The sequence below is a fragment of the Cyanistes caeruleus genome, unplaced genomic scaffold, assembly GCF_971803275.1.
Source record: "Cyanistes caeruleus unplaced genomic scaffold, bCyaCae1.hap1.1 HAP1_SCAFFOLD_91, whole genome shotgun sequence".
NCBI lineage: Eukaryota > Metazoa > Chordata > Aves > Passeriformes > Paridae > Cyanistes > Cyanistes caeruleus.
Window position 1 is genome coordinate 415,452 of NW_028255895.1, and position 70,475 is coordinate 485,926.

The window sequence follows — 70,475 nt, forward strand, 5'->3', positions numbered from 1 at the left end:
CCCTAAATCGTTTCACAACACTACCAAATTCCAGAGACATCCCACAAAATCTTCACCAATTCTCACAAAATCTAAGAAAAATCCCTCAAAATTCTTCAAGTCTCCTACAAATCCCACAAAATCCCACAAAAGTCCCACAAAATTCCAGAAACATCCCACATAATCTCCTCAAGATCCCACAAAATTCTGGAAAAGCCCCGCCAAATTCCAGAAAAATGCCACAAAATTGTTTAAATATTACCGAAATCACTCGAAATTCCAGAATCATCCCTGAAAAGTCCAGCCAAATCCCACAAAATTCCAAGAAAATCCCACAAAATTCCCTAAATCTTTTGAAAACCCAAATTCCTGCAACATCCCACAAAATATCCACAGATGTCGACAAAATTCCAGAAAAATCATTGAAAATTCTATATATCTCCTAAATATTCCTCAATATTCCACAAAACCCCCATCAAATTCCAGAAAACTCCTACAAAATCTCCTCGAATTTCCAAAAAATTTCAGAAAAATCCCAGAAAATTCTCTAAATCTTCTCAAAATGCTACCAAGTTCCAGAGGCATCCCACAAAATCTCCACCAGTTCCCACAAAATATAAGAAAAATCCCTCAGTATACTTCAATTCTCCTCAAAATCCCACACAATCCCACAAAAATCCCCACCAAATACCAGGAAAATGCCACATCATCTCCTCAAATATCCACAAAATTCCACAAAAATTCACAAAATTCCAGAAACATTCCATAAAATTCCAGTAAAATCCCACGAAATTCCCTAAATCTTTTCAAAACACAATCAAATTCCTGCAACTTCCCAAAAAATATCCACAAATTTCCACAAAATCTAAGGAAACTCACACATAAATCTTAATGTCTATTTAATATCCCTCAAAATTCCACAAAACTCCCACCAAATTCCAGAAACTTCCCACAAAATCTCCTCCAATTTCAAAAAATTCCAGAAAAATGCCATAAAATGCCAGAAAAGACCCACAAAATTCCAGAAGAATCCCACAAAATTCCCTAAAACTCCTCAAAACCTGACTAAATTCCTGAAACATCTCACAAAATCTCCACTATTTGCCACAAAATCTAAGAAAAATCTGTCAAAATTCTTCAAGTCTCCTTGAAATCCCACAAAATTCAAAAGAAATCTTCAAAATTCTAAGAAAATCCCACAAAATTTCCTAAATTTTCTCAAAACCCTACCAAATTCTAGAAACATCCCACAAAATCTCCAACAATTTCCAAAAAAACTTAGAAAAATCCCCCCAAATTCTTCAAGTCTCCTACAAATCCCACAAAATTCTAGAAAAATGCCACAAAGTTCCCTAAATCTTCTCAAAACCCAATCAAATTCCTGCAATATCTCACAAAATCTCCAACAATTTCCAAAAAAAAACCTAAGAAAAATCCCCCAAAATTCTCCAAGTCTCCTCCAAATTCCCAGAAATTCAAGAGAAATCCTCAAAATTCCAGGAAAATGTTACAACATTCCTTCAATCTTCTCAAAACCCTACCAAACTCCAGCCACATCCCACAAAATGTCCACAAATGTCCACAAAATTCAAGAAAAATCCCTTAAAATTCTTCAAGTCTCCTCAAAATCCCACAAACATCCCACAAAATCCCACAAAATCTCCTCAGTATCCCACAAAATTCTTGGGAAATTCCACAAAATTCCAGCAACATCCCACAAAATTCCCTAAATCTTCTCAAAACCCAACCAAATTCCTGCAACATTTCACAAAATCTCCAACAATTTCCACAAAATCTAGGAAAAAACCCTCAATATTCTTCAAGTCTTTTCTAAATCCCACAAAATTCTGGATAAATCCCACGAAATTCCCTAAATCTTCTCAAAACACACCAAATTTCTGAAACATCCCAAAAATCTCCAACAATTTCCACAAAATCTAAGAAAATTCTTTCAAAATTCTTCAAATCTTCTTAAAATTTTACAAAATCCTACAGACATCCCACAAAATTACACAAGAATCCCACAAAATTCCTGGAAAATGTCACAAAATTCCCTAAATCTACCCAAAACCCTACCAAACACCCGAAACATCCAACAAAATCTCCACAAATTTCCACAAAATCTAAGAAAAATCTTTCGTAATTCTACAAGTCTACTCAAAATCCCCAAAAATTCTGGAAACATTCCACAAAATTCCAGAAAAATCCCTCAAAATTCTTCAGCTCTCCTCAATATCTCACAAAATTCCTGAAACTTCCCACAAAACCTCGACAAATTTCCACAAAATCTAAGAGAAATCCCTCAAAATTCTTCACGTCTCCTAAAAATCCCACAAGCATCCCACAAAATCCCACAAAATCTCCTCAATATCCCACAAAATTATAGAAAAATTCCACAAAATTCCAGAAAAATCTCACAAACTTCCCAAAATTTTCTCAAAACCCAACCAAATTCATGCAACATCTCACAAAATCCCCACATATTCCCACAAAATTCAAGAAAAATCCAACAAAATTCCCTAAATCTTGTCAATATCTCACAAAATTCCCGAGACAGCCCACAAAACTCCGTAAATCTTCTAAAAACCCAACCAATTTCCAGAAACACCCCACAAAATATCCTCCAATTTCCACAAAATCTAAGAAAATGTCACAAGATTGCAGAAAAATCCCACAAAATTCCCTAAATTTCCTCAATATCCCACAAAATACCAGAACCATCCCACAAAATCTCCACCAATTTCCACAGAATTACAGAAAAACCCCACAAAATTCTGGAAAAGCCCCACAAAATTCAAGAAAAACCCCACAAAATTCCCTAAATCTCCTCAAAATTCCAGAAAAATTCCCTAAATATGGCAAAAAATCTCCACAAATTTCCACAAAATTCCAGAAACATCCCACAAAATCTCCGATTTCCACAAAATCTAAGAAAAATCCCTCAAAATTCTTCAAGTCTCCTCAAAATTCCACGAAGTCCCACAAAAATCTCTTCAATATCCCACCAAATTCCAGAAAAATCCCACAAAATTCCTCAAATGTCCTCCAAATTCAAGAAAAATCCCACAAAATTCCCTTAATCTTCTAATTATTTCAGAAAATTCTTGAAACATACAACAAAATCACCACAAATTCCCACAAAATTCCAGAAAAATCACACAAAATTCTCCAAATATTCTCAAAAACAGACTAAATTCCAGAACATCCCACAAAATCTCCACAAATGTCCACAAAACCTAAATTAAGTCCCTCAAAAGTCATTTAAAACCCCACAAAATTCCAGAAAAGATCCCACAAAATTCCATAAATCTTCTCAAAACCCTACCAAATTCCAGAGAAATCCCAAAAAATCTAAACCAACTCCCACAAAATCTAAGAAAAGTCCTTCAAGATTTTTCAAGTCTCCTCAAATTTCCACAAAATTCTTTAAAAGCCCCACAAAATTCCAGGAAAATCCCACAAAATTCCCTATACATTTTCAAAACCCTAACAAATTCCAGAAAAATCTCACAAAATCTACACAAATGTCCACAAAATTCCAGAAAAATCCCACAAAATTCCCACAGCTCCTAAAAATCCCACAAAATTCTTGAAAAGCCTTAGAATATTCCAGAAAAAGAATCCCACAAAATTCCCTAAATCTTATTAAAACTCTATGAAAATCCGGAAACATCCCACAAAATGTCCTCAAATGTCCACAGAATTCCAGAAAAATCCCGCAAAATCACCTTCAATTCCCACAAAATCTAAGAAAAGTCTCACAAAATTCTTCAAGTCTCTTCAAAATCCCCCCAAATTCCAAATACATACCACGGAATTCTTAAAATTTTCTTAAAATCCCACAGAATTACAGAAACATTACACAAAATCACCACCAATTCCCCCAAAATCTAAGAAATATCCCACAAAATTCTTTAAATTTTCTCAAAATCCCACAAAATTCCAGAACCATCTCATAAAATCTCAACAAATTTCTACAAAATCTAAGAAATATCTCACAAAATTCTTCAAGTCTCCTCTAAATCCCACAAAATTCCTGAAAAGCCCCACAAAATTCCAGGAAAATCCCACAAAAGTCCCTAAATCTTCACAAAAACTTTCCAAATTCCAGAAATATCCCTCAAAATCTACAAAATTTTCCATAAAATCTAAGAAAAATCCTTCAAAATGCTTCCACTCTTTTCAAAATCCCTCAAAATTCTTGAAAAGCCTCACAAAATCTCCAGAAAAATCCCACAAAATTCCCTAAATCTTCTCAAAACCTGACCAAATTCCAGAAACATCCCACAAAATCTCTACAAATTTCCACAAAATCTAAGAAAAATCCCTCAATATTCTTCAAGTCTTCTCAAAATCCCACACAAAATCCCCCAAAATTTCAGAGACATCCCACTGAATTCTTAAAATTTTCTCAAAATATCAAAAAATTCCAGACAAATCCCACAAAATTCACTAAATCGTCTCAAAATCCCACAAAATTCCAGAAACACCCACAAAATTCTGAAAATCCCTCAAAATCTCACAAATTTCTTGAAAAAACCCATAGAATTCCCTAAATCTTCTCGAATACCTATCAAATTTTAGAAACATCTCACAAAATCTCCATCAATTCCTACAAAATTCCAGAAAAATCCCTCAAAATTCTTCAAGTCTCCTCAAAATCCCACAAATCCCACAAAAATCTCACAAAATTCTGAAAATATCCCACAAAATCTACTCAATATCCCACAAAACTCCTAAAACATCAAACTGAATCTCCATAAATCTCACAAAATCTCCACCAATTCCCTCAAAATCTAAGAAAAATCCCTCCAAATTCTTCAAATTTCATCAAAATCCTACAAAATTCCAGAAAATTTCACAAAATTCCAAAAAAATCCCACAAAATTCCAGAAACATACCACAGAATTCTTAAAATTTTCTTAAAATACCAAAAATTCCAGAAACATCTCACAAAATCTCCACCAATTCCCTCAAAATTCTACCAAATTCCATAAACATCCCACAAAATCCACAAAAAATTCCTCAAAATCTAAGAAAAATCCCTCAAAATTTTTTTCAAATTTCCTCACAATCGCACAAAATTCCAGAAAAATCCCACAAAATCCCCAGAAATTCTCACTAAATCTAAGAAAAGTCTCACAAAATTCTTCAAGTCTCTTCACAAATCCCACAAAATTCCAGAAACATACCACAGAATTCTTAAAATTTTCTTTAAATCTCAAAAAGTCCAGAAACATCTCACAAAATCTCCACCAATTCCCCCAAAATCTAAGAAACATCCCTCAAAATTTTTCAAATTTCCTCAAAATCCCTCAGAATTCCAGAAAAATTCCACAAAATTCACTAATTCTTCTCAAAATTCCACAAAATGTCCACAAATTTCCACAAAATCTAAGAAAAATCCCTCAAAATTTTTCAAGTCTCCTCAAAATCCCAGAAATCCCACAGAAATTTCCACAAAATTCCATAAATATCCCACAAAATCTACTCAATATCCTACAAAATTTCAGAAAACATCAAACAAATTCCAGAAACATCTCACAAAATCTCAACAAATTTCCACAAAATCTAAGAAAAGTCCGTCAAAATTCTTCAACTCTCCTCTAAATCCCACAGAATCCCAGAGAATCCCACAAAATTCCAGTGAAATCTGATGAAATTGTTGGCATTCAGGAACACAGATGATTTTTCCCCATGGCTGCTGTGGGGAGTGTGGCCATTATCTGAGCACAAAGCTGCAAGCTGCTATCTTTCCCTGCCTTTAGTGGCAGCCTGTGGTGAAACTGAGCAGCGGCACAAAGTGCAGGCCAGGCAGGGAGCGGCCTGGCCCGGCAGCCCCGCTGTGCAAGGCCCAGCCAAGCCTCTGAGAAGGGGCTCCTGGCACTTGCCAGTCTCCATCCTCCCCGGGAAGCGCAGAGCTGCGGCCAGCCCCGCTCCCCTCCCGTGGCCTTGGCTGGCCTGGGGGGAAGGAGGCTGAAGCCGAGCCCTGCTACCTCTTCAAAAGGCGCAAAGCAAAGAGAGCCAAGAGAAATTGCCGGCCTTAGGGCTTCAAGTGCTGTTCCCAGCTTGATGGCACTTTGCAATGGGCAAAACTGCTGGCACTTCTCAGCAATGGCCTCTTATGGGCCAGGAGAAAAACTCCTCTCGGCCTCCAGCAGCTTCAACTTCCTTAGGTGTTTGTTTTTTGAAATGTCAGTCCATCAGACGTGGGATTTTGAGAAGATGTAGGAAATTTTGTGGGATTTTTGTGGAAGTTTGTGGAATTTCTCTGGAATTTCTTGGGACTTTTTTGGAATTTTGTGGGTTTTTTCTGGAATTTTGCGGGATATTGAGAAAATGTAAAGTATTTTGTGGGACTTTTTCTGGATTTTTGTAGATTTTATGAAAATTTGAAGAATTCTGTGGCATGTTTGTAGAATTACGTGGGATTTTGTGGAATTCTTGGGATTTTTGTATCATTTTATCAGATTTTGCTGCAAATTTTGTGCAATTTTTCTTGAATTCTGTGAGATTTTTGTGTAATTTATGAGATTTTACTGGAGTTTTGTGGATTTTTTTGTAAAATTTTGAACATTTTTTGTGAAATTTTGTGGGATTTTGAAGAGACTTAAAGAATTCTGTGAGATTTTCCTGGATTTTTGTGGACTTTTGTGGGATTTTTGTGGAATTTTTCTGGAATTTCGAGGAATTTTGAGAAAATTTCAATATTTTTGTAGAGTTCTTTTGGAATTTTGTAGGTTTTTTTTGAATTTTATGCAATTTTGAGAAAATTTAGGGAATATCGAGGAATTTTGTGGTGATTTGGGAAACCGAGAGATTTTTCTGAAATTTTGTAAGGACTTTGAGGAGATTTAGGGAATTTCATGGAATTTTTTCTGGAATTTGGTGGGATTTTGTAAAGATTTTGGGGATTTAGTGGGATTTTTGTGGGATTTTTGTGGAACTTTGAAGGATTTTTCTGGAATTTTGTGGTTTTTTTCTGGAATTTTGAGGGTTATTTCTGGCCGTCTGTGGAAACTGGAAAAGATTTTGTGGTATAGTTCTGGAATTTGCCGGGATTTTGAATAGATTTAGGGAATTTTGTGGAGTTGTTCTGGAATTCTGTGGTATTTTGAGGAGATTTCAAGAATTTTGAGGGATTTTGGTTCGATTTTGTGGGAATTTGAGGAGATTTACGGAAATTTCTTGGGTTTTTTGTGGAATTTTGTGCATTTTTTCTAGAATGTTGAGGGATTTAAATAAAAATTAAAGAATTGTGGGATTTTCCAGTACTTTTTGTGGAATTCTTCTGGAATTTTGTGGATTTTTTCTGCAGTTTTATGCATTTTTTCTGCAATGTGTGGGATTTTTGTAGGAATTTTGACAGATTTTACTGGAATTTTGTGGGGTTTTTTTATTAATGGAGAAGACAATGAATATTTTGCCAAACCTCCTTTCAAACAACAAAACTTGGGGCAGCACGACAGAAAAGAGGAAAAGAAAATCTTCCCCAGTTAGAACAGAGCCAGAGTCCCACCATTTTCCCCTCCACTTTCATTTCTTTTCTACATTTAGAGGCAAACCTTCCATCTCCAAAAGCTTCCATCTCTCACTTCCTGATGCCGTTTGCCACCCTTTAGCCTCGACCCCCACGGATCTGAGTGCTGTCCATGTGGGGCTGGGGATGCTCAGCCTGGAAAGAGAAGGGGCTGGGGAGGCCTCCCTGCAGCTCTAGGAAAGATGGGCACAGAGAGGAGAAGGCTTTCAACTGCAGGAGTGAGATTGAAGTTGAATCTAATGCAGCTGCTCTTTTCCACTCAGGCTGCTGGGCCACTGGCCCAGGCTGGGCACAGAGGCTGGGGATGCTCCATCCTTGGCAACATCCAAGGCCAGCTGGGAGCAGGGCTCTGAGCAACCTATTCTGGGGGAAGATTGCTCAGCTTGGAACAAGATGGTCTTTAGGGTCCCTTCCAAGCCCAAGCACCCAGGGATTCCATCATTCTAGCATCTCCCTTGTCCACTTCAGCCTGGGCCTGGGCTCCTGGCACTGATGTCACAGTGCACGCTCCAGCTAGAACTTCCAGCATCCAGCAACGGCCACAACACAACCCTTGGCTCCTTGTGTCAGCACGCTCTTCACCCTGCTCCAGGCCTACCCCTGTCACCTTGTTGTCACCTGCTCCCTCATACCCCCAGCAGTCCCAAAAGCTCCCCGTTGTGTGCATTTTGCTCTCCATCCCTGCAGGATGTCTGCATTTGCTCCAAAGAAGGTATGGTACTATTCCACGGAGGTGGACACCCCGCAGCTGCCTGGCTGGGCTGGAGCTCTGTGGGATAGTGTGGGAAAGGGACCCCACTGGGAGATTTTGCTACCTCTGCAGGCTGGCACAGACACAGAGGAGGAGATGGAGGTGGATACACAGATGGATACCGAAGAGAAAATGGAAGTGGATGGAGAGAAGACGGGATAGGAAGAGATGGAAGTGGACGTGGATGAGAGAGAGGAAGAAATGGAGGTGGACATGAAAGACAATATTGAGGAGATGGAGATTGATGCAAAAGACAAGGAGGAGGACATGGTGTTGGGTGAAGAGTGATGCCAGCAGCAGAACAGGCAGGTGCTCCCCACAGGCAGAGTGGGTCCCCTGCTGCCAGCCTGGGGCTGGGCTGGGCACTCCCTGCTCAGGGACACGCTAGCCCATGCACTGGATTCTGCTGGCCATCCCTGGGCTGGCCTGGGCTTGCTTTGGGCCACACAAGCCCTGTTCCAGTGCCTGGGCCACAGCCCCCAGCCCCAGCCAGCCTCACTTCTGGCAGCAGAGTCCCACTGTGCCAGTGTCCCAGCCTGGCAGCACATGGAACACCCCTCCATGCCTGACTGCACTGACCGTGCTACTTGTTTTTCTTCCAGGACTGAGGCATATCCCGGACACAGATGCCACCCTGCTGTATATACGTTTTACAGTTGTTGTGTTCATGATAGATGTTTTAGAGTTTGCTGTAGTGTTCTGTAAATACGTTTCATGTAGTTTTCTTAGATATGTTCTTAGGTAAATAGGTTCTATAGTTTGTTGTTGTTGTTGTTACCAATATTCTTACAATGTAAATATGTTGTGTAGCTCATTCTTGTTCCTTTTCTTCTACAAATTAACATTCTTTGTTTTTCACACCCCAGTACTCTTTGCATTTGCAAAGTTGTGCTTTCCACTCGCTCCAGGTTCCCAGGGCTGGATGTCCCTGCGGGAGCTGGCACAGCCACCCCAGGAGTGGGCTCCCTGTGCACAGGGGGTCCCACTGACAGAGCTCACCCTCTCCTTGCAGTTTCTCTGCACACACTTGGTAGCTGGAGGGGCAAATCCCAGTGGGCCCTGTCCCATGGCATCCCACATGGGAGTAGGGCTCAGCCTCATCCATGGCTCTTCCCTGGCTAGCCCCAGGGCTAAGGAGGCTGCACTGGGCTGCGGGCAGCCTGCTTCCTGGGCACCCTGAGGGGCTGGAGCCAGCCTGGAGGGAGCCTCAGCACAGGGGCCTCTGGCCTACATGCACCAAGATTTCCTTTGGAAACCCCCTCTGTCACCACACTCTGCTACAAGCACAACATCAATTGTTCCTCCTAGTTAAAGGGGAGACCTTAATTGGCACAAATTTGTCCCTTGGACTTTCTAGCACAGCAAATGTCAGCGCTTGTAATCCCTGTTCTGCACTCCCTGCTTGGGCACCAAAACATTGGAACCTGCCAGAACATCTTGAATTAGCACCAACCTGCAGAGAGCTACAGGGGGAGAACAACCCCCAACCACACAGGGACATTGATGGGCTGGGGCAGAGCTGAAACTAAAGTATTTTAATGCCAAGAGACAGGATTTTTTATTGCTGAATTCATTCTCCCAGGACAAGAATGAAAGCTTTCAGTCTCCTCACCTGCCACACGTCTATTGCCAAGGTTTGCTTCTGGGTTACGACTGATTTTTATTCATCTCTTCACAACTCTGATGCTCTTCCTGCCTAAGGTGCAGAGATGATATTTCAGATATTTCAGAGCCAGGTGAGCTCAGCACAGCTTGTGCAACACGCAGAATTTCCAGACCCACAGATTCAGGCCATGCAAACTGATACTTTTTCATCTCTGTGCAAAGATCACTGCAAGGATGTCAGTGATGTACCACACACTGCTCAGAACTGTCCCTTCTATCCAGCTCTCCCCAGTCACTTCACACACTTCACTCCAAGCACTTTCTGATAGAGTTCAGTAGCACATGGGATTTCATCCTGGCCTTTCTTCCTTTTCTCCTGAGCTGTCTCCAGACACAGTGTGTGGGCACTGCAGCAGCATGAACGTGGCACCTCCCTGACACAGAGATTCATGTCACAACTTTTCATCCAAAGCAGCAAAGAAATGATTCCCACTGGCTCCCACACGGCTCCCTGGCAACTTTGTGCTGCTGCAGCTCCAGCACCAGCCCTGGTGCACAGCAATTTCAGGAGGAGACACACCAAAGGAATCAGCCATTCCCAGAGAAGAAACATCTGTTTGCATGGCCCAAATCCCCACAACACTGCAGACTGTGGTGACCCTGCACACTCTACATTTGCACTTCAGCCTCTGTGCTTCACTTTTCCTCTCACTAAAGTCCCCCCAGTTTCCCTCATGCTCACATTCCCAAGAGAATTCAAAGCAGCATTAGGAGCAGGGATAGATGATGGGAGCTGTCCCAAGGCTCAACAAAATTTCTCAGGCCTGACAATTCTTGCCAAGGACAGAGGAAAAACCTGCATGGAAGAGGTGTGAAATCAAAGCAGTCATCAAATTTAGGTAGAATGAGAGAAGCTGAAGAGGTTTTCAATGTTTGCAACAAGATTAGCAGCTCCAGGCACAGGAGGGATGTGACATTTTCCCCACTGTAACAACTCTGGGATGCAAATTGCATCTCAAATCCTTCTCCCCAGCTCTGGGACTTGTTCAGCCCCCAACATGGTGCTGAATTTTTCAAGCAAAGTGGAAGCTGGTCAGAGAGGTGGCTTGCAAATAAAAATCACAAAGGACAGCTTGGAAGCAGCAGCCAGAGCCAAGAGAGGCAGAGCCTGGCCCTGGGGTGCAGCACAATGTTGTGGTTTAGATTTGCTAATTTTGTTTCCTGGCCAATGCACCAAATAAATGTCATGGTTTTAAAGCAGTAGCTAAAAAATTACAAGAAAACTTACTTATTTCTTGCTGTGAGATATACATTAGAACAAGAGCAAAAGAGACTTAAAAGGAATAAAGAAAGTTTTTTAACAGAACTACAAGAATAAGAAAACCAGAATAACTTCCAGAAAACCTCTTTCTCCCCCACTACCCAACCATTCCTTTGTTCACATGAAAACATAGAGACAAAAAACTTGGAACTTTGGTGTTTAAAACACTCCCAATTACTGCTAGAGTCTTTTCATCAGCTTTGTAGAGAAACAGAAGTCTTCTGCTAATCTATGGAGTTTTCGCAAGAAAACCATTTCTGTTATAGTTTTCTATTTCTCTGATGCCAGCTGCCTGGAAAAAATCTGTCAGCAGTTCACTCCTCCCATTTCACATCACTCTGAGGTGTGTTATGGGTCAAATGAGTCTTGGGATGTCATTTTTAAGGATGAGTTATTCAAAGGCAAAAGTTCTCTTCATCTGTCTCTGTGAGCCTCCCTGGAAACAGAAGTTTTCTCTTTGCCTCTCAAAAGGCCACAAATCTTCAACTATTACTTCTCCCTCTGTTTCAGTATCTCACAGCATCACAATCGCTTCACTATTTGCTCAAAATCCACACTTTGAACACTCCATTCCTCCCAATATACTCTGTCATGAATTAAAGGAGCTCTTTTTCAGAACACTATTGTCCATCTCCATAGCTTTAACAGAAAAATATTTCAGTTTAATTAAAGCATCTCCTTATTCTCTCTTCCCCATCTAAAACTTAACTCCTTTCATCACTGTTTTTGATGGTTTTATGATGTCGTCTTTATGTTGATTGTCTGTCTCTCTCTGTCTCTCTGGGAAAAAGGAGTAATCTGTATGTTTTATCCAGGTAGTAAAAGAGTTAAAGTCTTGGAAAGCTGCAGATGTTGATGGTGTCAGGTTTCAGTCCAGCAGCAGAAACTGCAAACCAAGCCAGGCCGGCCGGCTCCGTTTCTCCCCCCCCGCCCTCTGCGGCCTTGTCCGGCCTGGAGGGGGGAGGAGGCCGAGACAGAGCCTGTTACCTCGTCAGAAGCCAGAAACCAAAGAGAACAAGAGAGCTGTCATAGGGTAGCTTTACTTTTAAGACAGCTTAGAAAGAAGAGAAGTTGAAGCTGCTAGTGGCTGATGGGAGTTTTTCCTCCTGACCAATTATCAGTCATTTCCAAGAATTGACAGCAGATCTGACTATTAAAAAGTGAATTCAACTTGTAAACACCCCCTTAAGAAGTACAGACAGAATTCTCTTATTCTCTTTGGTTTCCAGCTTCTGAGGAGGTAACAAGGCTCTGTCTCGGCCTCCTCCCTCCCTCTCCAGGCCGACAAGGCCGCGGGGTGGAGGAGGGGAGAGGGAAGAGAAGCAGCGCTCGTCAGCCAAGCTTGGTTTTCAGTTTTAGCTGCTAGACTGAAACTTAACACCATGAACTCCTGCAGTTTTCCTAAAGCTTTTAATTCTTTTACTACCTGGATAAACATACAGATTACTCCTTTTCTCAGAAAAACAGAGAGAGACAATCAACATAGAGAAGACATCATAGAACCACCAAAAACAGTGAAGAAAAGAGTTAAGTTTAAATAAGAAAGAGAGAATAAGGAGATGCTTTACAGCTGAAATATCTTTCTGTTAAAGCTATGGAGATAGACAATAATAGTATAAAAAGACTCCTTTAATTCATGATGAGTGTTGGGAAGAATAGAGTATTCAAAGTGTAAGTTTTGAGCAAAAGAGAGAGAGTACTTGTGATACTGTGAGTTGCTGGAATTGAGTTGAGTGAAGATTTTGAAGCTTTGAGGGGCAAAAAGAAAACTGTTTTCCAGGAAAGCTCACAGAGACAGATGAAGAAGACTTCTGCCTTTGAATGATTTATCCTTAAAAACATCGGAGAGATGTGAAATGGGAGGAGAAGATCTAATGACAGATTTCCGGGCAGCAGGCATTAGAGAAATAGAAAACTATGCCAAAAAATAGTTTTCTTGTGAGAAACTCCGTAAGTTAACAGAAAGAGACTTCTGTTTCTCTACAAAGACGGATGAAAAGACTGTAGCAAGAATTAAGACTGTTTTTAACCACTAAAGTCCTGAAGTTATTTGTCTCTATGTTGTCATGCGTACAGAAGAATAGTTAAGATGTGGAAGATAAGGGGGTTTTCTGAAAGTTTATTCTGGTGTTCTTATTCTTGTAGTTTGTTAATAAACAGTCTTTATTCCTTTTAAGTTTTAAGCCTGTTTTGCTCTTGTTCTAATCCATATCTCACAACAAGAAATAAGTAATTTTTTACTTACTGGTTTAAAACCACGACACCTGGCAGCCTCAGTAACTGTGGATTTATTGACATCTCAGCCCTACAAGATTCCCACGGGAATTATGGGACCAGTGATAATAAATGGAAAAGCTGTGGGTGCAATAGTGTTGGGACGTTCATCTGCTAGTCTAATGGGACTGTTTATTTTACCTGGAGTAATTGATGTGGACTATTCTGGTGAAATATATATCGTGGCATATACACTGGCACCACCAGCCAGAATTGATAAGGGACAGCAAATTGCACAACTGGTGCCACTACCACAATATACCCATCAATTGACACCATTGCAAAATCAATTACAGGGTACAGGTGGATTTGGTTCTACAGGAGGACTTATATTGCTTACCCTGGGCTTAAACACTCGACCCAAGCGAAAAGTTGTTCCCAATTATAACGGAGAATCCCACCAATTAGAAGGACTATTGGATACTGGGACAGACTCAAGTATTGTTGCTCCACAGTATTGGCCCCAGGAATGGCCTTTGTTGTCCAGTATGGTTACTGTTACGGGGGGGGAGGCTTAACTTTGGCAAAAAGGTCTCCGCAAATCCAGATTCAATTAGATGGGAAGGTCATCAATTCTGTTTTGTCAATTGTTCCATTACCAGACAAGGTTCAATGTCTAATAGGGCGAGATATTTTGTCACAACTTGGTGTTATTTTGACCAATGAGCACCCTTTAGAGTAGAGGCCATTGTTTGGACTTTCCCATTCCCACTTAAATGGATAATTCAGGAACCAGTATGGGTTGAACAGTGGCGTTTAAAAAGGGAAAGTCTGCAACAAGCTCATCTATTAGTGCTGGAACAATATCAACAAGGACATTTAAAGTTGTCAACAAGTCCTTGGAATGCCCCTATTTTTGTAATTAAAAAGAAATCTGGAAAATATCGATTGCAGCATGACTTACGTGCAGTAAATGAACAAATGGAGCCAATGGGGGCGCTACAACCTGGTTTGCCCAATCCTGCAATGTTGCCAAGAGATTGGCCCTTGTTAATAATTGATTTAAAGGATTGTTTTTTCACTGTCTCACTGCATGAACAGGATACTTGCAGATTTGCTTTTACCTTGCCCTCATTAAATCGAGCAGAACCAGACAAGAGATTTGAATGGACAGTTTTACCACAGGGTATGCGTAATTCTCCTACCTTGTGCCAGCTTTATGTTGATAATGCTTTGCAGCCACTACGTGTTCGATGGCCTACAACCATTATTTATCACTATATGGATGATATTCTTTTTGCTCAGTTACAACCTTTTGCAGATTAACAAGTTAAAGACATTCAAACACAACTACTTCAGAATGGACTGATTGTTGCACCTGAGAAAATACAGCTGTCATCCCCATGGAAATATCTCGGGGGGACTTTAACTGAGCAGTATGTTGCCCCTCAGAAACTGTCATTGAACATGTCACTTCATACTGTTCATGATGCTCAGCGATTGCTGGGGGATTTGCAATGCCTTAAACCTGTTGTGGGTATTCCTAATGAACTTTCACAACCCTTATGACCTTTGTTAAAAGGTACTGATCCTACAGCACCTATACAGGTCACCAGTGAACAACAAGAAGCTCTCAATAAAATAATGGACGGTATCCAGACAGGTGTTGTTCGTAGGCGAGATCCAGACTTGGACATTAACCTTACTGTATGGTTTGGACCTCAACATCTCATCGGTGCTTTAACACAGCAACAAAAGAAAACAGGGGAGATATGGGTATTAGAGTGGTTGTTGCCACCACTACAACAGAGACATACCTTAATTCAAAAATTTGAAATTTTAGCAGATTTAATAAAACAAAGGTAGAAGCGATTGTGACAAGTTATGGGTGCAGATCCAGCTGTAATTCAGATACCAATAAAAAAGGGCACTTTAGACTGGTATTTAATTCACAGCTCCACACTGCAAGAAGCATTGCTTGACAACAGCAGTGTGGTCAGTACTGAGGAGGTGCCTCGAATACCACTACGATGGATAGGCCAGCAGAATTGGATTGAAAAGCCCAAACGATCATTTTGCCGTTACCACGGGAATCAACGGTGTTCACTGATGCTGGAAAGAAATCTCGCACAGCTGCTGCTACATGGCAAGATTCACAAGGACAATGGAATCATCATATTATGCCAGCTCAAAAGGAGGACACATTACAAACTCTGGAATTAGTCGCTGTTGTTTGGGTTTTGGTGCAGTTTAAGGGTCCTGTTAATGTGGTAACTGATTCTTTATATGTTGCAGGAGTGAGTGAACGTATTGAAAAAGCAGACATAAAGGAAGTAAAAAATCCTCGTTTATATGAACTGTTTTTGCAGCTTCAAAGAGCAGTAAAGTTGAGGACTGCTGCCTTTGCTATTATCCATATTCGTAGTCACAAATGGGATGTGGGTTTAGGAGAAAGAAATGCTAGGGCAGACCGATTGGTTTGTAAAGATCCAAAAACAGGACTGTGGGGAGGTCCCAGCAAGGTACTGTATTGGGGACGTGGTTATCTTTGTGTGTCTACCCCCACAGGGCCTGTCTGGGTGTCAAGCCGATGGACTAAACCTGCTGATCCCAGGGATTTACCTTCATCTGATCCAGAAAATTCTGCAGATACTTCTCGCTCTCTACCATCAACATAGAGACGGGATCTGATGAACTCTCACATGCAAATCTTGTGTACAGTACCAGAGTGTGAATGTTATCCTTTTGTATGTTACATTTGTAAAGTGTGTAAAGAAAAGTGGTGGACACATTCTAAGTGGGGTCGATCCCCAAGAGGGATTTGTACAGAGTGTTACAACTTTGAAAGAAATTTCACTGAGGTTGCATTACAGGAAGGTGTGCAAACAGGACAATTTGAAAAAGGATCTGATAGATGGTGGGAGATTTTTGCTTTTGGGATAAACCCAGAAAATTATTGTTATCATCCTAATACCCCTTTGCCGTATATTATTGAAATAACCACAATACGCTGTCATAAAACACTTACACAGGTCAGGTGTGATATTCCAGGGGTAAAAAATAAAAATTGGGAGCAATTCTTAAAACGGCAGTCTCGAGAGAAAGGGTCTTTCCCTGAAAGTTATCCCTGCTGCTGAGAAGATGGAACACCCCGTGGTTCGAAGCAACCGAATCGACGGGTGAGGCAGAGGGGTAAAAGAAAAGGGAAGCAAGATCTCCCATGGGATCCAGCCAAGATGCTGGCTGAACTGCCACAATCTTTTTAAAGTCCTTAAGAGACTATCTCTGATCCGGTTGTTGTAGTGGTTTACCATGATAAAAAGAAATGAGGGGCTCTTGATTGACATTGATGAAAGACAAAATATGTGGATAATGTGGGCCAATCAAACTGGACAAGATAATTTTTGCCTTTCAATGGCCACCCCTTCAGATCCTTTTCGAACTTGTTTAGTGGGTGCACCTTTAGAGGATTCACTCAATGCCACAATGTTTAAAAAATGGACAAAGAATTGGAAAATGCCCCAAGAAGCAAACAAAACATTATGTGAAATCCCATCAGGTAAATTCACGATCAATATTTGTGACACAGGTTTAATCCCAGCAAATCCCATTGGTGCTCAAATTTGGTACATTGCTACAGGTTTAAATGTTACTGGGTCAGAGCCACGAGAGTTAAGACTGTTAGGCTCAGCCCCTAGCAATTATTGTTTAACTTTTGTCAATTGGGCTAGGAACAATCATGCAAAAAGGTCTCATGGGCCAAATGGTACAAATGTTTCTCCACAAAATTTGCCATATTTGCAAAATAATGATGCATACTGTGGCAATTGGTCTCACAAGGTAAATTCTAGCAGTTCACCTCTACAATTACCACCTGGTATTTTTTTAATCTGTGGAGATCGTGCATGGCAAGGACTGCCAGCAAACATTTATGGAGGGCCTTGTTATTTTTGGAAATTGACATTGTTTGCACCCACTATACAGCAACTATGAGGATCCAATAGAACCAGGTTACGAACAAAGAGAAGTGTGTTCCAATTGGGGCCAGAATGCAAGGATCAGGTTGAACTTTGGGAACGTCCTACAGTGATTGTGTCATCTATTTTTACACCTGGAGTATCTAGTGCTCAAGCCTTAACACAGTTACGACGACTGGCATGTTGGACAGGAAAACAGTTTAATATTACATCAAAGATTTTGTCTGATTTGCTTTTGGATATGAAGAGTGTTAGGCATGCTGTATTGCAGAATAGAGCTGCTATTGATTTTTTGCTATTAGCACAGGGCCATGGCTGTGAAGACTTTGATGGAATGTGTTGCATGAATATTTCTGACCATTCAGTGTCTATTCATGCTCATCTCCGACAACTACAGAACAATATGAAAAAATTAACCATGGAAACAAATCCATTAGAGGAATGGTTTCAATCCCTAGGTCTCACTGGATGGTTAAAATATTTGGCACAAATGGCAATTGATGTTATATTGATCATTGTGATTGTGTTACTGTTTATTCCTTGCATACTGCAATGCTTGCAAAACATGATGAAAAAGGCTACTTCTACAGTTTTGTTAGTACAAAAAGAAAACAGGGGAATTGTAGAGGAATGGCTAGAGAGCAAAGGTCATGCTCCCATGCAGCAGTTAGCTGGGAAAGAATGAGACAATAGAGTACAGTTGGTGTGAGATGTTGCAAGGTCAGGAAGGCCTTAGTGATAACTGTTAACAGAGACCAGGACGCTGGGATCAGAAGAATGTGAATTCAGCATAGAAGAACGATCACAGGAATGTGGAATTAGGTGGAGTTGACCTTAAATAAAAATATCCAAGAATGAGCTTGCTTTTACACTTTGTATGAGCCTAATTATTGATGCTATACAAGTGGTTGCAGAGTTACCAATAAATGAGACTTGCTGATCATTCATATTGAGTGCTGCATTTCTCCCGCCGAACTCATCATTTAGGTCCAAGTTCCAAACTGCAAAATTTTTACACTCAAGACACAGTCATGAAGAACATGTATTTCAATTTTCTATTCCTTTAACTGCAGTGTAAAATATCTTAATATTGGAAAACTTCCATAAAATCTCTCAAGGAAGGCAGCTAATGGATCCTTTTCACTAGCACGTGAACAAACTAAGGAACTAAAATCAAAGCTGAGTTCTCTTCTTCAGAAGATCAGTTATCTCTTTCTTACTCCAGTGTTATAGAAGATTTTTCACTACACATTTGGGGGTAATTTTTATCTTTCATGTTTTTTGGGGTTTTTTTTGTTTGTTTGTTTGCTTTTGTTGTTTTTGTTGGTTTTTTTTACAGAAAACATGTCCTAGAAAAGGCATGTCCTTTGCTCCTGGTTCCCGTGTGGAGCAGCTCCCTTCCCGCTGGCTGAGCTGCTCAGGCAGAGCCCGGCAGCTCCTGGCCCTGCAGGGCTGAGGCTTTTCCCCATTGCTGGGCACAGACTGATGGAGCAGCAGTGCTGAACACGGGCACACGCAGAGGGAGCAGAGCAGCTGCCTTTGCCCACCTGAAGCTCCAAGGCCAAACTCCGAGCAGGCACGGCTGCAAGAGACTCGCAGGCTCCCTGTTGGCTCTGCTGCCCCACTTGTGCCCGGCCCAGCTCTGCGGGAGGCAGGGGGAGAACAAGGGGCAGCTCCCTCCCAGCCCCAGCCCAGGGACCCCTCCAGCCCCGGGCCTTGGGGCACTGTCAGCACCCGCTGCTCCAGCCACGGCTTCTGCTGGCACTGACAGCAACAACCAAACTGGGGCTGGTCCCGAGGGAGCAGCAGCAGTGCCTGGATCTGATCCCTCAGTCTGGGGCAGCCCCCTGGGGGAACAGAGGGCACAGCAAGAGGGACAAAACCAGTCAAGGTCAGAGACTGGGAAGAGCCAGAGCTGGGAGCAGGAACAGCTGCTTCATTGAATCCTGGAGAAAGCTCCTGGCTGGTTCAAAGTACTGAAAGGTGTGAAGAGCAGAGAGGAGGCCACACCAAACAATGCTCCTGTTTTCACATTTCCCCTCTCCATGTCCCAGAAGGAATTGAATGAACTTATTCTTCTCTCCCAGTTGTCTCCTTCAGCTTGAGCAGCTCAGCACCAGGAGCTGAAGGAGCTGAAGCCTCAGGCCACAAGAGCTGAGCAAGAGGGGGCTTTTGGACTAAAGTAATGCTGCTAAGTAATGGACCTAGCTGAATGCAGCAGATAGAATCCTGGTATTATAGAATCCATTCTGCTGGAAAAGACCTCTGAGCTCATCCAGTCCAGCCAGTCACCCAGCAGTGTCAAGCCCCCCACTAACCCTCGTTCCTGAAGTGCCAAGGTCTGCACAACAGGCCCTGAGTGAGGCCTGAACAACAGGCCCTGAGCCAAAGGTGATCTCTGGATGAACCTTCCAGCCAAAGGTTATCTGTCCATCTGCTCATTACTGAAATATGCATGGTCATGAACGCTGTGATAGATGTATCCACTCATCAATGAAACATGGATTGACCTTTCTGTGTTTAAAAGCCAGACAAGGCCATGGAATCCAACATCTGGCCTTGTTTGGGGTGTATGGTCAGGGTTGACTCCCTTGGTTCCTCCTTGAGGCCTGGCCAGGCTTTGGTAGGGACGCAACAGGAGGATGAAATCAGATATTCCCACACCAGAAGTGCTGTCAGTTTGTTTATTCAGCACTATCAAAGCTGGGCCCTCTCTCACAGCGGGGTTGGAGCCTCACCTGTGGCTGGAGGCACCTGCAGCAATTCCCAGTGTCTGGAGTGGCTCTCCAGCCCTTGGCTGTGACAGCTTCCCCAGCTGATGGGTGGATCTGGGGATGGCAAAGTCTGAGGGGAACTGGTGCTGGATCTTTGTTAATCCCTGCAGGCAATCTTTGGCACTGATGATTGGATTCATTGCTGAGCTGCTCCTTTTGTCATCCTTTGCTGCTTGGAGCTGCAGTTAGTGACACTGATTCCTTCAGGTGGTGTTTGTGCCTTTGGTGCTGACTCTGCCCGCTGGTGAAACAAAACTGGCAAAGTCTAGCCAGATCACAACAAAATGTCACTTTTAAAATGTAAATGTAAGGAATCAGTCCCATCTGTAATTCCCAGAAGGGAAGCTCTCCCCAGAGTTCGCTGGCTCTGGAGTGGGGCTGAGGTCGGAGCACCGTGCGAGCAGTGGAACAGTCGGTTAAAAGAGGCTGAACCGCTGGATGTCTTAAAATGCATCCAAACATTGCATATGGAAAAAGGAAAAGAACTCATGGGTTTGGGAAGACAAGGAGGGATTTTGTTAACAGCACCAACAGAAGGAACATTTGTTTTCGGAATGCTCCCACGTGGAGTGACAGAAGAGGGTTTTAGTCTTTAGCTCAGGTTTGTTTGTCCAAGTAAAATAATAATAACAATAGCAATAACAACAATAATTATAACAACACAATAATATATATTTATATATATAACTAAAAATCGATAATGTGAAATAATGCTGACAATTTCAATTTGTTACCTTTGGCTGCTCACTGTAACACTAAAATACCCTACAAAAAAGGACTAGCAAAGACCCAAATGTCAACGGTGAACTTTGTGAATTGTATACAAGGAATAACGGAGGAAGGGATAAAACTGGCAATTTTTATAGGGTTTGGCAATGCTGTGATATGGAATGCTTTGTCTGTTCCTGTGAAAAACACAGTGATTAAGACTGCTGGGTTTTTCATGTATCACACTATCTACAAGCTACAGGATTGGTTGAACAATTGTTAAAAGAGCAGTTGATAAAATGAGGAGATGGGAACCTGTCCCGGTGGAGAACCCATCTCCCAGATGGGCTCCATGCCCTTAACAATGGGCCCACTGGGAAATGGAAACCCCTGGGTGTGCACGGCTGCACCCAATTTGCAAACACAGCCATGGACAGTGAGACTTGGACTGCCTGGGAAATTGTTCTGGCTGTGATGGCCCCTGCCAGGGCCACCCCAGAGGCTGCAGGGCTGGACCTTCATGCACTGGAATTCATTAGGAGAAATCAGAAGCAAATGACAATTTACAATACAGGAATAAGAATTCAGATTCCTCCAGGACACTTTGGTTTGATAACTTCTCACTGGAGCTTGGCCTTGCAAAGTGTTCATGTCATGGGAGGAGGAATTGATGCAGATTATCAAGGAGAAATTGAAGTAAGTCTGTTAAACAATAGTGAACAAGATTTGGTTTTCCACCACAATGCAGGGTAATACAGTTATCAATATTGCAGTTTTAAAAACAATTGTAAAAAAAGGACATCCACCTCAAATCACCTCCATTTGTGGAGATAAAAGGTATGGACCCAGCAGTCCTAATAAAGGAGCCAGAGTGTGGGTCCAGAGGCCAAATGGCCCTCCCGAGCCAGCTGAAGGAACAGCTCTGGGCAAAGACAACACTGTTGGAATCCTGAGACCTGGGCAGGAACAATGGGAATATGTCCCTGCAGCCAAGTGTTCTCTGCCAGAACAAGTCGATGGGATGGGATATTGTTTTACAGACCCTGCCAGACCAAATCTCCCTGTTTGCCCCAACGGACCCTTTGGAAAATGCTCAGATCCACGGGGCTCCATGTGAAGGCTGATGTGACCCTGAGGGACTTCCACACCAATTCCAGACAGGAGCCTGGCTGTCCCTCAGGGACTGGGACCCGGCACCTCTCCAGCCGAAGGGAAAAGGACCCCAGCAAGCCTTGTTAGCCACAGACAGCGCGGTAAAGCTGAACAGCAAAGGACCTTGGGGACATTATTCTGGAATTCAAAAGGTGCCAGCTCCATGGACAACAGAATTATTGTTCCTAACGTGAATGAGAGTGAGGAAAAAGAATGAGTAAGCTTGTGATGGTAAAGCACAGAAATCCTTTCACATTGTGGCCTCCAACTAGAACAGGGCTTGGTTTCTCCTGAAGGGAAATCTCAGTCAATCCTGTAAAACTGATAATTGCATTCCTGTGTTCCACAGCACAGTTTTCTGTCAGTGTCCCTGCACTGGATCCGTTACAAGTCAGAGCCCATTGACAGAGTTTTGGCCACCCCACAGGGTGAGCCCTCCGAGGGAACCCCATTCCTCCCAACCTGAGCTGAGAACATACCCAGCAATTAGTTACATTGAGTATTTTGGCTACTTTGATCTTTAAATTTTCAAAATAATTTTGATGACTAATGCCTTGATTAAACTTCAGAGGTGTTTCTGGCAAACAAAGATCCTGGCTGACTCTCAAGATACAACTTACAGGTGTTGGGGGTTAGGTGTCCTTTATTTTCTATTTAGTTCTGGCTTGCCTGTGGAATTTTTACTCATGACTTGCAGGGAAAACTTAACTGCGGGTACTTGGTGGGTGCTTGAGGAAAAACAAAGAGTTTGGCTGGGCCCAGGGAGGGAAGGGGGCAGGAAAATGGGAGGGTGGGGACAGTTTGGTGGCTTCTTCAGCTTCGGAGAAGAACACTTTGGGTACAGAGCTGTTGTGGTGGGGAGAAGGGAATTTTGCCATCACCCAGATGGAGCTGCTGCTTCTTCTCCTTCTTCCCTCTTCATTGGTGGCCTCGCACCCCCTGTCCTGCCGGGACGTGTGGCAGTGCCAGCCACCACCGTGGAGCTGCTGATCCACCTCAGCCACTGGCCCGGGATCTCAGCTCATCCCTGCTGTTCCAGCTGAGTGTTCCTCAGAGCCCTGCAGGAGCACCAGCACTGACTGCCAACCCGAGGGGGTTTGTGAAACAAAGCCTCTCCTCCATCCTTTCCCGTCTCAGCCCAGAAAGCTGTCACGGGGTCCCTGGTTCTGTTTTCTTGCTAACGCTGTAGTTATTGTTGTTTGTTTGCCTGGTTATAAATACTAGTAAAGAACTGTCATTCCTATCCCCAGATCTCTGCCTGAGAGCCCCTTGATTTCAGGATTATCATAATTTGGAGGGAGGGGGTCTACATTTTTCATTCCAAGGGAGGCTCCTGCCCTCCCTAGCAGACACCTGTCTCTCAACACTGAGACATTTCCATGAGTAAATTTTACAAAGTTTTCAATAAAATTCTTATTGATAAATTTGACTCCATTTCATTTCTAACAAGCTGTTCCTAAAGATCCCGTCAGGCTGTCTTAGACACTTTGGGCAAGGGATTCCTTCCAAGCTGGGCCACTTGGTGGGGGGATGGGGGCGGCCCCAGGGCGGAGGGCAGGGTGTGCAAGGGCCCTTTGTGACACGCTGCAGCACGGTCACCGTGGGATGGTGGCAACGGGAGCAGATGTCAAAGGGCCCTTTGTGACACGTGCTGACATAGGAGCTGGCGGTGACAGGGCCACGCCACAGTGCTCGGTGCACGCGACGGGTCAGGACGCGCCAGAGCGGTGCTGTGAGGAGCCCCCGCACAGCGCACTCCTTTGTGTCGGACCTGGAGCTTTTCTGAAGCACTATTCCTACAGGTGACCTCGAGGCCAGACCACAGGTCTTGCTGACTTGTGGCCTTCCCGAGGCTTCCTTCTTAAGGTTCTCTTGAGGGCAGACCGTGGGACTTGGTGACCCGGAGCTTTTCCGACGTGTCGCCCATCCCTGCAGTCTCTGCCCTTGAGACCAGACCACAGTCCCTGTCGAGGAGCCTCCTGTCCTTGTGGCAGGAGCCCTCAAGACCCAAGTGCAGGACTCGCTGTCTTGCAATCTTGCCAGGACTTGAGTCTTGCAGGTGCCTTCCAGGCACGACTGCAGGACTTGCTGACTCTGAGCTTTTCCGAGCCATCTCTCCTGCAAGCAGCCATAAATCCAGTCACTGCCATGGAGCAGCGACCCCCAAGAGTGCCCAAGTTGGCCTGGCTTGAGGAGGAGGAAGAAGAAGGCTCTGGAGCTGTCCTGGCACAGGAGTCTGAAGAGGTGCAGGAGTTCCAGGCACCACAGGAGGGTGAGTTGCAGAGCTCGGCCTTAGGGCTAGTGCCTGTTGCCAGCTTGGCCCCATCCCATTGCATGCCATGCCATCCCCTGGTGCTGTTCCTATGTAAAGGATGGGAGAGTCCGAAAGAAGACAGGGAGCAGCGACCCCCAAGAGTGCCCAAGCTGGCCTGGGTGGAGGAGGAGGAGGAGGAGGTCGAGGAAGAAGGCCCTGGAGCTGCCCCAGCACCAGAGACCGAAGAGGTGCAGCAGTTGCAGCCGCTGGAGGAGGGTGAGTGGCAGAGCTGGGCCACAGGGCTGGTGCCTGCAGCCATCTTAGCCCCATCCCATCCCATTGCATCCCATCTCATCCCATCCCACACTGTCCTGTGGACACACACCCATGGACAGCACAAAAAAGGGGCTGGGGCTGCCCCCGCAGCAGTGGCCGTGCTGCATTTCCTGGGGCATCCCGGGACTGTCCCTGCCTGGGGAACGTAGGGCTGGGCTGTGCTCTCCGGCCTCTCCTGCAGCCCCTCAGCTCTGGCTGCTCTTTGCCAGATGCAGCCATGGACGGCACACAAGAGCAGGACACCGCCCGTGGCCGCTTCCGCAGAGCAGCGCAGGTACCTGCAGCCATCCCCACCTGCGCTGGGCCTGCTGGCACTGCTCAGCCCAGCACCGCACTTGGAGCACTCCATGCAACTTCCCTGCCTTCCTGCCCTTCTCCTACAGTTTCTTTACCAATTCATCACGAGAATTGGCAAGAGAGACACCAGTCCCATGGACACTGAGGTCAAAGCATCCTCAGAGGTCTTGGTAGAACAGAGCAGCGCTGCCCAGCTGGATCTGCTTGTAGAGACGGCTCTTTTCAATCCAGAGCAAGTAAGCAGCCTGTGGCCAGCCTTTGATCCTCCAGCAATTGCTTGGCTTTCCCAAGCCACGCCTGCTGCTCACTTGGAGCTTTTGAGGCCATGGCAGCATGGTGGAAGAGAAACACTTGTCTGGGGAAGAAGCTGGGCACATTGCTGACTCCCTCTGCTAGCATTCCAAGTCTCCCTGTGCCTTCTCCAGGTGCCCGGCGTGGTGAGGTACATCCACCAGTGGCTCATGGCCAATGAGGCTGCTGAGCACAGGATGGACTGGGCCCTGATGCAAGTGGCCGAGGCAGAGCCCGATGATGTGGCCATCACTCTCCTGCGGGTGGCCCCAACGTGTGACAGGTATGGGGCCCAGCTGCCCCGAGGCCTCAGGGCTCCCCAGCCCGTCACCCTGTACAGCCCGGCCCAGGGCTGTGAGCAACACAGACTTGCAGGGCCCTCTGGCTGCTCCCTTTGCTACAAAGTCGGCCCCCGAGCCCACTGCCATGCTGCCAGCCTGCCCCTCAGGGGCCTGTCCCCACAGGGCTGGGCTGCCTGGCTGCTGCTGCCGCTCAGGGCCAGTGGGCACAGGCAGAGCTGGTGGCCAGCTCAGCTCCCTGCTGCTGCCCAGCCCACGGTGCTGTGTCTGACCCCGCAGAGCTGCTATGGCCATGTGGACGACCATCTTGCTCTCGCCCTGGATTTCAGAGGAAGTGACACCGCTCCTCATCAATGTGGTGGGGAGCTGGCCGCAGAAAAACCTGGGCACCTCTGATGGGGACAAGACGGCTGTCTTTTCCCTGACTGTGAGTTTCTGGAGCTGGCCTTTGCTCACCGCAAGGCCGGCCGCCTCTCCAGCAGCTCTGTTGCCTCCTTCCCCCACTGCATCTCCCTGCTTCAGGCACTGGCCACAAACCTGGCCTAGGGGCAGCTTCAGGGCCACCAGGCCCGCTGCTCCCCCTGTGTCTGCCCCGGCCTCTCCCTGCCACGCTCAGGCCCTGCCACACGGACGCTCCGGCACTGAGCGCTGTCTCGGGCTGCTTTGTCCTCTGCAGGCAACTCTGGTGATGTGGAAGATCCTCCAGGGGCCCTGTTGCCCACAGATCCTCACAGTCTATTTCCCCCGCCTCTTTGTGCATCTCCTCTTCCAAACGTACTTCAGTACTTTGTATATGACAGAGGACATCCATACCTTCTGGAAGGAATGCCAGGAGCAACACGGCCTCTCCACCAGCCCCAACAGGTGCTCCATGCCACTCCTCCTGTCCCTGCCACTTCCCCAGCCTCAGAGCCAGCGCTCCCAGCGTCACCTGGGCTTTGCTGTGCACACAGGTTTGCAGTGCAGACCCTGAAGGCCCTGCTCTGCAGTCTCCACTTGGAGCATGTGGTGGTGGCAATGGAACGCAAGCGTGGCTGGGACACGCTGCTCTGTGCTGACACCCACCACTATGCCATGGGTCTGCTGGCCAGGTGAGCCCCCCTTCTCCCCACTGCCTCTGACGTTTGTGCCCCCTGCCCGGGATGCCCCCCACAGTCCCCGTGGCCATGGGCCTGAGGGCCTCGTCACCGAGGGATGGCCAAGGAGACTGGAAAAGGCTGTGAGAGGAGGGTGCCCAGGAGCAGCCACATCTCACGGGCCCAAATACCCTCACAGGGTGCTGGGGCAATAGGACAACTGTGTCCATCAGTCCTGGGAGAGGTTTTTCGCACCCTTGCTTAGACTCTTTCTGCCATTTTCTGCCTTCCAGGGTAATGCGCCGTGCATCCGCCCACTTGTGCAAAAGCATCTTAAGCTACCTGCTTGAGGTGCTCAGCAAACCGTTGCCACACTGGGATGTCTCTGCCATGGCATTCCTTGTGGAGGTGAGCCTGATGGCCAGCACTACCTCGCTCAGCTCCCTGCCAGCCCTGTCCCCTGGCATAGCCACAGCTGCCTGGGATGGCACCTGCGCCCTGTGCTGCTGCTTGGGCCCAGCCCTGCGCACTTCCAGGCTCCTGCCGGCCAGCTCCCCTCTCACTGCCCTGTGCCTTTCAGCTCCTAGATTGCCTGGACTTGAGTGACTGTGGTGACAGCCTAATGGAGATCTTGTATAAGTACCTGTGGTACAACTCCACAGAGATGCATCACCAGGTTCTCAGGGCTCTCCTCCTGCTAAAGGACCGTCCCTCCATGGTGAGAAGGGGGCAGCAGCTGAAGCTGTGTGGGCAGCATGAGGCTGGGCAATGCTGTCACTTGGCCTTGGCTGGCCTTTGCCTTGGGCGCTGAGGCAGCTCCTCGCAGCTCTCCTGCCTCCTGCTTCAGCTGCCCGAGTGCTTTGGGACAGCCCTTTGGCCTCTGGGCCCTGCGGCAGCTGCCCGGGCTTTCACACCCTTGTGTTCTGCACAGGCCGAAAGAATTCAGAGCCTGACAGGAAGACTAGTGCACCTCCTGTGGGACTTGGACAGTGACGTGGCCAGGATGAGCACTGCTCTCCTGAGCTATATTTTCCTGAAAGAAGACACCCCAATATCCTGGCGCAGGGCCCTGCAGCTGGCTGAGCCGCTCCTGAAACTCCTGGACAATGTAAGGCTCTGTGCCCCAGCCACGGCCACTGCCTGCTGCCCGGACACTTTGTGCCCTGTGCATTTGCAGGCCTGCGCCAATGTGGGCCACAAGAAGCCAATGATGAGGTCATTTTTCCTTCCTTTCATACAGCCCCATAGCCAGGTGCAGCTGCTCTCCATGTCTCTCCTTCAAAGAGTGATGTCTTCGGCAGAAGAAGAAGGAAGAAAGCCCCTGAAGGAACGAGTGTACCAGAGCCTGCTCCCACTCTTTTTCCACTGCCAAGATGAGAATCGGCATGTGGCAGAGGTGAGGACTCCTGGGCTGCTGCTGCGCCTTGGCAGGGGGCTCAGCTGCCTCCTGCCCTGACGCAGGCTTGCAGGCTGCAGCCTCCTCCAGCCCTTGGCACTGGGACACTCCTGTGCCCTGCCTTGTGGGGCCATTTGCGGCTCTGCTGCTCCCCAGGCCTCTCGGACAACGCTCCTTCGCGCGGCTGGCTTTCTGAAGAGGACAGACCTGGAAAAAGCTGTCAGGAAGGAGAAACTGTGGAAGTTTGCCAGGCTCGTGGTAAGGGCAGCCTGGAAGTGCCAGCCTCAGGCTACAGAAGCCCCCTGGCCCCGGTGCTCAGTGTGTGGGGCTGGCAGCTGTGCCTCTGCCCACTGCTACAGCCGGGGGCCGCACGGCTTCTTCTGCAGCCCCCTGTGGCCCCGAGCCGGGTGCCGATGGAGCCCCGGCCCAGCGGGGCTGCGGGCCGGGCCGGCACCGCGGCTCCCCGGGCAGCAGCCGGCCCTCTGCCCCCTCCAGAGCCCGGCGCCAGCGGCTGCTGGCCGGGCCTCAGGGCTGGCCGGGCACGGGAGGCCGGGGCTGGCCGCAGGCAGCAGCGCCCGGCCGAGGGGCAGAGCCCGCGCCAACCCTTCCCTCCTGCCGCTCTCTCCAGCTGGCCGACCACAGGATCCCCTTGGCCGAGCACCTGCGCCGGGCCCTGCAGTACCTGCAGGACCCACAGGAGACCCTGCGAGCGGCGGCCATCAGGGTCATCGGTGAGTCCCGAGCCCGGGCTCCCTCCCCGCCCCGCCGCAGCTCGGCCCCAGCCCCGGCTGCTGCCCCGGCAGCGGCACCCGGGCCCGGCGCCCTGGAGCCCCGGCTGCCCTCGGGGCTGCTGCTGCCGGCCTCTGGCAGCCGTGCCCTTGGGCTGGGTCAGGGTGCGGCAAGGGCCCGGGCTGAGCCCTGCCGGGGCAGGAGGCCGTGTGGCCACAGGGCTGGCAGCGCCGCTGGCAGGGAGCTGTGCTGCTGGGACCCTGACAGGCTCTGTGTTCTCAGGGATGGCCGGGGAGCAGCTGAGGGGGCAGCACGCAGAGCTCCAGGTGTTGTGCAGAGGTGAGCCACGGCAGCGGGCTGACAGTGTTGGCTGTCGGGGGAGCTGCAAGCCCTGGCCTGGCTGTGGAGGGCTCTGCTCCCTGTGCCGATGAGGGGCGGCGTGGGCAGAGCACAGTGAGATTTCAGGGCCACGTGGGGCATTTGTGGCCAGCAGCTTCGGGCTGACCCCCTTGGTCCCTGCTCCCTCCTGGCCAAGGCAAGAGCCGGCTGGCATGGCCCTGGCAGGGGGCTCTCGCTGGGCCCCCACAGCTCTGGGGTGTGACCGTGGCTCTGTTCGTCTCTCTTGCAGCCCTCGAACGCCTGACGGAGGACAGAAGCGGTGCCGTGTCAGACCTGGCACTTGAGACGCTGTATGTCCTCCGGGCCATCCAGAGTGCCCGATATTCCATCCTGCAGAGGATGCAAGACCAAATCCTCAGGGCATGGAGGACACGGCCTCGTCTGTCAGGCCTGGGCTGGCTGCGCTGCTGGAGATGTGCTCAGCACTGATTTTGGAGGCTCTGGCTACTGGGGCCACCTGGGCTAGCCGGGATGTTTTATTTCATAAGAATTGTATTCTTCTGTTTTTTTCTTTTTAGTATGTAAATAATATAGGATATGTTAGGGCTGAGAGGCTCTATCTTCAGGGGCCACATGGGCCATCTGTTATTTTTGTGTCATAGAGATTGTTTTTTTCTTCGTTTCGTTTCCATCTAGTATGTAAATAATATAGGATATGTTATAAACCACAAGAGTCCCAAGACCTTTCTTTTGCTGCCCAGGGTGTGTGGGGCATAGGGGAAGAGAGGGAAAAGGGTTCTTGTGTTCAGCAACCTGCCGGGGCATGCAGTGGTGCAGGGGAAATGGCCAGAAGCCCCTTGGCCTTTGGTGGTTGTGCTGAAGCCATAAGCCCTGTGGCAGGCAGGAAGCGCCATCTGTGTCCTGCTGCCCGTGTGTTGCTGCCGTGATGGCTGAGGAGCTGCTGGAGCTCCTGTGGGGCTGCGGCGCTGCTGCCGGGCCAGGCTGGGGGTGCCCCTGAGGGCACGGGGTGCTGGGAGGCCGTGAAGGGATGAGGGGCTGCGGAGGCCCAGACGGGACAAGGCAGTGGGAAAGCACGAGGGGGATGTGTGAGGGAGTGGGTGGCAGGAGGTTCCAAGGGGACAGAAGGCCCTGGAAGAGCCGGGGTGGTGGGAAGCCCTGAGGAATTGGGTGTCAGAGGCCATAAGCAGCCCCCGGGCAGCCGCCTGGTCCCAGACACCCGGCTGCTCTGGTGCTTCCCCAAAATGTCCCCCAGGCCTGCAGCAGAAGGCCTGGAGGCTGGGACACCACCCCAGCGGGAGGGTGGGGACAGCCCGAGGTGCCCAGGCTGGACTGGCTGGGGACATGGAGGGCAGGGGGTGCTGCCAGGCCACGGCCACTGGGTGCCTCCAGGAAGGGGCAGTGGGCAGAGGCAGGGCTGGTGGCCAGCCCGGGCCCTCGCGGCTGCCCAGGCCACGCTGCTGTGACCGAGGCCCCCCTGACACAGAGCTCGGGGCCCACAGAGCTGCTGCCACCATGGAGAGGGTGGCGATGTCTCCTCCAGCAGGGCTGCCCAGTGGCTGCTGCCCAAGCGGCTCTGGAGCCCACAGAAACAGCAGCAGAGTGTGCCCAGGAACAGCAGCAGCCCCAACGTCGGCACCTGCGCACTGAGGCGTCCGCAGCAGCCAGGTGCCAAACAGGGGGAGGCTGTGGGCACAATTGCCTTTGCTTTGGCAAAAGGCTTCAGCAGAGTTGGCCACAATGGCTTTCTCTTCACTTGCAGCCTTACAACAACGCTTGCCAGCTTCAGCTGCAGCCTGTGCCTGTGACTGACTTGGATGGCCGTGCTTGAGGGCGAGCTCGCCTTCCACACTCAGGTGTCCCAAGGCAGTGGCATTGGCACCATCCTGAGTGAGAGAGAGAGAGAGAGAGAGAGAGAGAGAGGGAGAGTCTGATGGGGCAGGAGCCCTATGCTGCAGCTGCCCTCCCTCTCTTCTGTCCAGGCACCTTGAAGTCACATGAAACAAAATCCTGGACTTGCTTGGAATAAAGGAAGAAGCAGCATGTGCTGAAAAAAAGCAGGGACTTACACGGCTCAGTTTTGATCTCCACTTGGGCAATCCCAGAATCCCTGAGCACTTGGTGTTGCAAAGTAGCATCAACATCATCCAGTCTCCAAGCACCCTGCCATGGGCACAGGTGGTGTGCAGGCACAGGTGTCACTAGAATTGGGAGAACACTTTTCCATGTTGACCTTTTCCTCTCCTGGATTTCAAGCAAAGATGAAAAAATCATCTGGTGAATGACAGGTGAATAGTGTAGGTCACAGAACTAGGAGTAGGAGTCTCCAGTGGCCCATGGTGTGTCCATTCAACCATTGTTAGATTGTCCAGTTGGAGCTCAGCGCGGTGCAGCCCGGGCACAGGCACCAGGCTGGTCCATTTCAGCATCCCAAAGTCTTGGTGGCTCCCTGTGCACCCATTGTCTCCTGAATCCATTCTTGAATTCCCAGTTACTGCTGTGCAGGACATGAGAACACAGGAACAGCTTGTTTGGCTCATTCTTGCCTTTGCTGCTCCTGCCTAAAGGAATCATCAGGACTATATGCTGATGGAATGGGATCGCCGAACAGCAGGGACTTTGTCTGTAGTGTCTAAAACTAAAACCTTGTCTGACTGTTCAGACACTCTAAAATCCAGGGTGAGAATGACAGCTTTGGTATGGAAGAATCCTAGAAATCTTGACTTGTGATTTTTGTAGTCAAGGATTTGAATGCCAATGTGGAAACTACCAAAATATTCAAACTGATGATGGCATCATCAGACCTCCAGGGGTCAGGGTATGACAGTGGGGACAGTACTTGGCAGCTCATGGCTTCAGATGTGGGAGGTAAATATTTTGCCTAGGTACACATTTAAGTTCAAGTTTTCCCATGGTTTGGATTGACTGGTCATTGCAGGTAACTTTAATCAATGCAAAAGGATGTAAAAGCAGAGTTTCTGGAGAATGTGCACTAGGGAGGAAATAGGGAGAAAACCTTGAACACAGCCAGCAGGCTCTGGAAAAATTTATATAATTTAAAAATTGATGTAACTCTGTGACTGTTCAGGCAGGACTATTTTTGTCTGGAGTTGATTGTAAAGCGTTTTAAAATCTTAGGAAATTCGGGAACTCAGGAAGAAAGTTAGGCTTGGCAAGCCCGGGAAAAGTTGGTCCTGGAAATGTTAGGCCTTGTGCTTGCTAAAGATCATGTGAAACTGCACCTGTGTAATCAATATATGATAAATGATAGAATTGTTAGATGTGATTAGATATAATTATTGTTTAAAGAACATGAGGAACAATGTTAGGAGGCTGGGGTGGGATCACGAGAAATCCATGCTTGGGTAAAAACAATGCATACAATAGAGCAATGTAAGTTTAATAATTAATATCTAAGTTGTATAACGATAGAGTATAAAACATGTTCAGCTCAAAAGCAAGATGGGTCAGATTTGGGTCTGTGTACCCCTGACACCCAGAGCTCTTCAATGAAGCACCTGCATATAATCATTGTGTGATGATGTGTGTTCCTGAACTCTAACATTTTGGTGACCCAGATGGGACCTTGTGAGTGCTGCTGAGCGAGCTCGCGACCCGATCCTGCTCCAGCCGGCACCGAGGGATTCTCGGGGAGCCCATCGGCCGCGACCGTCTGCGCTGCTCACAGCGTCCCCAGGAGAAGAGGTAAGGTGCTTTCACTTTGGTTTGGGTGCCTGCCAATAAGACGCAGCAAAAGCTGCGCTTGGTTGGGCTAAAGGAATTCCTGTTGGGATTGCCTGGGCGCCGTCCGTCAGACGACTGCGAAAGCGTTGCAGGTTCGGCATTTGTGGTGTATTGTAGTTGTGACATGGAGAAGCTTAAAGGGGTTTTGGGCAGCAATGCTCTCATAGCAGGTACTTCTCCTTTGGGGTGCTTATTAGCACATTGGAAACAAGGTCACTTTGGGGAAGAATTACATAAGGCTGAATTGATTTTGGTGAAATCTCCCCACGGAAAAAGACCCCTGTGACACTGTCTCATCTGTTGGTAGCTATAACCTCTCTCTTTCTTTACTTTGTTTTCTTTCTCCTCTCTCTCTCTCTCACTCCCTCTCCTCTATCACATAATCCTTGTTATCACTAAAATAAATGTACATTATTGCTGTTGTGATTTCAACTGAAATCCCTTGTGTCCTTTGTGCCCTCTGAGATCAAAGAAACTTCTCGCGACTCCCACTGGCGTTAGCGAATCGTGACATTTAAACTGGAGTCACGGACAGGATTTGTGACAGACAGAAGGGGCTGCAGGTTTGTTGTGCAGTCTGTATTAGGGGAAAGATGTTTTGCTCCAGCCGCACCCAGCCCGACACTCCCAAGAGAGTGAGCGGTGTCTAGAAAGCAAGGGGGGCAACTCGAATTTCCCACAAACTGCACACGCCGAGGTGAAAAGCACCCCACACTCACTTGAGGGCTCTGTCTGCAGAATTTCACAAAAGATCTCTTAGTGCAAAAGGGCGGGAACGTTTTTGTTGTTGTTGTGTGTATGAATTTTGAGTGCTTGGTGTAGCAAAGAGACAATCAGAATTTTAAACTGAAAGAGTGCCTCCCAAGCAGATTTGGTCTTTTTACCCACACAGGGAAGTAAAAAGCAGTGTGTGTGTGTGTGTGTGTGTGTGTGTGTTTGTGTGTGTGTATAATTGAAGTTTATACCTCCCTGTAGTGGTTTTCCCTTTGTAAAAATGACTGAAAAGGGCAGTGCAGAAGTTAAAGCTGCATTTTATGCTCTGTTAGCAAAACACAATGCCAGACCTTCTCCAAGAAGGGAAAAGTGGGTGCTTAGTTCCTGGTTTAATTTGGAAAATGTGATTGATAAAGTGTGTTCTTTACAAGGTGAAAGAAAATTTAAACTGGGCAAAAATCAAACTCTACTCTGCTCAGTTTTGGGAGCTTGTTTTACAGCAGCTCTAAAAACTGGCTTTAAGCAAGGAAGTGAGGAAAGAACTAGAATAGACTCCCTCCAGAACCTAGTTGAAATTTTGCAAAAACAATTAAATGAAGAAAAGAGTAAGATCCATCTGCAGCGAGCAGCCCTCCATGATGAAAATTCAAAAATGCTGACTCACTAAAGGAAACAGAAGAGGGGGAAACCCCTCTCCTGAATCAAATTTACCCTCCAAAAGAGCTAATTCATTCCAGTAGAAATGATGGACCTGTAAAAATGGCAGAAGAAAAATCAGAGAAAGCAAAGGTGTTAGATGCATTGGTTCTCTTAAGGAAAACCCAGACAAGAGAAATCTCTCCCTGCCAGTATTGGTGGTCACTGGAGATAAAGAAGGGGGTCCCCAGCAAGGTAATAGATGGCTTCTCACTTCAAAGTTGAGTGAAGTTCTTTCTAATTGGCACTGTCCCAAGTTCATTGTATAGAATGCCCCATTGGATAACCCAGCACAGCTCCACAGGCTCTGGGCTGTGAGCCAAAGCCGTCTCCTCAGCTTCTGGGAGTGGAGCCCAAAGAGCCTCAGAATCAGGGAAACTGGGAACTCTGCCCCTCATGGGTGAGCAGAGAGGCAGAGATTGCTTTTATTTCAAATGCTCACTAGAGATAACAAATCTGGAGACATACTGATTACAGCAATAGTGTGTAGAGAATATTTGAACAGAAGGTGGGCATGATATTTTAGTAAAGGCCTGTCTGCACAAACCAGCCTTTGGTATAAGTCGTGATATTAAAGGCTCATGTCCTTGAAAGTTTCCTGAAGCAGAGAGAATGAAGCAAAACAATATCCTTGTGTATAAGAGAAAAAATGTAAACCTGTGTGGATTAACCAAGAGTAATTTGCTTAGCCCGGGGACCCTGTAAAACCCTATAAAAGTGTGCTAAAGATAGAAATAAATGATGTTCTCCATACTTCTGTGAAGACTAGGCTGAATAGTCTGAGCGGTTTCTCAATAATAGTGGGTCCTATACATCCACTTTTTACTTTTGTAGTTAACACTGGAGCCCAAATTTCTGTGTTGACCAATAAAGACTAGTGCAGGATTTGAGAGCAATATATGGAATAACTAAAGATATTTACTCAGTGGTAGTTAATCCTTGCACATTGTTAGCATCTATAAAAATGAAATAGAAATGGTTTACTGTACTTGATTTAAAAGATGCCTTTTTCTGCATACCCCTTGAGAAAGAAAGCAGGAAATTGTCTTTGAATGGGAAAATCCAGAAAATGGAAGGAAAACTCAGCTCACTTGGACACGACTCCCACAAGGATACAAGAACAGTCCAACCCTATTTGGAAGCCAGCTGGGGAAGGCGCTGGAGATTTGGACTGAGAACAGGCAAGTACTGAGAAAACAATACCTGCTGTTACAGTATGTTGATGATATACTGATAGCTACAGAAGAGAAAACAACCTGCATAAAGGTAACAATTGAAATTTGAGATCAGCTGGGAATGGGAGGATATAAGGAGTCGAAAGAAAAGGCACAAATTGCCTGGCAGAGTGTGATTTCCCTGGGATGTGAAATCTCACCAGGGCAATGTAAGCTGGGTACTAATTGTATTCAAGCTATTTGTGCTATTCCAGAACCCCAGAACGTGCATGAGCTGCGAGTCTTCCTTGGGATGACAGGGTGGTGCTGCCTGTGGATCATGGACTATGGACTAATTGCAAAAGCCCTGGATGAGGGGGATGAGTGCTGTGGAAAGAAAGAAGACTGCTGTCTTCTCAAGGTACACACATTAAACATCAAGATGCAGTCCTGCAATTGATAAAAGCAATACAAAACCTGAACAAGTAGCAATTATGCACTGCAAAGGACACCAATCAGGAAACTCCAAAATTTGTGAAGAAAATGGAAAAGCAGACTGGACAGCTCGACAGATTGCTTGAAAAGGGCAAAGAACAATGGCATTGATACCTTTAAAAGTTAATGTATCTCAATTTAATTTGCCTCCAAAACGAAAATATTCAATAGAAGATGAGAAATTGGGGCATTTGCTAAATGTTTTGAGTTTTGAGACAATTTAGGGAATTTTGTGGGATTTTAATGGAATTTTGAGGGAAATTGAGGAGATTCAGGGAATTTCGTGTGATTTTTCTGGAATTTTGTGGACCTTTGTGTAGATTTTGTTGGATGTTTCTGGAATTTGTTAAGGTTTTGAAAAGATTTAGGGAATTTTGTGGGATTTTTCATGAATTTTTTTTATATTTGAGGACATTTTGTAGGATGTTGCTGGAATTTGGTAGGGTTTTGAAAAAAGTTGGGGATTTTTGTGAGATTTCCTGGGATTTTGAGGTAACTTGAAGAATTTTGAGGGTTTTTTCTTAGATTTTCTGTGAATTGATGGAGATTTTGCGGGATATTGCAGGAATTTGGTTGGGTTTTGAGAAGATTTAGGGGATTTGTGGGATTTCTCTGGAAATTTGTGGGGCTTATCATAAATTTTGTGGGATTTTTCTTAAATTTTGTGGTCATTTGTGGAGATTTTGTAAGATGGTCCTGGAATTTTGTGGGATATTGAGGAAATTTAGTGATTTTTGAGGGATTTTTCTTGAATTTTGTGGACATTTGTGTAGATTTTGCGGGATGTTGCAGGAATTTGGTAGAAATTTGAGAAAATTTAGGGAATTGTGTGGGGCTTTTCCAGAATTTTGTGGGATTTGGAGGAGACTTGAAGAATTTTGAGGGATTTTTCTTAGTTTTTTTTTAAATTGTTGGAGATTTTGTGAGGTGTTGCAGGAATTTGGTTGCGTTTTGAGAAAATTTAGAGAATTTTGTGTAAGTTTTCTTGAATGTTGTGGAATTTCACTAGAATATTGTGGGATATTGAGGAGATTTTGTGGGACGTTTGTGGGATTTGGAGGAGTCTTGGAGAATTTTGCGGGATTTTTCTTGAATTTTGTGGAAATTGGTGGAGATTTTGTGAGATGTTGCAGGAAATGTGGTTGGATTTTGAGAAGATTGAAGGAATTTTGTGGCAATTCCTGGAATTTAGAGGATTTCTCTTGAATTTTTTTGGCATTTGGAGGAGACTTGAAGAATTTTGAGGGAATTTTTCCTAGATTTGGTGGAAATTGGTGGAGATTTTGGGAGATGTCAGTGGAATTTTGTAATGTTTTGAGAAGATTGTGGGAATTTTGTGGGATATTTCTGGAATTTTGAGTGTCTTTTCAAGAATTTTTTGGAGAGTTTTCTTGAATTTTGTGGACATGTGTGGAGATTTTGTGAGATGGTTCTGGAATTTTGTGGGATATTGAGGAAATTTAATGAATTTTTGTGGGATTTTTCTTGAATTTTGTGGACATTTGTGGAGATTTTGTGGGATGTTGCAGGAATTTGGTAGAAATTTGAGATTTAGGGAATTGTGTGGGGCTTTTCCAGAATTTTGTGGGATTTGGAGGAGACTTGAAGAATTTTGAGGGATTTTTCCTAGATTTGGTGGAAATGGGTGGAGATTTTGTGAGATGTTGCAGGAACTTGGTTGGGTTTTGAGAAGACTGAGGGAGTTTTGTGGCATTTTTCTGCAATTTTGTAGGGTTTTCCAGAATTTTGTGGGATATTGAGGAGATTTTGTGGGATTTTGTGAGTTGTTTGTGGGATTTGGAGGAGACTTGAAGAATTTTTGAGGGATTTTTCTTGAATTTTGTGGAGATTTTGTGGGATGTTGCTGGAGTTTGGTAGGGTTTTGAGAAGATTCAAGGAATTTTATAACATTTTCCTGGAATTTTGAGGATTTCTCTTGAATTTCTTGGAATTTGGAGGAGACTTGAAGAATTTTGAGGGATTTTTTTCTTAGATTTGGTGGAAATTGGTGGAGATTTTGGGAGATTTCTGTGGAATTTTGTAATGTTTTGAGAAGATTGTGGGACTTTTGTTAGACATTTCTGGAATTTTGAGGGTCTTTTCAAGAATTTTTTTGAGAGTTTTCTTGAATTTTGTGGAAATGTGTGGAGATTTTGTGAGCTGGTTCTGGAATTTTGTGGGATATTGAGGAAATTTAATGAATTTTTGTGGGATTTTTCTTGAATTTTGTGGACGTTTGTGGAGATTTTGTGGGATGTTGCAGGAATTTGGTAGAAATTTGAGAAGATTTAGGGAATTGTGTGGGGCTTTTCCAGAATTTTGTGGGATTTGGAGGAGACTTGAAGAATTTTGAGGGATTTTTCCTAGATTTTGTGGAAATGGGTGGAGATTTTGTGAGATGTTGCAGGAATTTGGTTGGGTTCTGAGAAGACTGAGGGAATTTTGTGGTATTTTTCTGCAATTTTGTGAGGTTTTCCAGAGTTTTGTGGGATATTGAGGAGATTTTGTGGGATTTTGTGAGATGTTTGTGGGATTTGGAGGAGACTTGAAGAATTTTTGAGGGATTTTTCTTGAATTTTGTGGAGATTTTGTGGGATGTTGCTGGAGTCTGGTAGGGTTTTGAGAAGATTCAAGGAAATTTGTAACATTTTCCTGGAATTTTGAGGATTTCTCTTGAATTCCTTGGAATTTGGAGGAGACTTGAAGAATTTTGAGGGAATTTTCTTAGATTTGGTGGAAATTGGTGGAGATTTTGGGAGATGTCTGTGGAATTTTCTAATGTTTTGAGAAAATTTAGGGAATATTGTGGGATTTTTCTGGCATTTTGAGGGGCTTCCAAGAATTTTGTGGGAGTTTTCTTGAATTTTGTGGAAATGTGTGGAGATTTTGTGAGCTGGTTCTGGAATTTTGTGGGATATTGAGGAAATCTAATGAATTTTTGAGGGATTTTTCTTGAATTTTGTGGACGTTTGTGGAGATTTTGTGGGATGTGGTTGGAGTCTGGTAGGGTTTTGAGAAGATTGAAGGAATTTTGTAACATTTTCCTGGAATTTTGAGGATTTCTCTTGAATTCCTTGGAATTTGGAGGAGACTTGAAGAATTTTGAGGGATTTTTTTCCTAGATTTGGTGGAAATTGGTGGAGATTTTGGGAGATGTCAGTGGAATTTTGTAATGTTTTGAGAAGATTGTGGGAATTTTGTGGGATATTTCTGGAATTTTGAGTGTCTTTTCAAGAATTTTTTGGAGAGTTTTCTTGAATTTTGTGGACATGTGTGGAGATTTTGTGAGATGGTTCTGGAATTTTGTGGGATATTGAGGAAATTTAATGAATTTTTGTGGGATTTTTCTTGAATTTTGTGGACATTTGTGGAGATTTTGTGGGATGTTGCAGGAATTTGGTAGAAATTTGAGAAGATTTAGGGAATTGTGTGGGGCTTTTCCAGAATTTTGTGGGATTTGGAGGAGACTTGAAGAATTTTGAGGGATTTTTCCTAGATTTGGTGGAAATGGGTGGAGATTTTGTGAGATGTTGCAGGAACTGGGTTGGGTTTTGAGAAGACTGAGGGAATTTTGTGGTATTTTTCTGCAATTTTGTGAGGTTTTCCAGAGTTTTGTGGGATATTGAGGAGATTTTGTGGGATTTTGTGAGATGTTTGTGGGATTTGGAGGAGACTTGAAGAATTTTTGAGGGATTTTTCTTGAATTTTGTGGAGATTTTGTGGGATGTTGCTGGAGTTTGGTAGGGTTTTGAGAAGATTCAAGGAATTTTATAACATTTTCCTGGAATTTTGAGGATTTCTCTTGAATTCTGTAAAATTTGGAGGAGACTTGAAGAATTTTGAGGGAATTTTCTTAGATTTGGTGGAAATTGGTGGAGATTTTGGTAGATGTCTGTAAAATTTTGTAAAGTATTGAGAAAATTTAGGGAATATTGTGGGATTTTTCTGGCATTTTGAGGGGCTTCCAAGAATTTTGTGGGAGTTTTCTTGAATTTTGTGGAAATGTGTGGAGATTTTGTGAGCTGGTTCTGGAATTTTGTGGGATATTGAGGAAATCTAATGAATTTTTGAGGGATTTTTCTTGAATTTTGTGGACGTTTGTGGAGATTTTGTGGGATGTGGTTGGAGTCTGGTAGGGTTTTGAGAAGATTGAAGGAATTTTGTAACATTTTCCTGGAATTTTGAGGATTTCTCTTGAATTTCTTGGAATTTGGAGGAGACTTGAAGAATTTTGAGGGATTTTTCTTAGATTTGGTGGAAATTGGTGGAGATTTTGGGAGATGTCTGTGGAATTTTGTAATGTTTTGAGAAGATTGTGGGAATTTTGTGGGATTTTTCTGGAATTTTGAGTGTCTTTTCAAGAATTTTTGGGAGAGTTTTCTTGAATTTTGTGGACATGTGTGGAGATTTTGTGAGATGGTTCTGGAATTTTGTGGGATATTGAGGAAATTTAATGAATTTTTGTGGGATTTTTCTTGAATTTTGTGGACATTTGTGGAGATTTTGTGGGATGTTGCAGGAATTTGGTAGAAATTTGAGAAGATTTAGGGAATTGTGTGGGGCTTTTCCAGAATTTTGTGGGATTTGGAGGAGACTTGAAGAATTTTGAGGGATTTTTCCTAGATTTTGTGGAAATGGGTGGAGATTTTGTGAGATGTTGCAGGAATTTTGTAATGGTTTGAGAAGATTGAAGGAATTTTGTTGGATTTTTCTGCAATTTTGTGGGGCTTTTCCAGAATTTTTTGTGATATTGAAAACATTTTGTGGGATGTTGCTGGAAATTTGCGGAATTTTTTTGGTATTTGGAGGAGACTTGAAAAATTTTGAGGGATTTTTCTTGTATTTTGTGGACATTTGTGGACATTTTTTGGGATGTTTCCAGATTTTCATAGGGTTTTGAGAAGATTTAGGGAATTTTGTTCCATTTTTCTGCAATTTTGTGGAATTTCTCTGGAATTTTTTGGGATTTGGTGGAGTCTTGAAGAATTTTGAGGGATTTTTCTTGTCTTTTGTGGCCATTTGTGGAGATTTTGTGAGATGTCTGTGAAATTTTGAAATGTTTTGAGAAGATTTAGGGGATTTTGTGGCATTTTTTTGGAATTTTGAGGGGCTTTTCAAGAATTTTTTTTGATATTGAGGAGATTTTGTGGGATGTTGCTGGAATTTTCTGCGATTTTTGTGGGATTTGGCGGAGACTTGAAGAATTTTGAGGGATTTTTCCTAGATTTTGTGGATATTTGACATGATTTTTTGAGATGTTGCAGGAATTTGGATGGGTTTTGAGAAGATTGAAGGAATTGTGTGGGGCTTTTCCAGAATTTTTTGGAATTTGGTGGAGACTTGATGAATTTTGAGGGAATTTTCTTAGATTTTGTCGAAATTGGTGGAGATTTTGTGAGATGTTGCAGGAATTTTGTAATGTTTTGAGAAGATTGTGTGAATTTTTTGGCCTTTTTCTGGAATTTTGAGAGGCTTTCAAGAATTTTGTGGGATTTTTCCTGGATTTTGTGGACATTTGTGGACATTTTGTGGGATATTGCAGGAATTTGGTTGGGTTTTGAGAAAATTTAAGGAATTTTGTGAGATTTTCCTGGAATTTTGTGGGATTTTTGTGGGATTTCGAGGAGAGTTGAAGGATTGTGAGGGATTTTTCCTGAATTTTGTGGAAATTGGTGGAGATTTTGGGAGATGTCTATGGAATTTTGTTGGGTTTTGATAAGATTTAAGGAATTTTGTGGTTTTTTTCTCGAATTTTGAGGAGCTTTTCAAGAATTTTGTGGCAGTTTTCTTGAATTTTGTGGAAATTTGTTGAGATTTTGTGAGATGGTTCTGGAATTTGGTGGGATATTGAGGAAATTTAATGAATTTTTGAGGGATTTTTCTTGAATTTTGTGGACGTTTGTGGAGATTTTGTGGGATGTTGCAGGAATTTGGTAGAAATTTGAGAAGATTTAGGGAATTGTGTGGGGCTTTTCCAGAATTTTGTGGGATTTTCCTGGAATTTTGTGGGGCTTTTCCAGAATTTTTTGTGATATTGAGAAGATTTTGTGGGATGTTGCTGGAATTTTGTGGGATTTTTGTGGGATTTGGAGGAGACTTGAAGAATTTTGCAGGATTTTTCCTAGATTTTGTGGACATTTGTGGAGATTTTCTGGGATGTTGCAGGAATTTGGTAGAAATTTGAGAAGATTTAGGGAATTGTGTGGGGCTTTTCCAGAATTTTTTGGGAAGAATTTTGAGGGATTTTTCCTAGATTTTGTGGAAATTGGTGGAGATTTTGTGAGATGTTGCCCGTATTTGGTTGGGTTTGGAGACGATTGAGGGAATTTTGTGGCATTTTTCGGCAATTTTGTGGGGTTGTCCAGAATTTTGTGGGATTTTTCCTGGATTTTGTGGAAATTGGTGGAGATTTTGTGAGATGGTTCTGGAATTTTGTGGGATATTGAGGAAATTTAGTGAATTTTGTGGGATTTTTCTGGAATTTTGTGGACATTTGTGGAGATTTTGTGGGATGTTGCAGGAATTTGGTTGGGTTTTGAAAAAATTTCGGGGATTTTGTGGGTTTTTTCTTAAATTTTCTTTGGGAATATGTGCAGATTTTATCAAATATTTCTGGAATTTGGTTGTGGTTTGAGAAGTTTCAGGGAATTTTTTGATATTTTTCTGCAATTTCCTGGGATTTTTCTTGAATTTTGTGGATGTTGAGAAAACCTGAAGAATTTTGTGGTGTTTCACTTGATTTTTTTCTGGATTATTTCTGGAGTTTTTTTGAATTAGAGTAGATTTTTGGGATATTTTTGGAATTTAGAGGAATTTTGTGTAATTGCATCAGATTTTTCTGTAATTTCTGGGGGTTTTGTGGAATTTTGTGAATTTTTTAAAGAATTTTGTGGGTCATTTAAAAGCTTCAGGGATTTTTGTGGGATATTTCTATAATTTTGTGAGATATTTCTGGAATTTTCAGGATTTTGTGTCTGTTTGGTGAATTTGGTGGTATTTTTCTGGAAATTTGTGGGAATTTCAGGAGGCTTTGTGGGATTTTTGTGGAATTTTGTGGAGTTTTTCTGGAATTTTGTAGGATTTTGAGAATATCTGGGGCAATCTTTATGAAGATTTTGATAAAAAAGCTGGGAAAAAAGTGGTAAAACTGCTGAAATTTCAATAAACAAAGGAGAAAAGCAAAATCATATAAAGGGACCTAAACTGCGCACTAAATCCGCATAGTTTGGCCTAACATCAGCCAAATGGGGTTAAAATCATCCCAGGGAGTCCAAAGTGCAACCACCAGGGCATAAAAATGCCCAAAGCGGTGTCAAACCCACTCCAAATGGCCTAAAATCACCCTGGGATCTCCCAAATGGGTGCAAGGTCCACCCTGAAAGTCGCTGGTTTTGCCTCAAATCACCCAAAGGGCCCCAACATCAGCCAAAGTGGCCTGAAACGCCCAAAAGGGACCTGAAATCACCCGAAAAGGGCTCGGTTCGAGCGGCACCGGGACTGGGAGCGAGACCCAGATGGAGACCGAGACCGAGACTGAGGCCTAGAGCGGGCCTGAGACTGGGACTGAATCCGGCACCGGCACCGAGAGCGGCACCGCTCCGGGACCGGGACTGAGACCGGGACCGGCACCGCTGCGCCATTGAGATCGACACCGGGACCGGAATCGGCTCCGGGAGTGCCCCGGGACTGCTCCGAGACTGAGAGCGAGGCCAGCACAGGGACTGGGATCAACACCAGGAGCGCTCCCAGAGCAGAACAGGGATCTCCGAGTGTTCTCAGTGTGGGAAGAGGTTTCCCAACAGATCCATTCTCTTCCGGCACTATCGGATTCACAGGGATGAGAGGCCTTTCCGCTGCCCCGACTGCGGGAAGGGCTTCAAGCACAACAGCAACCTGGTCAAGCAGCGGCGCATCCACAGCGGGGAGAGGCCCCACGAGTGTTCCCAGTGTGGGAAGAGCTTCTCACAGAGCTCTCACTTGACCCGACACCAACGGAAGGGAAGCCCTGCGAGTGCCCCGAGTGCGGGAAGAGCTTCGTGCGCTGCTGCAGCTCCATCCCCCACTGGAGGAGCCACCTTGGGCACATTCCTGGGATCCACCTTGGCAATACACCTGGCTGCTTATCCTTCTCCTTTGGCCACAGTTTGCTTCCCATCTCCATCTCTTTGCACTCCAAAAGCCAGGAGGGATCCATCTGTCACCTCAGAACAACTCAATCCCACGCAAAACAGCTCCATTTGACCCCAAAAGGGCTCAATCCCAACTCCAAAGGGCTTGTTCCACCTCAGAAAATCTCAATCCCAGGTTAAAAGAATGGATCCGGAGAAATGCAGAATGTCATTTATAACCTACACAACAGTAAGTGAGTAGAAATTGCCCCTTGGAAGAAATGCTCCAGAGTATATAAAAATACAATATTGGGTTTCAATTACTTATGCTGAACAGCACTGGAAGAAATCCAGGTTGGAATTCTAATACCATTTCAGAGTGTCTTCGTTCTTGCTCCTCTAAGAACATAAAAGCAATGATGCATTGACAGTCAAGGCAATGCAAGATAAATGCAGTCTTAGGAAAAACCTTGAGATAATCCAAGTAAATTTGGAGAGCACACATTTCTCTGTACGTTGTACAGTTCCATACATATTGTTGTAATAAATATCTTTCTCATGGCATCAGTAATTACAGGAGCATGCAAGTAAAATGATCATTGCCTTCTCCCCCACCAGTTTTACTCTTTAAATAGATCTTTTAGAGATCAATGTACTTATCCAAAAGAGGACTGAGGGGTTATTTGATCATAGTTTCTAACTGCCTTCTCAGGGTAAAAGTACAGGATATGAAATAACTCTTTCATCTAGCAGCAAACAATACTATGGGTACAAAAGATACAAAAATTCAGGAGAAAATACTTATCAAACTTTTTTTTTTTTTTTTTTTTTTTTTTTTAATATGGAGTGAATGGCCAGTAAATCAAAACATGAAGAAAAGAGTAGATGCCTCATAACTCAATGTCATCAAAGCCAGACTGAATGCTTCTGTGGAAAATCCCAAGCACTAGGTCTAAGTTGTGGCCTTGCAATCAAAACTAACCGATGTGACTGGCCCTAATCGCTTGTGTCTTTAAAACCAACTTCTCCCTCTAATTTGCATTTCTACCTTGCCTTGTATAATGCTGATAGTTTTCATTCACCTATTGAAATACTTCTTCAATTCAAAGCAATGGATGTATTTGACCGTGATAAATGCACAAACAAGGCTGGGAAATATTTTCATATGTATCCTCTAATTTGGACAAGTAGATACACGGATAAAAGCTGAGATGGGCCAAATAAATTTAGCAGAAGCATGTGAGGACATGATCAGCAGAGTCTGCTGGTGATGCAGAATTGTAGAGGTCAACACTAAGAAAAAAGTCAAGCTGGACACAAGTATAGGTTTGGACAGAAGTGGGGGGAGAGCAGCCCTACAGAAAAGGATCTGGGGGAGTTGGCTAAAGAGGAGTCAGCAGTGTGCCCCCAGGGAACGTCATGCTGGGGCAAATGAAACACAGCATCATTAATTGGTCAAAAGGGGGAATTACCCAGCAGTGCTGGCAGCTGGGGGAAATGAGGCTGAGCAGCAAACTCTTTGCTCTCTCCAAACACCTGAGGAAGGCAAGGTGCTGATCTCTTCTCCCCGGTATCCAGTGATAAGACAGATGGGAATGGTTCCAAACTGAGCTAGATGAGGTTTAGCAAGCATTTTTATCAATAGACATGGGTCAAACACTTCCTAACAGGCTTCCTAAAGAGATGATTGATGGTTCCAAGCCTGTCTGAGAGGTACTTGGACAATGAGCTGAATAACATTCTTAACATTTTGCTCAGCCCTGAATTGATTCAAGCAGCTGAAGGAGGCCATGGGACTGCTGGAGACCATGGATAGGATCAGAGGGCTGGAATACCTCTCCTACGATGACAAGCTGAGAGAGTTTGGTTTGTTCAGCCTGGAGAACAGAAGGCTCTGGGGCAACCTTAAAGCACCTTAAAGGGGGGCTCCAAGAAAGCTGGAGAGACTTTTAAAGGACATGTAGTGATAGGATAAGGGGAAATTGCTTGAAACCAAAAGAAAGTACATTTAGATGAAATGTTAGAAATTCTTTAGGGTGAGGCTGGTGAGGCACTGGAACAGGTTGCCCAGAGAAGCCGTGGGTGCTCCGTGCCTGAAAGTGTTCAAGAGCAGGCTGGACAAGGCTTGGAGTAACCTGCTCTAGAGGAAGGTGTCCCTGCCCGTGGCAGCATGATTGGAACTAGATGATCTTCAAAGTCCCTTCCAACCCAAGCCATTCTATGATTCTGTCATTCTATGACTGGTGTAGGACTCTTCCAACTGAAATAGTTTTTTCCACTTTTTTTTGGTTGTGTGACCTTCATGACTCACTGCTCAGCTCACTGAGGCAATCTGCCTTCCCAACAGGAACAGAAATGGAAAGCCCCATGAAACACTCATCTTAGATGATTTCACACAGCTCAGTCTCCTGGGAAAATACGGCTAAGCAGCTTTTCCAGTCCGTGCACAGTTCTTCATTGACATAATGCATGAATTTGAAGCAGGGCCATCACCTCAGGGTTACTGTAAACTTCCAGACATGGGTGTCACAAGAAACATCGGACTCATATTTGTATTCCAAGTCCATCAGTCTAAGAAAACAGATCTCCCTGCAGAACCACTCTATATCTCAAATATTGAGCTGCCTGCCTTTGCAGGAATAGCTCAAATTGTTCCTGTGTGAAGAAATGCCCTCATACGTAACTTAAATATATACTTTTACAGGAACTTGATCTCAAAGTATGGCTGAGTGGAGCACTTGGTGCTTAAAATGGCAGCAAACTTGTGTTAGTGCTATTCACAGATAGATCCATCCCGAGCAATTCCTTTGATCCTTAACTCTTTCACACTCCCATCCTTGTCATCTCCCTACTTAGCTGCCTACAGACACTCCATCTTAAAATTCAAATAGTTATGTTATTGGAGACACCTTTAATTTTCTGACACCTCTACTTCTCTGATACCTCTCCATATTTTTCTTTACTGTTTGCCACAGACCCTGGAGCACTGTCCCATTCCTGCCCCTCCCTCCTCTCCTCCCCCCAATCCCAGACGAAAAAATCCTATTTTAAGAAAAATCCTATTAAGAAAAAATCCTATTTTTTCTTACCTTCTATCCTCTTGTCTTTTTCCACCTCCATATATGCATCTAGAGACATACACACTATTTTTGTTTGGCTGTGGAAAGTTTATCTTTTCAGTTCCTTACAAAGTATTTGAAAAGGTAGCATTTTTTTACATTTAATTAAAGGCCATAAAATATCCCAAATGATGCCTTAGAGAAAAAGGCAGCAAACACTGTTGAAAGTCCTGGCTTGTGGTCTCTGATGGAAATCCAGCCCCTTAGCCCAAGTGGAAGGGGCATAGCCCATGTATTTGGAATGACAGTTCTGTGTTCTCTTGGTTAGATTGTGCTCCTGTTATGGAATAAACTGATAAAGTCCTCCCAGAAAGATGAAGCTGTGGTTGGTTGTTTGGGCTTTTAAAAATGATGATTTTTAAATGACACATTGTGGCATCTCCCTATGGCCACAGACTTGCAGCCAGAAGTTACACAGAAAAAAAGGACTGTAGTCTGTCTGCTTTCAAATGTCACACCTGCACTGTGTGAAGAACTCCTGGTGACATTGAGGCCATTTAATTTTGGACCATCTATTCCTGTTATATGGCAGAGACTAATAACTTTGAACAGTAGCACAGGTCCCGGCAGGTGCCTTGTTTTCCTTGGGCAGCCTTGGCGAGGGGCAGGAGCTTGTGGGCACAGGTGGCTGGTGTGCTTTGTGTGCCTTGTGTGCCTGGCCTGGTGTGGGTTTTGTGCTTTGTGTGGCCTGTGTGCTGCTGGCTGTGGCTCCGAGTCCGCTGTGGCCATAGGCAGCCCTGGTGGCCGGGCTGTGTGCTCTGCGTGTCTGGGCTGTGTTGGTGAGGCTGCAGGGCATGGCAGGAAGGTGAGCGCTCCTGAGAGGGGAAGCAGCGCCTACGGCCAGAGCGCCCTGAGAGCGCCCGATCCCGCCTGATCTCGGAAGCTCAGCAGGGTCATGTAAATCATGTAGGACTTTTCTCCTAACATGAGTATCCTGGGGATTTCTCAGAGCTGTTTTAAAGGAAAATACAGGACAATGTCCTGGATTCCTTCTTTATGTTCCTAGAAAACCTTCTGCTAAGCTGCTTGCCTGTGTCTTCACTCTCTAGCCTGAGACATGGGTGACTAATCCTATTAATTAAGGCAGCATTATGATTAATAGCTCCTTGGATCAGTCAAAGGTAGATAACATGTTGGAGTCTGAGTGTGTCCCCTTGTTTTTAATACTTAGTTCTAGGATTCAAAGAAACACTGAATTTCATATAATACGAAATTCATGAGCATGTTTTCATGGTGATACATGAAAACAAATGTTAAAGTTAGATAGGAAAAGTGTGAGTGTGTAGATTAGAAAGTTTTCTAAATCACTGGGTGAAAAAGTAGTTTAGAGAACAAGAGACAAGATGGAGGATTTAGGGTTTTTCTCTTGTCCTTCTTCTTTCTTCTTCATGTTCTTCTCCTAGGGGTTTTTGGGTAGTAGGAGGTGATTGGATAGAAAATACCGTAATGCAGCACACAGGTGTTGGGTCGTTGGGTCACTAAGAAAAATAACTTCCTGCAAAAGCTTACTAAATCTCCACCATTTCCCACTAAATCCAAGAAAAATCCCTCAAAATGCTTCAAGTCTCCTCCAAATCCCACAAAAATCCCACAAAATTCCAGAAACATCCCACAAAATCTCCTCAATATCCCACAAAATTCTGGAAAAGCCTCAAAAAATTCCAGAAAAATCCCACAACATTCCCTATAACTTCTCAAAATTCTACCAAATTCTAGCAACATCCATAACATATCCAAAAATGTCCACAAAATTTCACAAAATCCCACAAAATTCCAGGAAAATCTGATGAAAATGTTAGCATTCAGGAACACACATCATCACACAATGATTATATGCAGGTGCTTTATTGAAGAGCTCTGGGTGTCAGGGGTACACAGACCCAAATCTGACCCATCTTGCTTTTGAGTTGAACGTGTTTTATACTCTATCGTTATACAACTTAGATATTAATTATTAAACTTACATTGTTCTATTGTATGCATTGTTTTTACCCAAGCATGGATTTCTCGTGTTCCCCTCTCAACCCCCTAGCATTGTTCCTCATGTTCTTTAAACAATAATTATATCTAATCACATCTAACAATTCTATCATTTATCATATATTGATTACACAGGTGCAGTTTCACATGATCTTTAGCAAGCACAAGGCCTAACATTTCCCAGGGCCTACTCATCTTGAGCTTTCCAAGCCTGATTTTCTTTCTGAGTCCCCAAATTTTCTATGATTTTAGAACCTTTTACTATCATTCCTCCCTTTTAAAGCATTTTCACTTCACTATAAGTGCAAATGTTTTCACTTGACACAGTCCTTTGTTTCTGAGTTTACACTCGATGTTCTTCGAATCCTTGATTGATGTAAACGTTGTCCTGGATGCTGTCAGGAACTGGAGAACCAGAAGATGGTGGGGGTGGATCTCGTCTCAGTGCCTTTATTATTTTCTGGTTCCAGGATGTTTTCTTCTGTATTTCTCCCTTGAAGATGCTGTAAATTAACCAAATTGCTAAGAATACAATTAGTAAGATTATCACACTCTTAATGATAGATTTAATCCGTGAACTCACATTCCACCCTAACCCTTTGAAGATTTTGCCTAACCAACTTGTAGTCAAATCCTTTTGCTCTTTCTGTGCTTTGTGCTCTATTTGTTGCAACTGATTGACGTCATGTTCTACATCTGCAGTCACATTTGGGATGTGGACACAGCAATGATCAATCCATCCCTTAAAAAACCCACACACTCCATGCTCTTTCAGGAGTAATAAATTGTAATTGTACATTTAGTTCTTTAAATATTTCCCAGCTCACTCTTGCCAATTTCTCTACCTGACCTGTAGGTTTGTAAAACATTTCTTTATTCTGATAGTTTGCTCTAGGACCGAGCAAAGACTCTAGGGCCCAGCCAAATTTCACTCTACAAGAGGGTTCTTGCCAAGTGTCATCATGATTCTGTTCCTATCCTAATCTTCCCTAGCTATGCCTGTGTCTAGCCACTGAGTTGTTTTTAAGCACATTTCACATTTTGACATTACTGATTTTACCATAGTTAGCATCTGTACCGAGATTAATTTTCGTTTCATCCTTTTTACCAATGCCTCTGCACCCCAATGACATTTGTTATGTTTCATTTATAGAATTTCTGTCATTATCAAGGGGGTAAACACTATTTGTCTTTGTGCAGTTACATACCTCTCTTCTGAATTCTTTTGTGCATTTAGAAAATGTCCCAATTTCTCATCTTCTATGGAATGTTTTGGTTTTGGAGGCAAATTAAATTGAGATACATTAACTTTTAAAGATATCAATGCCATTGTTCTTTGCCCTTTTCAAGCAATCTGTCGAGCTGTCCAGTCTGCTTTTCGATTTTCTTCACAAATTTTGGAGTTTCCTGATTGGTGTCCTTTGCAGTGCAGAATTGCTACTTGTTCAGGTTTTGTATTGCTTTTATCAATTGCAGGACTGCATCTTGATGTTTAATGTGTGTGCCTTGAGCAGACAGCAGTCTTCTTTCTTTCCACAGCACTCTGTGGACATGCACTACTCCAAAGCATACTCTGAGCCAGTCCAGATGTTTCCCCTTTTCCCTTTACTCAATTCTAGTGCTCTGCTTAAGGCAACCAGTTCTGCCCTCTGGGCAGATGCATTTGCTGATAATGCTTTTGCCTCCACTATTGCACTGACTGTTGTTACCGCATATCCAGCGTATCTGGTCCCGTTCTCCACCAAGCTGCTTCCATCTGTGAATAGCTCTCACTCTGCTTGCTCCAGTGGGATGTCTTTCAGGTCTTCTCTTGCCAAATAGGTGTCCTCTATTACTTCTACACAGTCATGCTCTAATGGGCCTTCTTCAGTTGTGGTACCCAGGAACAGAGCTGCATTCAAGAGGTCAGTTGTCTTTAGTGTGACATCATCCTGCCCAGTCAGGATTACCTGGAATTTCATCATCCTGCTTGGAGATAGCCAATGGCCCCTCTTTTGTTCTAAAACAGTGCTCACCATGTGTGGCACAGAGACATCTATGTGTCTACCCATGGTGAGTTTCCTGGCTTCTTGAGTCAGCATCACGCTGGCTGCAACTGCCCGCAGGCATGAAGGCCATCCAGCACTCCCCTTGTCAAGCTGTTTGGAAAAGCAGCCTACCGGCCTTTCCCAGCTTCCCAAACCTTGGCTCAGCACTCCCAGTGCTAGGTGTAGTCTTTCATGCACAAAGAGCTGGAAATCTTTGGACAAATCTGGCAATCCAAACGCCGGAGCAGTTGTCAATGCCTCCTTCAGTTTGAGGAAGGCCTCCTTCTGTGCTCTGCCCCAGGTAAATGGCTGCGTCTTCTGGGCCTCATCCAGGGCTTTTGCAATTAGTCCATAGTCCATGATCCACAGGCAGCACCACCCTGTCATCCCAAGGAAGACTCGCAGCTCATGCACGTTCTGGGGTTCTGGAATAGCACAAATAGCTTGAATACAATTAGTACCCAGCTTACATTGCCTTGGTGAGATTTCACATCCCAGGGAAATCACACTCTGCCAGGCAATTTGTGCCTTTTCTTTAGGCTCCTTATATCCTCCCATTCCCAGCTGATTTCAAATTTCAATTGGTACCTTTATGCAGGTTGTTTTCTCTTCTGTAGCTATCAGTATATCATCAACATACCGTAACAGCAGGTATTGTTTTCTCGGTACTTGCCCGTTCTCGGTCCAAATCTCCAGCTCCTTCCCCAGCTGCCTTCCAAATAGGGTTGGACTGTTCTTGTATCCTTGTGGGAGTCGTGTTCAGGTGAGCTGAGTTTTCCTTCTATTTTCTGGACTTTCCCACTCAAAGACAAACAGTTTCCTACTTTTTTTTGTCAAGGGGTATGCAGAAAAAGGCATCTTTTAAATCAAGTACAGTAAACCATTTCTATTTCTCTTTTATAGATGTTAACAATGAGCAAGGATTAGCTACCACTGGGTAAATATTTTTAGTTATTCCATATATTACTCTCAAATCCTGCACTAGTCTTTATTGGTCAACACAGAAATTTGGGCTCCAGTGTTAACTACAAAAGTAAAAAGTGGATGTATAGGACCCACTATTATTGAGAAACCGCTCAGACTATTCAGCCTAGTCTTCACAGAAGTATGGAGAACACCATTTATTTCTATCTGCAGCACACTTTTATAGGGTTTTACAGGGTCCCCGGGCTAAGCAAGTTACTCTTGGTTAATCCACACAGGTTTACATTTTTGCTCTTATACGCAAGGATGTTGTTTTGCTTCATTCTCTCTGCTTCAGGAAAGTTTCAAGGACATGAGCCTTTAATATCACGACTTATACCAAAGGCTGGTTTGTGCAGACAGGCCTTTACTAAAATATCATGCCCACCTTCTGTTCAAATATTCTCTACACACTATTGCTGTAATCAATATGTCTCCAGTTTTGTTATTTCTCGTGAGCATTTGAAATAAAAGCAACCTCTGCCTCTCTGCTCACCCAGGAGAAGCAGAGTTCCCAGTTTCCCTGATTCTGAGGCTCTTTGGGCTCCACTCCCAGAAGCTGAGAAGGAGACGGCTTTGGCTCACAGCCCAGAGCCTGTGGAGCTGTGCTGGGTTATCCAATGGGGCATTCCATACAATGAACTTGGGACAGTGCCAATTAGAAACAACTTCACTCAACTTTGAAGTGAGAAGCCATCTATTACCTTGCTGGGGACCCCCTTCTTTATCTCCAGTGACCACCAATACTGGCAGGGAGAGATTTCTTTTCTCTTGTCTGGGTTTTCCTTAAGAGAACCAATGCATCTAACACCTTTGCTTTCTCTGATTTTTCTTCTGCCATTTTTACAGGTCCATCATTTCTACTGGAATGAATTAGCTCTTTTGGAGGGTAAATTTGATTCAGGAGAGGGGTTTCCCCCTCTTCTGTTTCCTTTAGTGAGTCAGCATTTTTGAATTTTCATCCTGGAGGGCTGCTCGCTGCAGATGGATCTTACTCTTTTCTTCACTTAATTGTTTTTGCAAAATTTCAACTAGGTTCTGGAGGGAGTCTATTCTAGTTCTTTCCTCACTTCCTTGCTTAAAGCCAGTTTTTAGAGCTGCTGTAAAACAAGCTCCCAAAACTGAGCAGAGTAGAGTTTTATTTTTGCCCAGTTTAAATTTTCTTTCACCTTGTAAAGAACACACTCTATCAATCACATTTTCCAAATTAAACCAGTAACTAAGCACCCACTTTTCCCTTCTTGGAGAAGGTCTGGCATTGTGTTTTGCTAACAGAGCATAAAATGCAGCTTTAACTTCTGCACTGCCCTTTTCAGTCATTTTTACAAAGGGAAAACCACTACAGGGAGGTATAAACTTCAATTATACATACACACAAACACACACACACACACACACACACACACACACACACACACACACACACACTGCTTTTTGCTTCCCTGTGTGGGTAAAAAGACCAAATCTGCTTGGGAGGCACTCTTTCAGTTTAAAATTCTGATTGTCTCTTTGCTACACCAAGCACTCAAAATTCATACACACAACAACAACAAAAACATTCCCACCCTTTTGCACTAAGAGATCTTTTGTGAAATTCTGCAGACAGAGCCCTCAAGTGAGTGTGGGGTGCTTTTCACCTCGGCGTGTGCAGTTTGTGGGAAATTTGAGTTGCCCCCCTTGCTTTCTAGACACCGCTCACTCTCTTGGGAGTGTCGGGCTGGGTGCGGCTGGAGCAAAACATCTTTCCCCTAATACAGACTGCACAACAAACCTGCAGCCCCTTCTGTCTGTCAGAAATCCTGTCCGTGACTCCAGTTTAAATGTCACGATTCGCTAACGCCAGTGGGAGTCGCGAGAAGTTTCTTTGATCTCAGAGGGCAAAAAGGACACAAGGGATTTCAGTTGAAATCACAACAGCAATAATGTACATTTATTTTAGTGATAACAAGGGTTATGTGATAGAGGCGAGGGAGTGAGAGAGGAGAAAGAAAACAAAGTAAAGAAAGAGAGAGGTTATAGCTACCAACAGATGAGACAGTGTCACAGGGGTCTTTTTCCATGGGGAGATCTCACCAAAATCAATTCAGCCTTATGTAATTCTTCCCCAAAGTGACCTTGTTTCCAGTGTGCTAATAAGCACCCCAAAGGAGAAGTACCTGCTATGAGAGCATTGCTGCCCAAAACCCCTTTAAGCTTCTCCATGTCACAACTACAATACACCACAAATGCCAAACCTGCAACGCTTTCGCAGTCGTCTGACGGACGGCGCCCAGGCAATCCCAACAGGAATTCCTTTAGCCCAACCAAGCGCAGCTTTTGCTGCGTCTTATTGGCAGGCACCCAAACCAAAGTGAAAGCACCTTACCTCTTCTCCTGGGGACGCTGTGAGCAGCGCAGACGGTCGCGGCCGATGGGCTCCCCGAGAATCCCTCGGTGCCGGCTGGAGCAGGATCGGGTCGCGAGCTCGCTCAGCAGCACTCACAAGGTCCCATCTGGGTCACCAAAATGTTAGAGTTCAGGAACACACATCATCACACAATGATTATATGCAGGTACTTTATTGAAGAGCTCTGGGTGTCAGGGGTACACAGACCCAAATCTGACCCATCTTGCTTTTGAGTTGAACATGTTTTATACTCTATCGTTATACAACTTACATATTAATTATTAAACTTACATTGTTCCATTGTATGCATTGTTTTTACCCAAGCATGGATTTCTCGTGATCCCACCCCAGCCCCCTAACATTGTTCCTCATGTTCTTTAAACAATAATTATATCTAATCACATCTAACAATTCTATCATTTATCATATATTGATTACACAGGTGCAGTTTCACATGATCTTTAGCAAGCACAAGGCCTAACATTTCCAGGGCCTACTTTTCCCAGGGCTTGCCAAGCCTAACTTTCTTTCTGAGTTCCCGAATTTCCTAAGATTTTAAAATGTTTTACGATCACCTCCAGACACAAAGAGTCCTGTCTGAACAGTCACAAAGCTACATCTATTTTTAATTTTAATTTTTATAAATTTTTCCAGAGCCTGCTGGCTGTGTTCAAGGTTTTCTCCCTATTTCCTCCCTAGTGCACATTCTCCAGGAACGGTGCTTTTACATCCTTTTGCATTGATTAAAGTTACCTGCAATGACCAGTCAATCCAAACCATGGGAAAACTTGAACTTCAATGTGTACCTAGGCAAAATATTTACCTCCCACATCTGAAGCCATGAGCTGCCAAGTACTGTCCCCACTGTCATACCCTGTCCCCTGGAGGTGTGCTGATGCCATTTCAAAGGGGTTGCCAATGAAAACAAGTTTGAATATTTTGGTAGTTTCCACATTGGCATTCAAATCCTTGACTAGAAAAATCACAAGTCAAGATTTCTAGGATTCTTCCATACCAAAGCTGTCATTCTCACCCTGGATTTTAGAGTGTCTGAACAGTCAGACAAGGTTTTAGTTTTAGACTCTAGAGACAAAGTCCCTGCTGTTCGGCGATCCCATTCCATCAGCATATAGTCCTGATGATTCCTTTAGGCAGGAGCAGCAAAGGCAAGAATGAGCCAAACAAGCTGTTCCTGTGTTCTCATGTCTGGCACAGCAGTAACTGGGAGTTCAAGAATGGATTCAGGAGACAATGGGTGCACAGGGAGCCACCAAGGCTTTGGGATGCTGAAATGGACCAGCCTGGTGCCTGTGCCCGGGCTGCACCACGCTGAGCTCCAACTGGACAATCTAACAATGGTTGAATGGACACACCATGGGCCACTGGAGACTCCTACTCCTAGTTCTGTGAGCTACACTATTCACCTGTCATTCACCAGATGATGTTTTCATCTTTGCTTGAAATCCAGGAGAGGAAAAGGTCAACAAGGAAACGTGTTCTCCCAATTCTAGTGACACCTGTGCCTGCACACCACCTGTGCCCATGGCAGGGTGGTTGGAGACTGCATGATGTTGATGCTACTTTGCAACACCAAGTGCTCAGGGATTCTGGGATTGCCCAAGTGGAGAGCAAAACTGAGCTGTGTAAGTCCCTGCTTTTTTTCAGCACATGCTGCTTCTTCCTTTGTTCCAAGCAAGTCCAGGATTTGGTTTCATGTGTCTTTAAGGTGCCTGGACAGATGAGAGGGAGGGCAGCTGCCCCATCAGACTCTCTCTCTCTCTCTCTCTCTCTCTCTCTCTTTCTCAGGATGGTGCCAGTGCCTCTGCTTTGGGGCACCTGAGTGTGGAAGGCGAGCTCGCCCTCAAGCACGGCCATCCAAGTCAGTCACGGGCACAGGCTGCAGCTGAAGCTGGCAAGCGTTGCTGTGAGGCTGCAAGTGAAGAGAAAGCCATTGTGGCCAACTCTGCTGAAGCCTTTTGCCAAAGCAAAGGCAATTGTGCCCACAGCCTCCCCCTGTTTGGCACCCGGCTGCTGCGGACGCCTCAGTGCGCAGGTGCCGACGTTGGGGCTGCTGCTGTTCCTGGGCACACTCTGCTGCTGTTTCTGTGGGCTCCAGAGCCGCTTGGGCAGCAGCCACTGGGCAGCCCTGCCGGAGGAGACATCGCCACCCTCCCCATGGTGGCAGCAGCTCTGTGGGCCCCGAGCTCTGTGTCAGGGGGGCCTCGGTCACAGCAGCGTGGCCTGGGCAGCCGTGACGGCCCGGGCTGGCCGCCAGCCCTGCCTCTGCCCACTGCCCCTTCCTGGAGGCACCCAGTGGCCGTGGCCTGGCAGCACCCCCTGCCCTCCATGTCCCCAGCCAGTCCAGCCTGGGCACCTCGGGCTGTCCCCACCCTCCCGCTGGGGTGGTGTCCCAGCCTCCAGGCCTTCTGCTGCAGGCCTGGGGGACATTTTGGGGCAGCACCGGAGCAGCCAGGTGTAAGGGACCAGGCGGCTGCCCGGGGGCTGCTTATGGCCTCTGACACCCAATTCCTCAGGGCTTCCCACCACCCCGGCTCCTCCAGGGCCTTCTGTCCCCTTGGAACCTCCTGCCACCCACTCCCTCACACATGCCCCTCGTGCCTTCCCACTGCCTTGTCCCGTCTGGGCCTCCGCAGCCCCTCATCCCTTCACGGCCTCCCAGCACCCCGTGCCCTCAGGGGCTCCCCCAGCCTGGCCCGGCAGCAGCGCCACAGCCCCACAGGAGCTCCAGCAGCTCCTCAGCCATCACGGCAGCAACACACGGGCAGCAGGACACAGATGGCGCTTCCTGCCTGCCACAGGGCTTGTGGCTTCAGCACAACCACCAAAGGCCAAGGGGCTTCTGGCCATTTCCCCTGCACCACTGCATGCCCCGGCAGGTTGCTGAACACAAGAACCCTTTTCCCTCTCTTCCCCTATGCCCCGCACACCCTGGGCAGCAAAAGAAAGGTCTTGGGACTCTTGTGGTTTATAACATATCCTATATTATTTACATACTAGATGGAAACGAAACGAAGAAAAAAACAATCTCTATGAAAAAAAAAATAACAGATGGCCCATGTGGCCCCAGAAGACAGAGCCTCTCAGCCCTAACATATCCTATATTATTTACATAGTAAAAAGAAGAGAAAAAAGGAAAATAACAACCCTTATGAAATAAAAAATCCTGGCTGGCCCATGTGGCACCAGAAGACAGAGCCTCTCAGGTCAGCGCTGAGCACATCTCCAGCAGCGCAGCCAGCCCAAGCCTGACAGACGAGGCCGTGTCCTCCATGCCCTGAGGATTTGGTCTTCCATCCTCTGGAGAATGGAGTAACGGGCACTCTGGATGGCCCGGAGGACATACAGCGTCTCAAGTGCCAGGTCTGACACGGCACCGCTTCTGTCCTCCGTCAGGCGTTCGAGGGCTGCAAGAGAGACGAACAGAGCCACGGTCACACCCCAGAGCTGTGGGGGCCCAGCGAGAGCCCCCTGCCAGGGCCATGCCAGCCGGCTCTTGCCTTGGCCAGGAGGGAGCAGGGACCAAGGGGGTCAGCCCGAAGCTGCTGGCCACAAATGCCCCACGTGGCCCTGAAATCTCACTGTGCTCTGCCCACGCCGTCCCTCACCGGGACAGGGAGCAGAGCCCTCCACAGCTTGGCCAGGGCTTGCAGCTGCCCCCGACAGCCACCACTGTCAGCCTGCTGCCGTGGCTCACCTCTGCACAAAACCTGGAGCTCTGCCTGCTGCCCCCTCAGCTGCTCCCCGGCCATCCCTGAGAACACAGAGCCTGTCAGGGTCCCAGCAGCACAGCTCTCTGCCAGCGGCGCTGCCAGCCCTGTGGCCACACGGCCTCCTGCCTCGGCAGGGCTCAGCCCGGGCCCTTGCCGCATCCTGACTCAGCCCAAGGGCACGGCTGCCAGAGGCCGGCAGCAGCAGCCCCGAGGGCAGCCGGGGCTCCAGGGCGCCGGGCCCGGGTGCCACTGCCGGGGCAGCAGCCGGGGCTGGGGCCGAGCTGCGGCGGGACGGGGAGGGAGCCCGGGCTCGGGACTCACCGATGACCCTGATGGCCGCCGCTCGCAGGGTCTCCTGTGGGTCCTGCAGGTACTGCAGGGCCCGGCGCAGGTGCTCGGCCAAGGGGATCCTGTGGTCGGCCAGCTGGAGACAGCGGCAGGAGGGAAGGGTTGGCGCGGGCTCTGCCCTTCGGCCGGGCGCTGCTGCCTGCGGCCAGCCCCGGCCTCCCGTGCCCGGCCAGCCCTGAGGCCCGGCCAGCAGCCGCTGGCGCCGGGCTCTGGAGGGGGCAGAGGGCCGGCTGCTGCCCGGGGAGCCGCGGTGCCGGCCCGGCCCGCAGCCCCGCTGGGCCGGGGCTCCATCGGCACCCGGCTCGGGGCCACAGGGGGCTGGAGAAGAAGCCGTGCGGCCCCCGGCTGCAGCAGGGGGCAGGGGCACAGCTGCCAGCCCCACACACTGAGCACCGGGGCCAGGGGGCTTCTCTAGTCTGAGACTGGGACTTCCAGCCGTCCTTACCACGAGCCTGGCAAACTTCCACAGCTTCTCCTTCCTGACAGCTTTTTCCTAGTCTGGCCTCTTCAGGAAGTGAGCCGCGCGAAGGAGCGTTGTCCGAGAGGCCTGGGGAGCAGCAGAGCCGCAAATGGCCCCACAAGGCAGGGCACAGGAGTGTCCCAGTGCCAAGGGCTGGAGGAGGCTGCAGCCTGCAAGCCTGCGTCAGGGCAGGAGGCAGCTGAGCCCCCTGCCAAGGCGCAGCAGCAGCCCAGGAGTCCTCACCTCTGCCACATGCCGATTCTCATCTTGGCAGTGGAAAAAGAGTGGGAGCAGGCTCTGGTACACTCGTTCCTTCAGGGGCTTTCTTCCTTCTTCTTCTGCTGAAGACATCACTCTTCGAAGGAGAAACATGGAGAGCAGCTGCACCTGGCTATGGGGCTGTATGAAAGGAAGGAAGGAAAAATGACCTCATCATTGGCTTCTTGTGGCCCACATTGGCGCAGGCCTGCAAATGCACAGGGCACAAAGTGTCCGGGCAGCAGGCAGTGGCTGTGGCTGGGGCACAGAGCCTTACATTGTCCAGGAGTTTCAGGAGCGGCTCAGCCAGCTGCAGGGCCCTGCGCCAGGATATTGGGGTGTCTTCATATGTGAAAATATGGCTCAGGAGAGCAATGCTCATCCTGGCCACGTCACTGTCCAGGTCCCACAGGAGGTGCACTAGTCTTCCTGTCAGGCTCTGAATTCTTTCGGCCTGTGCAGAACACAAGGGTGTGAAAGCCCGGGCAGCTGCCGCAGGGCCCAGAGGCCAAAGGGCTGTCCCAAAGCACTCGGGCAGCTGAAGCAGGAGACAGGAGAGCTGCGAGGAGCTGCCTCAGCGCCCAAGGCAAAGGCCAGCCAAGGCCAAGTGACAGCATTGCCCAGCCTCATGCTGCCCACACGGCTTCAGCTGCTGCCCCCTTCTCACCATGGAGGGATGGTCCTTTAGCAGGAGGAGAGCCCTGAGAACCTGGTGATGCATCTCTGTGGAATTGTACCACAGGTACTTATACAAGATCTCCATTAGGCTGTCACCACAGTCACTCAAGTCCAGGCAATCTAGGAGCTGAAAGGCACAGGGCAGTGAGAGGGGAGCCGGCCAGCAGGAGCCTGGAAGTGCGCAGGGCTGGGCCCAGGTAGCAGCACAGGGCACGGGTGCTGTCCCAGGCAGCTGTGGCTATGGCAGGGGACAGGGCTGGCAGGGAGCTGAGCGAGGTAGTGCTGGCCATCAGGCTCACCTCCACAAGGAATGCCATGGCAGAGACATCCCAGAGTGGCAACGGTTTGCTGAGCACCTCAAGCAGGTAGCTTAAGATGCCTTTACACAAGTGGGCGGATGCACGGCGCATTACCCTGGAAGGCAGAAAATGGCAGAAAGAGTCTCAGCAAGGGCGTGAAAAACCTCTCCCAGGACTGATGGACACAGTTGTCCTATTGCCCCAGCACCCTGTGAGGGTATTTGGGCCCTTGAGATGTGGCTGCTCCTGGGCACCCTCCTCTCACAGCCTTTTGCAGTCTCCTTGGCCATCCCTCGGTGACGAGGCCCTCAGGCCCATGGCCACGGGGACTGTGGGGGGCATCCTGGTCATGGGGCACAAATGTCAGAGGCAGTGGGGAGAAGGGGGTCTCACCTGGCCAGCAGACCCATGGCATAGTGGTGGGTGTCAGCACAGAGCAGCGTGTCCCAGCCACGCTTGCGTTCCATTGCCACCACCACATGCTCCAAGTGGAGACTGCAGAGCACGGCCTTCAGGGTCTGCACTGCAAACCTGTGTGCACAGCAAAGCCCAGGTGACGCTGGGAGCGCTGGCTCTGAGGCTGGGGAAGTGGCAGGGGCAAGAGGAGTGGCATGGAGCACCTGTTGGTGCTGGTGGAGAGGCCGTGTTGCTCCTGGCATTCCTTCCAGAAGGTATGGACGTCTTCTGTCATATACAAAGTACTGAAGTACGTTTGGAAGAGGAGATGCACAAAGAGGCGGGGGAAATAGACTGTGAGGATCTGTGGGCAACAGGGCCCCTGGAGGATCTTCCACATCACCAGAGTTGCCTGCAGAGGACAAAGCAGCCCGAGACAGCGCTCAGTGCCGGGGCGTCCGTGTGGCAGGGCCTGAGCGTGGCAGGGAGAGGCCGGGGCAGACGCAGGGGGAGCAACGGGCCTGGTGGCCCTGAAGCTGCCCCTAGGCCAGGTTTGTGGCCAGTGCCTGAAGCAGGGAGATGCAGTGGGGGAAGGAGGTAACAGAGCTGCTGGAGAGGCGTCCGGCCTTGCGGTGAGCAAAGGCCAGCTCCAGAAACTCACAGTCAGGGAAAAGACAGCCGTCTTGTCCCCATCAGAGGTGCCCAGGTTTTTCTGCGGCCAGCTCCCCACCACATTGATGAGGAGCGGTGTCACTTCCTCTGAAATCCAGGGCGAGAGCAAGATGGTCGTCCACATGGCCATAGCAGCTCTGCGGGGTCAGACACAGCACCGTGGGCTGGGCAGCAGCGGGGAGCTGAGCTGGCCGCCAGCTCTGCCTGTGCCCACTGGCCCTGAGCGGCAGCAGCAGCCAGGCAGCCCAGCCCTGTGGGGACAGGCCCCTGAGGGGCAGGCTGGCAGCACGGCAGCAGGCTCAGGGGCTGACTTTGTAGCAGGGCTGGCAAAGGGAGCAGCCAGAGGGCCCTGGAAGTCTGTGTTGCTCACAGCCCTGGGCCGGGCTGTACAGGGTGATGGGCTGGGGAGCCCTGAGGCCTCGGGGCAGCTGGGCCCCATACCTGTCACACGTTGGGGCCACCCGCAGGAGAGTGATGGCCACATCATCGGGCTCTGCCTCGGCCACTTGCATCAGGGCCCAGTCCATCCTGTGCTCAGCAGCCTCATTGGCCATGAGCCACTGGTGGATGTACCTCACCACGCCGGGCACCTGGAGAAGGCACAGGGAGACTTGGAATGCTAGCAGAGGGAGTCAGCAATGTGCCCAGCTTCTTCCCGAGACAAGTGCTTCTCTTCCAGCCCACTGCCATGGCCTCAAAAGCTTCAAGTGAGCAGCAGGCGTGGCTTGGGAAAGCCAAGCAATTGCTGGAGGATCAAAGGCTGGCCACAGGCTGCTTACTTGCTCTGGATTGAAAAGAGCCGTCTCTACAAGCAGATCCAGCTGGGCAGCGCTGCTCTGTTCTACCAAGACCTCTGAGGATGCTTTGACCTCAGTGTCCATAGGTCTGGTGTCTTCCTTGCCAATTCTCGTGATGAATTGGTAAAGAAACTGTAGGAGAAGGGCAGGAAGGCAGGGAAGTTGCATGGAGTGCTCCAAGTGCGGTGCTGGGCTGAGCAGTGCCAGCAGGCCCAGCGCAGGTGGGGATGGCTGCAGGTACCTGCGCTGCTCTGCGGAAGCGGCCACGGGCGGTGTCCTGCTCTTGTGTGCCGTCCATGGCTGCATCTGGCAAAGAGCAGCCAGAGCTGAGGGGCTGCGGGAGAGGCCGGAGAGCACAGCCCAGCCCTGCGTTCCCCAGGCAGGGGCAGTCCCAGGATGCCCCAGGGGATGCAGCACGGCCACTGCTGCGGGGGCAGCCCCAGCCCCTTTTTTGTGCTGTCCATGGGTGTGTCTCCACAGGACAGTGTGGGATGGGATGAGATGGGATGCAATGGGATGGGATGGGGCCAAGATGGCCGCAGGCACCAGCCCTGTGGCCCAGCTCTGCCACTCACCCTCCTCCAGCGGCTGCAACTGCTGCACCTCTTCGGTCTCTGGTGCTGGGGCAGCTCCAGGGCCTTCTTCCTCTTCCTCCTCTTCCTCCTCCACCCAGGCCAGCTTGGGCACTATTGGGGGTCGCTGCTCCAAATCTTCTTCCAGGCTCTCCCATCCTTTCCATAGGAACAGCACCAGGGGATGGCATGGCATGTAATGGGATGGGGCCAAGCTGGCAACAGGCACTAGCCATAAGGCCGAGCTCTGCAACTCACCCTCCTGTGGTGCCTGGAACTCCTGCACCTCTTCAGTCTCCTGTGCCAGGACAGCTCCAGAGCCTTCTTCTTCCTCCTCCTCAAGCCAGGCCAACTTGGGCACTCTTGGGGGTCGCTGCTCCATGGCAGTGACTGGATTTCTGGCTGCTTGCAGGAGTGATGGCTCGGAAAAGCTCAGAGTCAGCAAGTCCTGCAGTCGTGCCTGGAAGGCACCTGCAAGACTCAAGTCCTGGCAAGATTGCAAGACAGCGAGTCCTGCACTTGGGTCTTGAGGGCTCCTGCCACAAGGACAGAAGGCTCCTCAACAGGGACTGTGGTCTGGTCTCAAGGGCAGAGACTGCAGGGATGGGCGACACGTCGGAAAAGCTCCGGGTCACCAAGTCCCGCGGTCTGCCCTCAAGAGAACCTTAAGAAGGAAGCCTCAGCAAGGCCGCAGGTCAGCAAGACCTGTGGTCTGGCCTCGAGGTCACCTGTAGTAATAGTGCTTCAGAAAAGCTCCAGGTCCGACACAAAGGAGTGCGCTGTGCGGGGGCTCCTCACAGCACCGCTCTGGCGCGTCCTGACCCGTCGCGTGCACCGAGCACTGTGGCGTGGCCCTGTCACCGCCAGCTCCTATGTCAGCACGTGTCACAAAGGGCCCTTTGACATCTGCTCCCGTTGCCATCATCCCACGGTGACCGTGCTGCAGCGTGTCACAAAGGGCCCTTGCACACCCTGCCCTCCGCCCTGGGGCCGCCCCCATCCCCCCCCAAGTGGCCCAGCTTGGAAGGAATCCCTTGCCCAAAGTGTCTAAGACAGCCTGATGGGATCTTTAGGAACAGCTTGTTAGAAATGAAATGGAGTCAAATTTATCAATAAGAATTTTATTGAAAACTTTGTAAAATTTACTCATGGAAATGTCACGGTGTTGAGAGACAGGTGTCTGCTAGGGAGGGCAGGAGCCTCCCTTGGAATGAAAAATGTAGACCCCCTCCCTCCGAATTATGATAATCCTGAAATCAAGGGGCTTTCAGGCAGAGATCTGGGGATAGGAATAACAGTTCTTTACTAGTATTTATAACCAGGCAAACAAACAACAATAACTACAGCGTTAGCAAGAAAACAGAGCCAGGGACCCTGTGACAGCTTTCTGGGCTGAGACGGGAAAGGATGGAGGAGAGGCTTTGTTTCACAAACCCCCTCGGGTTGGCAGTCAGTGCTGGTGCTCCTGCAGGGCTCTGAGGAACACTCAGCTGGAACAGCAGGGATGAGCTGAGATCCCGGGCCAGTGGCTGAGGTGGATCAGCAGCTCCGTGGCGGTGGCTGGCAGTGCCACACGTCCCGGCAGGACAGGGGGTGCGAGGCCACCAATGAAGAGGGAAAAAGGAGAAGAAGCAGCAGCTCCATCTGGGTGATGGTGAAATTCCCTTCTCCCCACCACAACAGCTCTGTACCCAAAGTGTTCTTCTCCGAAGCTGAAGAAGCCACCAAACTGTCCCCACCCTCCCCTTTTCCTGCCCCCTTCCCCCCCTGGGCCCAGCCAAACTCTTTGTTTTTCCTCAAGCACCCACCAGGTACCCGCAGTTAAGTTTTCCTGCAAGTCATGAGTAAAAATTCCACAGGCAAGCCAGAACTAAATAGAAAATAAAGGACACCGAACCCCCAACACCTGTAAGTTGTATCTTGAGAGTCAGCCAGGATCTTTGTTTGCCAGAACCACCTCTGAATTTAATCAAGGCATTAGTCATCAAAATTATTTTGAAAATTTAAAGATCAAAGTAGCCAAAATACTCAATGTAACTAATTGCTGGGTATGTTCTCAGCTCAGGTTGGGAAGAATGGGGTTCCCTCGGAGGGCTCACCCTGTGGGGTGGCCAAAACTCTGTCAATGGGCTCTGACTTGTAACGGATCCAGTGCAGGGACACTGACAGAAAACTGTGCTGTGGAACACAGGAATGCAATTATCAGTTTTACAGGATTGTCTGAGATTTCCCTTCCGGAGAAACCAAGCCCTGTTTTAGTTGGAGGCCACAATGTGAAAGGATTTCTGTGCTTTACCATCACAAGCTTACTCAGTCTTTTTCCCTCACCCTCATTCACCTTAGGAACAATAATTCTGTTGTCCATGGAGCTGGCACCTTTTGAATTCCAGAATAACGTCCCCAAGGTCCTTTGCTGTTCAGCTTTACCGCGCTGTCTGTGGCTAACAAGGCTTGCTGGGGTCCTTTTCCCTTCGGCTGGAGAGGTGCCGGGTCCCAGTCCCTGAGGGACAGCCAGGCTCCTGGCTGGAATTGGTGTGGAAGTCCCTCAGGGTCACATCAGCCTTCACATGGAGCCGCGTGGATCTGAGCATTTTCCAAAGGGGCCGTTGGGGCAAACAGGGAGATTTGGTCTGGCAGGGTCTGTAAAACAATATCCCATCCCATCGACTTGTTCTGGCAGAGAACACTTGGCTGCAGGGACATATTCCCATTGTTCCTGCCCAGGTCTCAGGATTCCAACAGTGTTGTCTTTGCCCAGAGCTGTTCCTTCAGCTGCCTTGGGAGGGCCATTTGGCCTCTGGACCCACACTCTGGCTCCTTTATTAGGACTGCTGGGTCCAAACTCTTTTTATCCACAAATGGAGGCAATTTGAAGTGGATATTCTTTCTTCACAATTAATTTTTAAATTGCGATATCAATATTTCTTCTACCTTGTCATGGGGTTGAACAATCAAATCTTGTTCATTATTTTTTAACAGACTTACTTCAATTTCTCCTTGATAATCTGCATCAATTCCTCCTCCCATGACATGAACACTTTGCAAGGCCAAGCTCCAGTGAGAAGTTATCAAACCAAAGTGTCCTGGAGGAATCTGAATTCTTATTCCTGTATTGTAAACTGTCATTTGCTTCTGATTTCTCCTAATGAATTCCAGTGCATGAAGGTCCAGCCCTGCAGCCTCTGGGGTGGCCCTGGCAGGGGCCATCACAGCCAGAACAATTTCCCAGGCAGTCCAAGTCTCACTGTCCATGGCTGTGTTTGCAAATTGGGTGCAGCCGTGCACACCCAGGGGTTTCCATTTCCCAGTGGGCCCATTGTTAAGGGCATGGAGCCCATCTGGGAGATGGGTTCTCCACCGGGACAGGTTCCCATCTCCTCATTTTATCAACTGCTCTTTTAACAATTGTTCAACCAATCCTGTAGCTTGTAGATAGTGTGATACATGAAAAACCCAGCAGTTTTAATCTCTGTATTTTTCACAGGAACAGACAAAGCATTCCACATCACAGCATCACCAAACCCTATAAAAATTGCCAGTTTTATCCCTTCCTCCTTTATTCCTTGTATACAATTCACAAAGTTTACCATTGACATTTGGGTCTTTGCTAGTCCTTTTTTGTAGGGTATTTTAGTGTTACAGTGAGCAGCCAAAGCTAACAAATTGGAATTGTCAGCATTATTTTACATTATCGATTTTTAGTTATATATATAAATATATATTATTGTGTTGTTATAATTATTGTTGTTATTGCTATTGTTATTATTATTTTACTTGGACAAACAAACCTGAGCTAATAACTAAAACCCTCTTCTGTCACTCCACGTGGGAGCATTCCGAAAACAATTGTTCCTTCTGTTGGTGCTGTTAACAGAATCCCTCCTTGTCTTCCCAAACCCATGAGTTCTTTTCCTTTTTCCATATGCAATGTTTGGATGCATTTTAAGACATCCAGCGGTTCAGCCTCTTTTAACCGACTGCCCCTCTGCTCGCACGGTGCTCCGACCTCAGCCCCACTCCAGAGCCAGCGAACTCTGGGGAGAGCTTCCCTTCTAGGAATTACAGATGGGACTGATTCCTTACATTTACATTTTAAAAGTGACATTTTGTTGTGATCTGGCTAGACTTTGCCAGTTTTGTTTCAGCAGCGGGCAGAGTCAGCACCAAAGGCACAAACTCCACCTGAAGGAATCAGTGTCACTTACTGCAGCTCCAAGCAGCAAAAGATGACAAAAGGAGCAGCTCAGCAATGAATCCAATCATCAGTGCCAAAGATTGCCTGCAGGGATTAACAAAGATCCAGCACCAGTTCCCCTCAGACTTTGCCATCCCCAGATCCACCCATCAGCTGGGGAAGCTGTCACAGCCAAGGGCTGGAGAGCCACTCCAGACACTGGGAATTCCTGCAGGTGCCTCCAGCCACAGGTGAGGCTCCAACCGCGCTGTGAGAGAGGGCCCAGCTTTGATAGTGCTGAATAAACAAACTGACAGCACTTCTGGTGTGGGAATATCTGGTTTCATCCTCCTCTTGCGTCCCTACCAAAGCCTGGCCAGGGCTCAAGGAGGAACCAAGGGAGTCAACCCTGACCATACACCCCAAACAAGGCCAGATGTTGGATTTCATGGCCTTGTCTGGCTTCTAAACACAGAAAGGTCAATCCATGTTTCATTGATGAGTGGATACATCTATCACAGCGTTCATGACCATGCATATTTCAGTAATGAGCAGATGGACAGATAACCTTTGGCTGGAAGGTTCATCCAGAGATCACCTTTGGCTCAGGGCCTGTTGTTCAGGCCTCACTCAGGGCCTGTTGTGCAGACCTTGGCACTTCAGGAACGAGGGTTAGTGGGGGGCTTGACACTGCTGGGTGACTGGCTGGACTGGATGAGCTCAGAGGTCTTTTCCAGCAGAATGGATTCTATAATACCAGGATTCTATCTGCTGCATTCAGCTAGGTCCATTACTTAGCAGCATTACTTTAGTCCAAAAGCCCCCTCTTGCTCAGCTCTTGTGGCCTGAGGCTTCAGCTCCTTCAGCTCCTGGTGCTGAGCTGCTCAAGCTGAAGGAGACAACTGGGAGAGAAGAATAAGTTCATCCAATTCCTTCTGGGACATGGAGAGGGGAAATGTGAAAACAGGAGCATTGTTTGGTGTGGCCTCCTCTCTGCCCTTCACACCTTTCAGTGCTTTGACCCAGCCAAGAGCTTTCTCCAGGATTCAATGAAGCAGCTGTTCCTGCTCCCAGCTCTGGCTCTTCCCAGTCTCTGACCTTGACTGGTTTTGTCCCTCTTGCTGTGCCCTCTGTTCCCCCAGGGGGCTGCCCCAGACTGAGGGATCAGATGCAGGCACTGCTGCTGCTCCCTCGGGACCAGCCCCAGTTTGGTTGTTGCTGTCAGTGCCAGCAGAAGCCGTGGCTGGAGCAGCGGGTGCTGACAGTGGCCCAAGGCCCGGGGCTGGAGGGGTCCCTGGGCTGGGGCTGGGAGGGAGCTGCCCCTTGTTCTCCCTCTGCCTCCCGCAGAGCTGGGCCGGGCACAAGTGGGGCAGCAGAGCCAACAGGGAGCCTGCGAGTCTCTTCCAGCCGTGCCTGCTCAGAGTTTGGCCTTGGAGCTTCAGGTGGGCAAAGGCAGCTGCTCTGCTCCCTCTGCGTGTGCCCGTGTTCAGCACTGCTGCTCCATCAGTCTGTGCCCAGCAACGGGGAAAAGCCTCAGCCCTGCAGGGCCAGGAGCTGCCGGGCTCTGCCTGAGCAGCTCAGCCAGCGGGAAGGGAGCTGCTCCACACGGGAACCAGGAACAAAGGACATGCCTTTTCTAGGACATGTTTTCTGTAAAAAAAACCAACAAAAACAACAAAAGCAAACAAACAAACAAAAAAAACCCCAAAAAATATGAAAGATAAAAATTACCCCCAATTGTGTAGTGAAAAATCTTCTATAACACTGGAGTAAGAAAGAGATAACTGATCTTCTGAAGAAGAGAACTCAGCTTTGATTTTAGTTCTTAGTTTGTACCCGTGCTAGTGAAAAGGATCCATTAGCTGCCTTCCTTTAGAGATTTCATGGATGTTTTCCAATATTAAGATATTTTACACTGCAGTTAAAGGAATAGAAAATTGAAATACATGTTCTTCATGACTGTGTCTTGAGTGTAAAAATTTGCAGTTTGGAACTTGGACCTAAATGATGAGTTCGGCGGGAGAAATGCAGCACTCAATATGAATGATCAGCAAGTCTCATTTATTGGTAACTCTAAAACCACTTATATAGCATCAATAATTAGGCTCATACAAAGTGTAAAAGCAAGCTCATTATTGGATATTTTTATTTAAGGTCAACTCCACCTAATTCCACATTCCTGTGATCGCTCATCTATGCTGAATTCACATTCTTCTGATCACAGTGTCCTGTTCTCAGTTAACAGTTATCACTAAGACCTTCCTGACCTTGCAACATCTCACACCAACTGTACTCTATTGTCTCATTCTTTCCCAGCTAACTGCTGCATGGGAACATGACCTTTGCTCTCTAGCCATTCCTCTACAATTCCCGTTTTCCTTTTGTACTAACAAAACTGTAGAAGTAGCCCTTTTCATCATGTTTTGCAAGCATTGCAGTATGCAAGGAATAAACAGTAACACAATCACAATGATCAATATAACAACAATTGCCATTTGTGCCAAATATTTTAACCATCCTGTGAGACCTAGGGATTGAAACCATTCCTCTAATGGATTTGTTTCCATGGTTAATATTTTCATATTGTTCTGTAGTTGTCGGAGATGAGCATGAATAGACACTGAATGGTCAGAAATATTCATGCAACACATTCCATCAAAGTCTTCACAGCCATGGCCCTGTGCTAATAGTAAAAAATCAATAGCAGCTCTATTCTGCAATACAGCATGCCTAACACTCTTCATTTCCAAAAGCAAATCAGAGAAAACCTTTGATGTAATATTAAACTGTTTTCCTGTCCAACATGCCAGTCGTCGTAACTGTGTTAAGGCTTGAGCACTAGATACTCCAGGTGTAAAAAGAGATGACACAATCACTGTAGGACGTTCCCAAAGTTCAACCTGATCCTTGCATTCTGGCCCCAATTGGAACACACTTCTCTTTGTTCTCTCTTCCATGTCAATCAAAAACCCTTCATTTCCCTTTATCATGGTAAACCACCATAACAACCTGGTCAGAGGTAGTCCTTTAAGAACCTTAAAAAGATTGTGGCAGTTCAGCCAGCATCTTGGCTGGATCCCATGGGAGATCTTGCTTCCCTTTTCTTTTACCCCTCTGCCTCGCCCGTCGATTCGGTTGCTTCGAACCACGGGCTGTTCCATTTTCTCAGCAGCAGGGATAACTTTCAGGGAAAGACCCTTTCTCTCGAGACTGCCGTTTTAAGAATTGCTCCCAATTTTTATTTTTTACCCCTGGAATATCACACCTGACCTGTGTAAGTGTTTTATGACAGTGTATTGTGGTTATTTCAATAATATACGGCAAAGGGGTATTAGGATGATAACAATAATTTTCTGGATTTATCACAAAAGCAAAAATCTCTCACCATCTATCAGATCCTTTTCAAATTGTCCTGTTTGCACATCTTCCTGTAATGCAACCTCAGTGAAATTTCTTTCAAAGTTGTAACACTCTGTACAAATCCCTCTTGGGGATCGACCCCACTTAGAATGTGCCCACCACTTTTCTTTACACACTTTACAAATGTAACATACAAAAGGATAACATTCACACTCTGGTACTGTACACAAGATTTGCATGTGAGAGTCCATCAGATCCCGTCTCTATGTTGATGGTAGAGAGCGAGAA

The 70,475-nt window shown here is 46.7% G+C and overlaps 2 protein-coding genes across 2 annotated transcripts; one reads left to right on the top strand and one right to left on the bottom strand.

Annotated features, from left to right (window-relative positions):
- Positions 1-23,662: 23,662 nt before the first annotated feature.
- LOC147646560 (maestro heat-like repeat-containing protein family member 7) lies at positions 23,663-29,766 on the top strand. The gene is made up of 16 exons (XM_086873255.1): positions 23,663-24,293; positions 24,393-24,551; positions 24,821-24,885; positions 24,995-25,144; positions 25,334-25,482; positions 25,778-25,925; positions 26,175-26,362; positions 26,452-26,589; positions 26,868-26,982; positions 27,155-27,292; positions 27,506-27,682; positions 27,815-27,970; positions 28,127-28,228; positions 28,599-28,701; positions 28,982-29,038; positions 29,328-29,766. The coding sequence occupies exons 1-16, from the start codon at positions 24,170-24,172 to the stop codon at positions 29,525-29,527; spliced, it is 2,169 nt and encodes a 722-aa protein (XP_086729381.1). The 5' UTR covers positions 23,663-24,169; the 3' UTR covers positions 29,528-29,766.
- Positions 29,767-57,424: 27,658 nt separating this feature from the next.
- On the bottom strand, positions 57,425-63,499 carry LOC147646561 (uncharacterized). The gene is made up of 13 exons (XM_086873256.1): positions 62,912-63,499; positions 62,657-62,812; positions 62,323-62,387; positions 62,064-62,213; positions 61,726-61,874; positions 60,837-61,421; positions 60,610-60,747; positions 60,217-60,331; positions 59,907-60,044; positions 59,517-59,693; positions 59,225-59,380; positions 58,967-59,068; positions 57,425-58,597 (listed from the first exon to the last, which is right to left on the bottom strand). Exons 1-12 carry the CDS (start codon positions 63,033-63,035, stop codon positions 59,015-59,017), a joined length of 2,007 nt encoding a protein of 668 aa, XP_086729382.1. The 5' UTR covers positions 63,036-63,499; the 3' UTR covers positions 57,425-58,597; positions 58,967-59,014.
- Positions 63,500-70,475: the final 6,976 nt, after the last annotated feature.

Coding starts and splice junctions, on each gene's coding strand:
- LOC147646560 (XM_086873255.1), top strand. CDS start 24,170: ATGGAGCAGCGACCCCCAAGAGTGCCCAAGTTGGCCTGGCTTGAGGAG. Junction 25,926..26,174: donor CGGCTGTCTTTTCCCTGACT/GTGAGTTTCTGG, acceptor TGTCCTCTGCAG/GCAACTCTGGTGATGTGGAA. Junction 27,293..27,505: donor TAAAGGACCGTCCCTCCATG/GTGAGAAGGGGG, acceptor TGTTCTGCACAG/GCCGAAAGAATTCAGAGCCT.
- LOC147646561 (XM_086873256.1), bottom strand. CDS start 63,035: ATGGAGCAGCGACCCCCAAGAGTGCCCAAGTTGGCCTGGCTTGAGGAG. Junction 61,422..61,725: donor GTGGCCCCAACGTGTGACAG/GTATGGGGCCCA, acceptor CTGACCCCGCAG/AGCTGCTATGGCCATGTGGA. Junction 60,045..60,216: donor CCATGGCATTCCTTGTGGAG/GTGAGCCTGATG, acceptor TGTGCCTTTCAG/CTCCTAGATTGCCTGGACTT.